Below are 72,089 nucleotides of genomic sequence, written 5' to 3'. Positions count from 1 at the left end.
CAACATGTTCTGTTATGTTCTGGCCCCGCCAATGGGGATTATACGTTGGACCTGTCGACTTGTAATCTGTGAGGAACCGGTTTCAACACTGGCTGCCATCGGTGGGTAAATATAGTGAATTTGGCACTTTTGTGCAACATCGGCTGCCATCGGTGGATAAAAATAGTGGATTTGACACTTTTGTGCAACACCGGCTACCATCGGTGGATAAAAATAGTGGATTTGGCACCTTGTGCAACCCATGCCACTGGGTTACGTGGCCGTAGCCTATTATGTTGAGATTCTGGTATCAGAGTTTTTAGAAAAATGATAATAAGTTTTGAAAATAGTAAAATGATGTTATTTATGATTTATTCCAGTCATTATCCTGTATTTTGACCTGATATGCTCTGACCCCACTTTGGGATATTTTGTTGCTTACTAGGCTAGTGTAGCTCATTATTTTATTTTCTCTGTTTTTCAGATCCAGAGGTTTGATCGCACGGAATTGGGGAGTGCGTTAATAAATTTAAATAATTACGTCAGTTTTGAACATCTGTATTTGCTTTGATATGATCCGATGCCTTGCACGCCTGTGCGGCCCGCCGTGCGGGCATGCGGCGTCTGCCGCGCCTCGGGCCCGGGGCGTGACATGCAACATGCTAGACAAAGCAGGGGAGCCACATCCTCCACTACTAGACGACCCTAGTGTATTTTTGATTTTATGATGTACAGTCCCTTGAGGACTTTTCTGATATATATTCACTTTTGTACTCAATCTTGACTTTAATACAATGAATAGAAATTTCCTTTCAAAAAACTGTGCAATTTGACTTGTTATATTTTTTTCTTTTCTGTGTTTATGTGCCTTTTTGCTATGATAACAAAATGGGGAAGAAAATATGATGAATTGAAATGTAAAGGGAATCACTAAATAAAAGAAAATCCTTAAAGCAAAATGTAATTTGTTCTTAGTGGATTCAATACGTCGAGGCTCATTATCTCTCTGTTGGAGCTCCTCAAGGAGTAATCTCCAGAATCTATTCAAGGGATATTCGGAGTTTAGTTGAATAATACTCAAGAACAAATTGTCAGATTTTTCCTCTGAAAGTAAGAATTTAAGCTCAAAAGTTTCAAAACATTAAAAGTAAATTCAGAAAACTTAAACAAAATTGAATGCACATGTTGAGGAGGAGAATCTGAAGAAAGCAAATTCATTAAACACATATAAACAAAACAATTGATTGTATGATTTGAAGGCTTATATAATTCCAAATGAAAGGGGGAGCTTTAATTTCAGGATTTACTGATTCATACCTTTCAATTTTGGATAAATTAAATAACTAGACATTTAAATTCATTTCAAAACCTTACTATAAATCACCTCTTGGTTGAACAATTCATTTTACAAATACTCAATGTTTTGTCATCATCAAAAAGGGAAAGATTGTGGAGTGATTGATTATACCCCTATTTGATTTTGATGAGCTCAAAGCATTTGAGTATATTTCATATTGTACTAATGAATTCAATCTAGTATTTCAGGCGAATATATGTAAATTTATCTTTAAGAGCATCGAGCCTTGGTTCAAAGTATTTTGGCTAAGTGTTGAACTCAATTGAGCCAAAGTCTGAAGCTCGAGTCGACTCCGGAAGATTGCGAGTCGACTCTAAGTATTTTAGAGGTTCTGGCACAACCTTGAGTCGACTCCGATACACTACGAGTCGACTCCGATTGAGAACAGACAGAAGGAAAGAAAGATGAATTTTAGACCCTGTCACCGAGTCGACTCCGAAGATTTCGAGTCGACTTCGAAGATTTCGAGTCGACTCCGATACTTGACAAGTCGACTCTCTACAGATCCGAGTCGACTCCAAGGAGTAACAGACAGAAAGACAGAGAAGTGTTTTCTAGACCCTATTACCGAGTCGACTCCAGAAGAATGCGAGTCGACTCCAACGTTTGGCAAGTCGACTCCTAATCATGCCAGAGTCGACTCTCAGAGGAAAGCGGACTGAAAGGTAGAAAACCAAACTCAGTGACCCTGTGAACGAGTCGACTCTGAGAATTCGAGAGTCGACCCCAAGTCAGCCGAGTCGACCCCAACAAAGTGCAAGTCGACTTCGAGGCAGCTCAGATCAACAAACAGAGGATCGATTTTTCGGGCCCTGAGAGCCGAGTCGACTCCAAGAGGATCCGAGTCGACTCGAGAGAGAAATGCAAAAAAATAGATCTCTGGAATTCTGAGAACGAGGCATCTCCAAAATGCCGAATCATCTCCAGATCTTGGCGAGTCGACTCCAGCAACGACCGAGTCGACTCCAGGTTGGGACGACACTTTAATTCAAATCCTGAACAGTGGGCGAGTCGTCTCCAGTAAAGCATGAGTCGACTCCCGCAACAGCCGAGTCGACTCCAGATCGAGCGAGTCGACTCCAACACCAACGGATACATTGTCAGAAGGTGCAGACTGTGCAGAACGGCTACAAGTCAGTGTCTAACGGCTATTTTTCAAAAGTAACTATTTAAATAGCCAGAGTAAACAGTAGTAGACAAGAAGAGAGTTACTCCATCTGTGCATTAAGTAGTTTCCAACTACCAAGTGTCCATTGAGAGAAAAGACAAGCAAAAGAAGGAAGAAACGCATTCAATACATTCCTAGAAGTCTCTCCTTCGCATTCAAGGCTCTTCTTCTGACATCAAATCTTCAGTGTACTCAAAGAGGAGACTCAGAGTTCGAGAAGCCCTTTCTTCCTCTTCCAAAATCTGTTTGAGGGCTTCTAACTTTACTCTATTCATATTGATTCATATTTGCTTTTTAAGAAGCTTTCCTTGTATCTTTTCCCAAACTGTTTTCTTACTTGATTCAATCAGGGGATTAATCAAGGGTTGTAAGGTTTGTTGGTGACCAAAGTTAAAACCAACGGTGTAAGGGTTTGATTGTGATCCCGGAAAAATAATCGGGTGGTTCTAGTCGGTGAGCTTGTGAAAACCGACCGAGTTCGTTGTGATCTCGCGAAAACAACAAGTTGGATTGTGAGCTTGTAAAACAACCGGCTGTAATCCAAGGGATTATAGTGAACTCCCAAGTGAAGCTTGGGGAGTGGACGTAGGAGCAAGGGTTAGCTCCGAACCACTATAAAATTTTCTTGTGTTTACATTGGCTATTTGTCTCTTCCAATCTCCTCATCAAGTAGCTTAATTAACCTACTTGCATTAGATTTAATTATTTACTAATCAAGTTTTAATTAGTCGAGAATTAATCAAAACCCAATTCACCCCCCTATTGGGTTGTCTCCTTGGGCAACAATTTTAATTTAATTTGGCTTAGGATATGTATGTAAGGTGGTGATTTTTGGGCTAAGGACAGATAATGACTTTCCAACCTTATCTTTTTAATAAGTTTTGCCCTTAAATTATTTTATGCAAATGCTTAATACTAAATGCAGCAAATATTCAATGATTTTTTTTAAAGTTTATGGAATGTCATTAGGTTGTACTAAAAATTTTTTTATTTAATTTTTAAATTTTATATTTTTTTAAATTTTTATAGAGGAATAACTTGAATGTAAACTAAAACTAATCCTTATGCGTTAGTCAATCTCCGAATGCCCGTTGAATAAGCTCTGGAGATTACTCCGTGAGAAGCTCCAATAGAGGTATGATAACCTTGGAGGATTGCACCCTATCAATTACTAGCAAAAAAAAAATTTTAATTTAATTTTTTTAACCCTTTTTTTATTTTCTTTTTTTTAATTTTCAAATTTCGAAAATCAGAATTCAAATTTTGAATTTAAATTTTAAATTTTAGAATTTTGGGAATTTTTTTTAATTTAAATTTTTATTTTTATTTTTTTCAAAATTTTAAATTTCGAATTTCAAATTTTAGAATTTAATAATTACGAAATTATTAACTAAAAATAATCAAAACAAGGGAAATTAATAAAAATAAAAAAAGAAACTTACTAACGGAGTGCATTCACTCCGGGCATCCAAAATTCGATCTAATCTTCGTGATCGTTCTTGCTTCTCGATTTGCCTCTCCGGCAACGGCGCTAAAATTTTGTTGTCCAATTTCTGTCTACTTAAAAATATGCTAGACAGATCGTTGTTAGAACCAACAAACAAAGTTTAAATTAATTTTACTCTTACCTGTTCTACACGAAGAATAGTGGTCATAAGAGGTCGATCCACAGGGAGGCGACTGGAGTTGCATAAAAATTAAAACGTTCACTCGGATTTGAAATCGATTTTTGAATGATAAAAGAAAAACATTACGTCGGGGATGTTGATGGATTCTCTGGTCTACCGGAGAATGTTTTCTACTTGAAATTAACGGAAAGACAAGTACTTAAATTCGAAAAGCATTTATATATTTAATGAAAAAGAAAACTCTGGCATAAAATGGATGAAAACAGTGCTAGGAATATTGAAGACTGGAACATCGATTGCATGAAAGAAATTTTAATGTATTACATAAAAAAGAAGAAAGATTACAGAATTTGAAGAACAGAAATTAAAAACAACAGAAATTAAAAACTTTAGTATAAATAAAACTCTCTATTAAAATAAAACTAAAAACCTCAAAACAAAATGCTCTCAATTAAAATTCAAACTCAAAATACATTGCTCTTAATTAAAATTCAAACTAAAAAAAAATAAAACAGAAAGCTAAAACTAAAAAAAATAAAAACACAATGCTCTGTTTTCAATGAAGTTGAAAATAGAGCAAGGCACCTCTCTTCTCTCCCCTGTTCCTTCTTGAACCAGCCAACCACCCCCCCTCGGCCCCAACCGAGCTCCACCCTTTTATAGATCAATCCTTGAAGCATCGAGAGGGGGAGGATGCGTGATTGCTGGGGCGGAATGCAAACGGCTGGAATGGGCACGTAATCCTTGGATGCTTGAGCTCACGGGAGAGGCGGACTCGGAGGCGTGGAATCTTTGATGCTGGGGATCCGGAAGCTTGGGCGCTGGGATTTGGAAGAGAAGGAGAACGTGGATCCAGATGATGGGTTTCCTTCTTTGGGTGCCGGATTAGAAGCGGGATGAGGGAGAGCTGGCAGCGGGATTGCTTGGATGCAGAGGCTTGATCCGTGGAAGATGCATACGGACGGAATCTTGGGCTGCTTCACAGGCTGCTGGCAGTGACGCGGACGAACAGAGAAGGTAACGGACGCGGACGGCTGTTGGATCGCGGAGGATGTGGAAGGAGCTGGGAATCCGGAAGAGGAATGCGGACGGGCTGATATGTGGTTTCCTTCTTTGGACGTGCCGGCTGGGACATTCATGGCACGGGAGAGCTGGGACGGATGCCATGGCTGTGAAGGAAGTTGGGGATGTGCTGAAGATGCGGATCCCTACTAATCTGCTGCTGTGGCCGGAAGAAGAGGATGGCTAGATCATGGGGAGGCTGATTCGGGAAGAGAGCTTGGATCACGGTGCTGGGGTCACGCGTGGGATGCTGGGATTCCGAGATCGCTGGGGATGCTGCGGGATCACTGGAAATGGAAGAAGTTGATCCGTGGAAGATGGACGGTCGTGATGCACTGCAGGAGGAAGAAAAAGAACAGTGAACTCAAAGAAAATTCCCATAACACTGTTCATATGAACAGTATTTTTACGTAACACTATTCATATGAACAGTGTTTTCACGGAATACTGTTCATATGAACAGTGTTTTTACGTAACATTATTCATATGAACAGTGTCATCTCGGAACACTGTTCATATGAACAGTATTTTCAGCATGAATAGTAACTTCAGGAATGAATAGTATTTTCAGCTATTCTTCATGGGATTGAAGGTTAAAAAGTTCTTTTTCTTTGTGATGAAGTAAGAGTGGGAATCTTTATTCCGGAAGAGTGTGGGTGCTAATCCGAAAAGAGGGGAACGCAAGGATCATTGGGAGATTGCATGCGGGCTCGGATGTTTGGGTGCAAATGTGCTCGATCAGATCATGGCAGGATTGGGCTCGTGCGGTTTGGGGCCATGATGCATCCCTCTAAACCCTGCCAAATGCGCATTTAAACTTTAATTTATACTAACCTGTGCCAAACAAAAATATAATATTAACTTAGTGATTTTATCGTTATATGTTAGCAGTAATACTAATTTAAGCAGCGTGTAGATCGCACTTTTGTGCTCTCATCACTCGCCGAAAATTGAGGTCACAGAACTTGCTAAACTAAGGCAAGGCTTGAATCTACCTTCTACTTTCCTCCTTGCTAAGATAGGACCACTTGCCGGCCTAGAAATCCATCGAAAATTGATCGAAAAATCTTCTGTTTCACATCCCCTATTTTTACCAATCTTTCTTTTTCCTTTTTCGACCATTGTTGTCAACATTCATCATTGAGAGCCCTAGCCCTTCTCTGTTTCTACCATGGCCAAAGCTGGACCCCTAGCCACTGGTGAGTGGGCTAGAATCTAAGGACAACTGAGCCAACAACCACCCTCTCAGCTGGCGAGCTGGTTGCCACCGCCGATCACTCGTTACTATTAGCCACTACCTCCGGCTGCCACCTTTGCTGACCACCATGGTCAGCCACCAATCCACTTCCTTCCCTTATTTACCAAAGAGAAGAAAGAAAGAAAGAAAGAAAAGCAGGAGAGAGAGAGCCCATCCCTCTCTTTCTCTCTCTTGTTTCTCTTTCTACCTAGATTTTCTCTCTATATGCACTCTAGGATAGTTGGATCTAGTAAGGACTATTCACAGTAATTTTGAATTGACCCCGGTGAATGGCCCTGATTCCGGATCGTCACGCAACATGTCCGCCCACCCTGGCCCCTGCCAAATACTGTTGGATTTGATCGTCTTGATCTTTATTGAACCATCTCGGATATAGTCCGAGCATGATTCAATGAATTTCACTTTGATCAGACCGATCAGAATGTTGGGCACTCCCACTTGGTCAATCCTGTGAGGGTGTTGGAATTTAAGATTTTTATTTTTTTAAAATAATTATGATAAAATTTTAATAAAAATATAATTTTTGGATATTAAGCTCTAAGAAAGATTTTCGAAATTAATTGGACCTGTTAGTTGGATTATGCTCATAAGGTAAGTAAGGTTTTACTTTTTCCAAATTTATCAACTATCATTAAATTATTATATTCATAACTTTAGTTGGTATTATTCATGATGCATGAATTTGATGGATAGTATATTTTTATGTAATATATTATTTTGGATTATTATGATGATATACAATTTTATTATGGATATGATTGATTTATTTTGACACCGCAAGATTTTAGAACTAAAATATGAAGCCTAGAACTATTTGAATTTGACTTAGCTATGTTGAAGACCTCGTCAATGGGTTCAATACATCGGTACATGATTCGTCCTGAAGGTTGGGATCAAGATGATAAGTGACATACCGCAAGCAGGTATGCAATTTTAAAAGACTTTGCTACAAGATGATGCACAGCTCACTGCAAGAAGATTAGCCAGTATTATGATTTTGCTATAGAAAAGATGTGGTCATGGCTCAGAATTGATAAGATAAATTAAAGATTTGAAAGAATTTAAATCTATGAACAAAAATTTAATATTTTAAAAAAAATTTGATTCTATATTAGTACAACATATATGCTTATTTTTTGTAAATTATTATCTATTTGATTGTTAGATTTGTTTAGCTAAAGTGATCATTGTTTACTGGGCTATCTAGCATATTATACGATTTCTTATTTTTTTTTACAGATTCAAAAAATTAATATGATCGAGATTTTTAATACGGGAGAGCGATTAGCAAAACTTTGGCACAGATTGTCTTGGATTAGAGTTTATTTAAATTAATGTACTACCTAAGAATATTGTTAGAATTGTGAGACATTTAAATGTTGAGCTAGTTATTGAAATATAAAATTTGCATATTATTATTTAAATTGTTCTGCTGCATATTTATGGTACTATGTTGAGATGCCTTGAATGCTTGTGGAGAAAGTTTCCTGTAAGTATGCGGCGATTGACATGACCCCCGGTTCATTAAATCGGGTAGGGGGCATAACAATCATAATCTATTTCCTCTCCCAATAGTCGTTTATTTACTTCCTCTACTATAATTCTATTAGGCATCAGAAGATTATAATCCTAAAGATAACAACAAATTTTGTTAAATAATTTCTCTAGTTCAAACAAAACATAATCCTTCAATTGTGATTCTAGGATTTGTAGATTAGGTAGTTCTAACATATTTTTTAATCAACAAATGATATTATCTACAAGAATTTTCCAATGCATTTCTAATAATTAGCATGGATCAGCTACTTCACAAGAAACTATCAAGGTTACAAAAGGTTATCTTAATCTAATATTGTTGCCCAATGAGAAGCTTCATCCAATGCTCCATACCATTCTTTATCATCACCTAATAAACCAAGTGCATCACATGCAGATTGGAACGTAGGATGAATAATACCATTTATAGCTCTAATCTCATCATAATTTCTAGGTTTTTTCTATTAGGAATTGTATCCTAATAGTCAATCGTCAGCCTATTGATGATTGAATTGTATATGAATTAATAAATAAATAAAAGTATATTTGGCATTATTCATTGCACATATTTTGTACATCTTCTTGAACTCTTGTAATATGATGAAGTCCTTAGGACTCTTTCAAAAGATAAAGGAGGATTTGTCTATGAGTCCTTAAACCTATTCGCGACCAAACGATATGCTATTATTAGGACTATAGTATTATCAAGAATAGATCATTATGTGCCATATCGTTGGTTGTCCTCTTAACCAAGGAGTGTAGAGACATCGATATGCCACACAGATGAAGTGTAGAAGTACATTTCACTAAACGTGATCTAATCCGGAATACTCTGATGCCAGAAGATGTTTCGAGTAGATATGGGTATAAGTGTCCCTCCGACCTGAGATCACCATGGTGACTAACAAGCAACTCACTGTACTTTGGTATCGGACTATCTGAATTTCTAATTCAGTGATGAAAGTATTCTAGGTACAGTCAAGTACTTGCGAAGTCGGTGTATGAGTCAAGAAGGGATTGACCCCTCCAGGTGACAGGAGATAATGCTCTTGTGTTCAATTTAGCAAAACCTTGGCCGGATAATCCTTGTGAGGAATCACAGGATTTGTAAAGTTGAAACACATTATGGATGAACTAATTAAAGAGTTGACAGTGAACTCTGAAGTCATCCTAAGCGTTTGGAGTCATAGGAATGAATTATACGGTAACCATAGTCCAAGGGTTCTTGAATGTTACTTTGCAATCATTCAGCCTATCCGGACATCGGGTACCATTGCTAGATGGTCATTTCGATTAGTACAGAAAGTTGTTCTTGTGCTACCAGCTTAGATTCGAACCTATGGGGTCACACGCATAGAAGTTTCTAGGTTGATCAAATTGCTAACAGACGATTAAGAATTGTTCAGGGGTACATTGGTCAATTTGATTGACATATTATCCTAAGCAAAGGTTGCAGTAAAATAATTATTAAATTATTGAAGGATTAATTAGCAATTAGATTGCTAATGAACTCAATCTAATTAAATGATTGGGCTTAGATTGAGCCAAATTGAATAAGATTCAATTTGGGCTACATCGGGGTTTGACCTAATTGGATTGGGTTCGATCCGAGTAGATTGGGCTTGACCCAATTGATGGGACTTGACCCAATTGAATTGTGCATGACTCAAGTCAATTAGAAGTCCTTATTTGATAAGGATTATAAGTTCAAAAATTCAGAATTTGATAAGGAGAAAAATTCCTAAAAATTAGAAACCTAGCTAATGGGGACATCAGCTAGGTCACCATTTTATTTGCATATTTGTTTATTTTTATTTCTGGGTTCATTTGCATTTTAGGGTTTATTTGTGGTTTATTTTATTCTGGGCTTATTTGCATTTTAGGGCTTATTGGTGGGTTATTTGTATTATTTGTGGGTTTATTAGGATTTATTTTTGTGTAAGGGGATTTATGCAAATTGTGTATTTTGGCCCTATATATAGGGACCTATTTTCATGATTAGGATTTAATGAAGGTTTAACAATTTTTTCCCACGTCTTCTCCTCCCCTCTTTCTCCTTCTCTTCTCCTTCTGCTCTTCCTCTTCCTCCTTCTCTTCTCCCTCTTCTTCTGTTTCTAATTTTAAGCTACAACGTGAGTACATCGTCACCACTGAAGTCTTCCTTTCCGGACTTAGTTCTACACCAACTTGGTATCAGAGCAAGAGGCTTTGCCCCTGCTGCCAAAGTCTGATCCAGATCATCAGAGCCTTCCTGTGAAGACTGTGTTGGGCACCTCCATCTCCCGGCTACTTCTTCCAAACTGAGAAAAAAAAAAAGGATTCCTCGCTCTCTCGGTTCTCACAAGAAGGGACAGAGGGGGAACAACTCCTGGTTCACCGGGCTTCTCTCGGTTCCTTCTTCTTTCCCTCTGTCAGCTTCAACAAAAAAAAAAGAAGGGAAACAGGGTCTTCGTCCCCGTTCATCCGCCCGCTGCTACCGTCATCGCGGTTCCTCCGACGTGCACAGCCCGAACCGCCGGTGCCTATGACCGACACCACCACCACTTGCAGCAACAGCCACCGGTTTATGGCCGAGCATCACCGGATCCCCGGATTTCGGTTGGCGCACGAGCTTTATGGAGTACCCCGACCACGGACGTCGGAACGCATTGACGGGCCACGAGCGGTTCCCGTCGCTGGAAAGAAGAAGAGCGTCACCGCCCTCCTTGCGGCCTTGTCCCTCGAACCCGCAGTCGCCACTGCATCGGCCGTCCCGCCTGCAGCCGCCGGTCTGCCCTCCGTTCCGCACGCAGTCGCCATTACAACCGCCGCCGCGTCCTCCGCCCCACATCCAGCTGCCGCCGCCCGTAGTTTCGCGGCCATTGGCTGCGCCGCCGGTCCCCTCGGCCGATCCGCAACGGCCGCCGAGCATTCCAGGTGGTCCTCCCATTTCGGTCGGGAGGTTTGGGAGGTTGAAGACGAGTGATAATGGGTAAGTTTTACACCCGTTACCCCCAAAAAAATGTTAGCCTAGGTCCAAAATCCAACAAGTTTTATATTAAAAAAAATTTGTCTGCACGTGATTTGCACGTGCTGGGCTTCACAGTTATCGGAGCAGGTTTCAACCGAAACCCGAACCCGTTAAGGTTCAAAAAAAAAACCGTCGGATCACGTGACCTGCACGTGTCCCGAAAAAAAACTGCTTACCTCTAGGGTTTCGCCGCTGTCGCCGCCGCCTCCACCGTGCCGCCGAGCATCCACCGAGCTCTGCTCGCTGCTGTTGCCACCACCGCCGCATCCGCAGCTCCGCTGCGCGACTGTCACGGCTCCGCCGTATCCTTCTTCGAGCACTCCACCCCTCCGCACCGCCTGAGTCCGCCCGCCACATCCGCCGGAGGTCCCGAGCCCAAGCCACCTCCCGTCGCCGCCGAGACCACCGCCGCGTCCACCGGTGCCGCCCCTCCCTGAGCTTCCCGCCGAGCCACACCATCTGCGCCTCCGCGACCGCCTTCACGGACGTCTCAGTCGACGCCGCCGCCCGCCGCACTTCGCCTCATCTTCTTCAGTGCCGGCCGCAGTTCCTCCTTCCGCCGAGCTCCGACATCTCTTCGCCGACAGCCCGCCCTCCCCCCCCCATCTCCCTCCGCTGTGTACCACCCTCCCTTCATCATCTTCGTTCACCCACCCACCAAAGGAAAAAAAAACCCCAAACCCTCCTCTGAAGTCTCCCATTCCACTGTGGGCTTCATCCGACCCCACGCCCATGCGCCCAGCCCATTGTTTTCTACAGGTTCCTCAGGCCCGATCACACTCCATAGGCCGCCAACACTTCTCTCCGCTACGGGCCAAAGCCCATTTTACTCCTTGAGCGCGGCCCAGGCCCAAGCGGCCACAGGCCCTATCTCAGGCCTGATCCAACACCTTCGTCAATCCATTCTAGGAGCCCAAGAACCCCTTTTGGCTGCAGATTCGGATCCACAGTTCCAGCTAGCTCTGCCCAGCGCCAACTTTGTGTTCAAGACTCTACAACGGACGTTTCCAGTTGACTGCATTCGCCATAGGTAACAGGTTCTTCTTTCTTTTGGGCTTGTTTATCTAATTATGTTCTAGTTCCCTTGCATGACAGTCCTATCTTGAAACTTATTTTATTGTCAAACTGCAAAACCTAGAACATTTACCACCACATCCATCCTACCCACCATTTAAATCTAAATATTAAATTAGCACACCTTAGCGACAGGATAGTTCTCAGCATCCATAGATCAGATTACTTTTGGATTTTGAATGACCGTAAAACGTGTTTGCAACCTAATTTTTATAGTGACTAATTTTCTACTTTAATTCTGAAATAACCAAAGTGCAAATTAGTAATATTTAATTTTAAGTTATTTTTGTGAAAATTTGCTGCTAATTTCTGAATTCATAGTAGATTGCATTAGTAGGTTGTCCTGCATTGCATTTAGTAAGTTAGGGTTCATTAGTAGCATTGCATATCATATCACCAACTAGAGAAGTCCCTGCATGCCAACCCGTAGTGGTAGAGAGTACCTCCTCACTGACTCTCAGACCCCTTTACCCACCATGGACCCCAGAGTTCTACAAGATATTTTGGAACAATTAGCTGCATTACGAGTTGATCAAGACGAATTCAAATGAGAGATCCGTGCTCTAGTACAACACCCTAGGACTCCTGAACCGTCAACCCCAATCGCAGCTTATCCCAAGTTTGGTTTGACCACACCACCCGTAGCTTTTTCCCATCCCCCTAGGAACCAACTTCCTCTTGATCACCAGCGCGATCTTGACGAGGAGAAACTAACTCAAGGAACTTCAACCGTTGCCGATTACATTGCACGATTTGAGGAGTTTCACATGAGGTGTGGTGTAATCGAAGAGGAGACTGTTACTCTTTCTAGATTTCGGGCAGGACTCCGCGAGGAGATCCAGAAAGAATTAATCCTCCGAGAGATTACCATCCTTGGCCAAGCATACCAGTTGGCTCAAGATGTGGATAGTTTTTTACGAACCCCTGTAGTGAGGCGTACCGACTCTCGGTCCATACATCTAGGAGCCCGACCTAATCAAAGCTATCTCCCGCAATCCAGACCATTTTCCAACCACCCTAACCAGCCCGGCTCTAGCCAAACACCGACTACGCCGTTCCCGATGCCTGCTTAAAGTACGTCAACTGAGGCATATTAGGGGCCAACCCGCCCTCAAGAAGCCAAACCCAGTGTTTTAGGTGCCAAAAGTTTGGCCATATCGCGTCCCAATGTAATGCCAAGACCTATCTAATGACTGAACTGGAAGCAGGAACCCAGGAGACTGAATGTGTCGAAGAAGTCTATGAACCAAACATTGAGGATTTTGTAGAAGACTTTGGAGACGAACAGACCGGGTTAGAGTTTGTTCAGACTGAATTCCAAAATAAGCCCACTGATCGGAATGACCAAAACCATAGGCTCCATATGGTTAGGTGTACTCTAGCCCAAACCAAGACCGAACAAGATTGGCATTAACCTCTCTATTTTACACGCTTATTAAGATCAATGGTAAAACATGCAAAATTCTATTTGATAGCAGGAGTTGCATCAATGCCATTGCGTCTGGAGTTGTTTCCCGTCTTGGTCTGAAATTTACCCCTCATCCAAACCCATCTAAGGTAGCCTGGGTAGATAAGACGTCCATATCGGTGTCGGAAAGATGCCTGGTTCCGATTCAATTCTTATCGTATAAAGATGAGATCTGGTGCGACTGCCTTCCGATAGACGTAGGTCAAGTCATTCTAGGAAGACCCTGGTTATATGATAGGGACGTCACCCTTCATGGTCGGTCGAATTCGTGTAGCTTTCTATTTCAGGATCGGAAAATTATACTGAATTCATTGCCTCCTAGAGATTCCGCCCCTGAAAAGAAGGGTGTTACGCCACGGAAAGATGAGTCACTTCACATCATTACTTTGAAAGAGGTAATGAAAGATATTGAAAGCCAATCACCTGTGTTCGCCCTTGTGGCTAGGGTTATCAATGTGGAGTCAACTCCCAAGCACCCGCCCGCAGTAGTTCCCCTATTGGAGGAGTTTCACTCTATTTTTCCTAATGATCTTCCAGATGCACTCCCTCCGATACGTGATATCCAGCACGTAATTGATCTCATTCCTGGAGCATCATTGCCAAATCTTCCCCATCATAGACTCAACCCAAACGAGCACACTGAACTGAAACATCAAGTTGACGAACTCTTCACTCGAGGGTATATCCGTGAGAGTCTGAGTCCCTATGCTGTACCTACACTCCTCACTCCCAAGAAAGATGGCTCTTGGAGGATGTGCGTCGATAGCCATGCTATCAATAAAATTATGGTTAAGTATCGTTTTTTCATTCCTAGGCTGGACGACCTTTTAGACTATATGTCTGGTGCTACAGTTTTTTCCAAGATCGACCTAAAGAGTGGGTACAACTAGATTCGGATTTATCCTGGGGATGAATGGAAAACTGCATTCAAAACTAAAGATGGACTCTACGAATGGTTAGTAATACCTTTCGGATTAACAAATGCTCCAAGTACTTTTATGAGGACGATGATACAGATCTTTCGACCTTTCTTGAATAAATTTGTTGTTGTATATTTTGATGACATCCTCATCTATAGTCAAACTCAAGAGCTCCATCTCTCACACTTAAGGCAGGTTTGTGATGTCCTGCGGAAAGAAAGCTTCTTTGCAAACCCTAAGAAGTGTGCCTTCCTGACTGATCACGTCACTTTCTTAGGGTTCATAGTGTCTTCCAAGGGTGTCTCCACTGATCCGGAAAAGTAAGCACGATAGTCGATTGGCCTGAGCCCAAGATCCTAGCAGAAGTACGTAGTTTTCATGGCCTGGCTACTTTCTATCGTCGCTTCATTAGAAATTTTAGTTCAATAATGTCTCCCATTACAGATTGCATGAAGAAAGGAGACTTTATCTGGACTAAATCGGCATCCCAAGCGTTTAAAGAAATTAAGAAAAGGATGACCGAAGCGCCTGTCTTGCGCCTCTCCAATTTTACTAAGGTTTTTGAGGTCGCATGTGATGCCTCTGGCGTTGGCATAGGTGGCGTGTTAAACCAAGAAGGTCACCCTATCGCATTCTTTAGCAAAAAATTAAGCGACGGCAGGTTGCGTTATTCCACCTATGATAAGGAGTTCTATGCAGTAGTGCAAACTTTGCGACATTGGCGACACTATTTGCTACCACAAGAATTTGTCTTGTATTCAGACCATGAGGCTTTAAAGTATCTTAACTTCCAAAAACAACTGAACCATCGGCACGGCCAATGGATTGAGTTTTTGCAAGCCTATACTTTTGTACTGAAACATAAAGCTGGAGTTGAGAACAAGACTGCTGATGCGCTCAGTCGACGGATCTTCCTCCTATCCATGATGAGCACTGAAGTAATTGGTTTTGAAAGGATCAGGAAACAATATACCACTTGTCCCGATTTTAGTGATGTATACCTGACCCTACGAGATGGAGTAGAGAGAGAACAAGATGATTTCTTTTTACAAGATGATTATCTCTTTCGCTCCGACCGATAGTGTATTCCTCGAACCTCATTGAGAGATTTTCTAGTATGGAAAATACATGCTGGAGGACTGTCTGGGCATTTCGGGAGAGGCAAAACCATTGAAATGGTGGAAAGACGCTTCTCCTGGCCGAGTCTCAAGAGAGACGTGGCCAAAATTGTCGGTCAGTGTCGTACATGTCAACTAGCCAAACAACATAAACAGAACACTGGTCTTTACACTCCACTACCCGTTCCTGATTGTCCTTGGCAAGATGTTAGCATGGATTTTGTGTTAGGGCTTCCACGTACCTCTACCAAACACGATTCTATTTTCGTAGTGGTAGACCGATTCTCTAAAATGGCTCATTTTCTCCCCTGTTCTAAGACTTCTGATGCTTCTAGGATTGCGAAACTCTATTTTGACGAAGTCGTTAGACTCCATGATCTCCCAAAATCTATTGTGTCCGATCGGGATATTAAATTTATGAGCTACTTTTGGAAAACTCTTTGGCACATGATGGGCACCAAATTAACATTTTCCTCTGCCTATCATCCCCAAACTGATGGCCAGACAGAAGTTGTCAACTGAAGTCTAGAAAATCTTTTAAGATGTTTGGTAGGTGAGCATGCTAGGACTTGGGATCTCGTGTAACCAACTGCCAAGTTTGCATATAATAGTTCGGTCAATAGGACCTTAGGCATGAGTCCTTTCGAAGTGGTGAATGGATATAAACCTAGGCAACCCATAGACTTGATTCCCATGTCTCATCAACATAGAGTCTCTGGGTCTGCACAATCATTTGCTTCACACTTGCATTCATTGCATCAGGAGATCAGCAAACGTATTCACTCTAATAACTTAAAATATAAATCACTTGCTGATTTGCATAGACGTTATAAAGAATTGAATGTAGGTGATTATGTTATGGTAAGAATTAGACCTGAACGACTTCCTTCGGTGATGACCCAAAGATTGATTCATAGATTGATTTTGATGATCACAAAACCTTGAAGTATAGATACTAATGTTTATGTTGCAAGGAGAAAGATATTTATTTTGCAAGGAACATAGCAAGTTGGGAGAACACAAGAAGGCCTCCAAAGCTCTCAAGTTGGAAGAAAGCTACAATTTATTGGCCCAAGCTTAAAGTTCAAAGGATTCAAATTGGAGGAGTAAAATCAAAGAAAAAAATTCAAAAGAATAGTCTTCGAGTCGACTCCTGAGGAATTCGAGTCGACTCCAATGTTTACCGAGTCGACTCCGGGGAAGTATGAGTCGACTCCTAGGAGTCACAGGCAGAAAAGTCAGAGAGCAGTTTTCGGGTCTGAGATTCGAGTCGACTCCAGTGGAACGCGAGTCGACTCCGATGGTTGGTAGGTCGACTCCAAAGAAAGCAAGAGTCGACTCTCAGCGGAACACAAGGAAAAAGTCAGAGAGCATTTTTGGGACTCTGAGATTCGAGTCGACTCCCGCATTGCACGAGTCGACTCCGAGACTCCGCGACCATCAACAGACAGAAAACCAAGTTACTGCCTCTGAGATTCGAGTCGACTCCCAGACAGCTCGAGTCGACTCCAAGGCAGCGCTACACCAAGATGGCAGAAGGCTGTGTTTCGCAAACTGAGAGCCGAGTCGACTCCAAGGAAGTTCGAGTCGACTCCAAGACTGGACGAGCCAAAAGACAGAGGATCGGGAGTTCGGGCTCTGAGATTCGAGTCGACTCCCAGGACAGTCGAGTCGACTCGAGAGGACAAAATTCAAAATTGGATCCACGGACTTCAGTGGATGAGCCGACTCCGAAATTGCCAGGTCAGCTCCAGAAGTTGGCGAGTCGACTCCAGGTTAAGCCGAGTCGACTCCCAGTCAAGGCATGCACTTTAATTCAAATTTGGAACAGTGGCCGAGTCGTCTCCAGTAAAGCACGAGCCGACTCCCGCAACAGGCGAGTCGACTCCTGATCGCGCGAGTCGACTCCGATCCCAACGGTAATATTGTCAGGAAGTGCAGACTGTGTCCAACGGCTCTATTTTTGTCTCTAACGGCTATATTCTTGTTTCCACGCCATCTAAAGCTATAAAAACAAGAAGAGAGCTAGGGGAGAAATCATGGAAGTGGGAGAGATCATCTAGGAAAGAGATCTCAAAGAGATTACAAAGGAAATCTCCCACAAGCACAAAAGGGCCATCCAAAACAAAATAGAGAGAAGAAGAGCATCCAAGTGAATCCGAAAGCTTCCTCTCCATCCGTGTGCTGCCTCGGGGATCCTCTACTTCATGCCAAATCAGAGGAGGATCAAGTAAAGAAGAAGCTGAGCTCCTCCATCTTCAAAAACTCGTTTGAGGGCTTCTCTTTACTCTATTTGTTTATATTGTCATATCTGCTTGTTTAAGAAGCTTTGATTTGTTTTTATTCTTTGTTCTAATATCTTGTAACTTGATTCAATCAAGGGATTGAATCAAGAGGTTAAGGTTTGTTGGTGAGCCAAAGGGAAAAACCAACGTTGTAAGGTTGTGGTTGGTGAGCCTTTGGGAAAAACCAACCGGGTTGATTGTGAACCCGAAAAACAATCATTGTAAGGTTGTGGTTGGTGAGCCTTTGGAAAAACCAACTGGGTTGGATTGTGAGCCCGTGAAAACAATCGGTTGGTTCTAGTCGGTGAGCCTGGGAAAACCGACCGAGTTCGTTGTGCGCTCGTAAAACAACAAGTTAGGTTGTGAGCTTGTAAAACAACCGGCTGTAATCGGTAGGATTATAGTAAAATTTCCAAGAGGTCTTGGGGAGTGGATGTAGGTGCTGGGGTGCACCGAACCACTATATGTCCTTTGTGTTTGTAATGCCTCTAGTTATTGTCTAACTAACACACTTACTTACTTAGATAAATTGCTTGCTTAATTCTTATCCGCACATCCTTTAGTTGCAAGCATATTTAATCAAGTCGAAGTCTATACATCAAACCCTTGCTAAGTTTAACTTTCACTGTGCATCTATACAACTTAGCATAGTTAATCATAAAGTTTTAAAAGTAGCATAAAAGTTTTAAAAGACCCAATTCACCCCCCCTCTTGGGTTGTATCTACTGGGCAACAAGTGGTATCAGAGCAGGTGCTCAAATATTATTTGTAGTCTTAACCGACTAGAGCCAAAGATCATGACAACTCAAATAGATAGTTTTCTAGGAGAAGGACAATCAATTGATACACCTCCACTGTTTAATGGTATAAACTACCCACATTGGAAAATACGCATGCGCATTTTCATTCAATCACAAAACTATTATCTATGGAAAATCATAATAAATGACCTTCACACACTCTCTCATATTAATGAGAAGGACTTAGCACAATTAAATGCTAATGCTATGAACATATTATATTGTGCTATTCAAGAAACAAAGTTTAATGAAATTTCTGCATGCCTATCTGCTAAGGAGATCTGGGATACTTTAGAAAATATTTATGATAAATCTCAGATTAGCTCTCATATGCTTCAATTATATACTAACAATGAGACTGCAGAAAAGGGTGATGAATCTCCCTCAGTCGAGTCGACTCCAAGTAGCTCAGAGTCGACTCCCAAGTTAGTCGAGTCGACTCCAATAAGGTCTGAGTCGACTCCGAGGCAAATCAGCTTCCTAAAGACAAAAAAGAAGAGGAAGCAAGAAGAAAGGAAGAAAGAGGTAAAGCGCAAGAAAGCCTTGACCAAGAGAAAGTCAGACAAGGAATTGAAAGTTAGGAGCAACAATGAACTACAAGAGGTAACTAACTTATGTCTTATGGTACAAGAAGATAAAGTAGAATCTGAATCTAATCTTACACCAAATGACTTTCATTCTTATGATGAACTTTTAAATGCTTTTCATGATTTGTATAGTGAATGTAGAAAATTAGCTAGAAAAAATAAAAATCTTAAAAAGCTAAATTTGGAAATTTCAAAAGAAAGAAATTCTATTACTGAAATACAAGACAAACTAAATTCTGAAAATAAAAATCTAAGGTCATTTTCAGAAGAATTGATTCAGAAAAATCATAGCTTAATTAAAGAAAATCAAAACTTAAGTAAAGAAATTAATCAATTAAAATCTTTTATTAACAAATTCACCGTAAGTTCAGAACGATTAAAAATGATGTTTGAAAGCCAATATGTTGCTTGTGATAAATCAAAACTTGGCTTGATTCCTTTACTTAACAATAAATCTCTAGAGAAAAAGGTTATCAATTCATCAAGCAAACCATTAAATAAGATAAGTTATTTCAAAAATGAAAAGGATGGGAATAACAACTTTACCTATCGTTTTAGTATAATTAAATCAAATGGTAAAGTTATTACTATTAAACAGATATGGGTTCCAAAAGGAACCATATGTCCTAACTCTCAAGGACTCAAGCAAGCTTGGGTACCCAAAATGAGAAAATGAGGATGTACACATAGGTGTACCAAGATACCCATGGAATAAAAGAAACTTAAAATATACTTATGAAAAGTTATTAACAAAAATCAGTAATCCTTGCATCTCATCATTATTTTTGCTTAGTATTTGATATGAATTGCTAGTAGTGATCAATTTTGTGATATAGAAAATACTTTTGGAAATATGATCAAATCACTTCATAGTATACTTTACTCACTATTGGATAAGTCGCAAAATGATTAATTTATTAAGAATAATTCTATGAATTCTCTATATGCTTGATTGAGAGTTTTTATCCATGGCATTATTGTTTATTGATCATAGATATGATAATGTGTACTTGGTATGTTTTTAAATATATGCACTATGAATACCAAGATTAAAGAAACCATCTTTAGCATACAAAATCAACTCATGCTAGTATATACTTAATCTCAAAAGACCTTGCCATTGGCTTACTTAAATTATCTTCTTAAAGGTCAAAGTTTTGCTATGCATGCTAACTAAGGAAACAACCAAAAATCATTTCTAAATCTAAAGATGTTGTTTCCATCTCTAAGTTTTCTAAAGCTTACATTGGATTTGTTCTTGGAAAATAAACTTGAAAATATTTTCTGTATTTGCTGAATCTTGTAAAAGTGTTTCAAATGATAAAGGTTTCCTAACTGTGAAGATTCATGGCACAGTGTTGAAAACCAAAATCCTGATAAAGTTTATGCAGAAATTAACTATTTCAGCACCAAGGACATCTTAAGTAAAATAGGGGTAATAGAATTCTTGAAGAAATGAAAAAGACAATTGTGTATGATAGTCATCTACTTAAATGATTTTTAAAAAAAACTATCATCACTGCTTGTCATACATATGATTTCTATTAGATCTATTTTAGATGAAAACTCCTTTTGATCTTCTGAAAAATGGAAAATGAACCATTGCATATCTTTCATATTTTTCAGTCGTACATGTTATGCTTGATATGTTCTTATGAAAAATAATGCCAAATCTGATAGAGATATGTCTATCCTTGGATATCATTCATCAAGCAATGCATATAGAATATTCAATGAAAAGATTTTAGTTGCAAAAATATCAAGTCGTCTTATTCTCTATGAGACTAATGATTTACTGTCAAGATACTAAGATCAAATTATATATGGTTAATCTTTTACATATAACAATCTGAAAACTTGTTAATAATTATAACAAAATTGAGTTTTTCAGAAATGCACTTAATGAAGAAAAATTGATAACTACTAAAAGACTGAATCAAGAAAAGATGAAATAGATCTTGATTCTTGCATGATTAAAAGTAAAGATCACCACTATCATTTGCTTGACTCATGAGCTTTATATTCTATCAAATGAATGTGTAGAATTCACTCCTATGTGGTTATTTCATTAAAAAGTAGATCTATGTTAAATAACCACCATATTTAAAAATTACACATTACATATATGATAAAGCAATATGTGATTTAAAACAAGCATCAAAAGCTTGATATATAAAAGCTTAGGTAACCTTGTTGATAGAAAGTAATAGTGATAAATCTATACATCAAAAAGAAGAATCTATGATATCTTGCTTGCTCATAGCACACATTGATGGCATCATTTTTGTTCTACCAATGAAAATTTATATGAATAGTTATATTGCAAGGTGAGTTTGAAATATGATGAATGAATTAACATCTTCTCTCAAACTCCAAATTAAGACAAACAGGAAAGGGGATCTTCATTGACCAACGTTAGTCCACAAGAAAACTCTTATAGAAGATTGGCATGAAGAAGGTATATCCATGACCCCATCTTGTAGAATTCGAAAAAGATGAGAAAAGTAGATCTATTGTGTTAAAGCTGTATTGAAGCATGATAGAATAATTATTTTATCATACAGCTAGTAGACCAGATTGTACGCTCATTATGTGACCGTGTGCAAGACTTCAATCTAATTTTAATGAATCATATTTTATTAATAACCAATAAATCATAATCTGAATTTTGATAGAAACAAACGGTTAAGATAAATTGATTAAAACTTAGTTAACATATCTTACAGATAATTATCTTAAGCAAATAGAATCTAAACTAAATTGATTTGATCTTGATAAATCTATCTATTGCCTCACATGCTTGAACTATCTTTCTATCTCTTTAGTTCAAGTGATATGTGCTTGCTAATATTTAGGCAATCTCTTGAGTAAAGTGACTCAAGATGCAACTATTGTCATATCTTATATTGAGTCATCTAATTAAAAAATATATATATGTTGGATGAATGCTTTGTATCTTAAAGAAACTAATGACCTTCCTTCAAGAAAGAAAAATAAGAAATTTCAACTTGAAGGATATCTTCATATAAGATACACTAAACATTCACATGCAAACAAGAGAGAGGATCTTCTTCAGCCAAAAGTTCACACATAAGAAATCTAGTTTGGCTTGAAGAACATATAATGAATAGGTAATTTTAGATACCTTTCTCACAAATTAATTGAGCAAAGTCAATAACTTAAATCCTATTATGGCATGATTAAATTCTTTAATTATTAATTTTTGATATCATGTCTATATGTGTATTGACTGACTTATACTTTTAGAAATTGTTTCATGGTTTGCTCAATCTAAAATATTTCTATGGCTGTATCATAACCATGAAATACACAAGTATATGATTAAAACTCTGATTTAGAATGACTTGTGAGAAGCTACGAATTCTTGGGCATAATGAAAATAGTGTTTGCATGATATACCTCTATACGATACATTTCATTATTTCTTTATTCTGCCCTTTCATGTAGATTACTTGAGAATAACAAAAAGAGAGAGAGATAAAGAAAAGAAAATGGACATTGTTCAAGAGATGAAAAATCTGAGCAAAGGCAAGTACTTCAATCTTAAGGAAAAGCAAAACAAGCATAATATATTCGGCACATTTGGAAGGGATAAAATCTATAATTAATTACACTCAAACAGGGAGAGTTTGAAGTAAACATTTTAACCTTTCTATATTGCTCATCATAGGGATGGTGTCAATGGGGAGGCTAGTGGTAGTACCCGGCACTATTTGACCCAACTATTCGGTGTAGGGCATATTAGGGACGGCACAAGAGGGAGGCTAGTGGTAGTACCTCGTGCCCCTTCCCAACTCCACCGGATAGGGAGCAAATAGAGTATAGAGCATAAGAAAGTAAAAATGAAAGACAAAGTAAATGAAAGTATATAAGAAGAATCAAGTTTTTTTTTACTTGAAAACATAATTTAAGGATGAAATCAATGCAAGATAATATTTAAATAGGAGGAGTTTATTTGAAAAGAATTGATCTTGATCCTTGACATGCTTGTTCTTATTATTTTAATGTATGACTTAACACTTAATATAGTGTGCATATGGTATGATGTTTTGAATTATGGGTTCTCAATATTTTGTAATGCTCCATGCTTAGATAATTTAATTGAATGTTTGAAATACTGCATAAATTTTTGGGTATTATTGAAAAGAAATTTCAGATTTGTCGTTCACAATCATCTTTAAAATCTGAAAGTTAAATAAATTTGTAAAAAGGAGAAGAGAAAGATATCTCTATTTAGGCAGAATGAATTAATCTTGATCTATCTTTCTACTTGCCTAACTTTGATACATAATATCCTAATACTTGTTAAAATATCCTCCATTTTGTATCAAAACTCAAAATTAAATACAAAGATTCTGAAAGTGCTCTAATGTTATTGAAATATGCGTTTTCAATCTTAATGATTTAAGATGAGCTATAATGTGGAAGATACATATCTCAAATTATGATTTTGAAAGCCTCAATTGAAAATCCTATGTAATTCAGAATCTGATTTTGTATACAAGCTTAGACTCAATATGATTTCTAAATAAAATCTTAATGTAAGAAAAACAGAATTAATTCTGATGCCTTTGGTTGATTGCTCCGATACGCATCCGAAACATATCATTTCTTATCTTCAAAGTGTACTAATATTGGTCCAAATGATGTGTCTTTCGATGATCTTGATTGCAAACAAAAATTTCTAAATATATGATCTTATTTTGATATTAAAAAGATTTATTGTGCTTCATGTATCCATTGCAGAAAAACTATAATTAAGAAATTGAGTTCTATAAATAGATATACTTCAATGATCATCTATATGTTTTTCTCTCCTACATTATTAAAGACTTCCATCAATAGAGTGAATGATCTTAAAACTAGAAACATTTCAGTTCACTCAAATGACTCTAAAAGAAAGAAAATGTAAATGCTTTTGAAAGAAATTGAGCTTCAAATGAATCATTTTCTGATTAATATTTCTATACATTTTCTCTAAGATTAAGAGAAAGCATAACTTGTTCGTAAAGGATTAGAAAGAGTAATTACTACAAATTTTGGAATAATACTAGATTACTCTACATTCTCGATATTACAGAATTTCAGTGTTATTCACGTTTATCACTAAAATCTGAAATTCAACAATTTAAAATGATTAAAGAAGAATGCATCTTTTGAGGGGGAGCTTTAGATATTCAGTATCCTATCCCAAAGACACTTTATTTTGATGCATACTTTGAATTTTATGGATTGATTTTGATGAACCTCCTTATATTGCAAGACATGCTTTAATTTCCTTGAGATGAGTTCTATAAAGGTTGTCTTATCTCAAACCTTGAGTCTTATGAAAATAAGCTGAAATATATTTTTGAGATTGACAATCTTATTGAACATTATCTTAGGATTCTAAACTCTTAAATGGAATGATCAATTGAGGGGGAGAAAGAAAATTTCAGAAGGAAAGGTCTTATGGAACTTAATCGCATAAATCTATAACTAAAGGAGAGAGAAAGAATACTAAATGAAAAGTGATTCTAATACTCTCCAATATGTATCATCTGAAATTTAAATCTGAAAATCTGTATGATACACCTTGAGGCGTGTTATTTGGTTAGTATATCTCATGCATCACTCTTGAACCAAATTGCAAATCTTAAGAGCCTCTAATTTAATGAAAAAGGGGGAGAATAATGTGTTAAATTTTCTTGAGTATCTCTTAGAAAATCTATTTTTGGAACTTCACTAATGAGCTCTAATTGGCTTGCTTTTTGGAACTTCAATTTTGTGCAAATTCATTATTTTATGTATCAAATTGTGCTTATTTTCTAAAGAAATAAAAGAAAGTCTTTAAAAGAGCTCTAAGATGTATCAAAAATTGCATGAATGTATATTTTGATATTTGTGCCCCAATGCTCCTATTATCATAAAAGAACTTTGAAGTCATTAAGAAAATTAATTAAATTGCTCTCATGGTTGATAAAATACTTAATAGATTGGGCAAAAGGTCTTAAACGAACAAGCTTTCATACTCAGTGAAGAGAGGTTAGATTTCCACTCATGTTTTTTCTTGAATATCATTTGTAGTACTTCTTGAATTAACCTAAGGAAGATTTCACCTACACTTGATTAGAAAACTATCTGTGGTATCAAATTAGAAAACCTCTTGAATTCACACTCGATGTGTTCTGCTCTGATCTTTGTGCTTAATGTTTCACTATCTTTTTGATGTTGTCAAAAAGGGGGAGAAATATCTAAGTATATGCTATATATACTCATAATGCTTTATTACTTTGAATTGAATACAAATCAGCTTAAAATTTAAATATGTTAATTGTGTTAAGCTGATTAAATCTAAAGCATTATCATGAAGTATGTTTTTACATATATATGTTTTCTACTTCATGCAACTTAGCTATGTATTACTTCTAGAAATCAATATCTTTTATATTGCATATACTCCAAGTTTTGTCATCATCAAAAAGGGGGAGATTGATGACCCAAAGATTGATTCATAGATTGATTTTGATGATCACAAAACCTTGAAGTATAGATACTAATGTTTATGTTGCAAGGAGAAAGATATTTATTTTGCAAGGAACATAGCAAGTTGGGAGAACACAAGAAGGCCTCCAAAGCTCTCAAGTTGGAAGAAAGCTACAATTTATTGGCCCAAGCTTAAAGTTCAAAGGATTCAAATTGGAGGAGTAAAATCAAAGAAAAAAATTCAAAAGAATAGTCTTCGAGTCGACTCCTGAGGAATTCGAGTCGACTCCAATGTTTACCGAGTCGACTCCGGGGAAGTATGAGTCGACTCCTAGGAGTCACAGGCAGAAAAGTCAGAGAGCAGTTTTCGGGTCTGAGATTCGAGTCGACTCCAGTGGAACGCGAGTCGACTCCGATGGTTGGTAGGTCGACTCCAAAGAAAGCAAGAGTCGACTCTCAGCGGAACACAAGGAAAAAGTCAGAGAGCATTTTTGGGACTCTGAGATTCGAGTCGACTCCCGCATTGCACGAGTCGACTCCGAGACTCCGCGACCATCAACAGACAGAAAACCAAGTTACTGCCTCTGAGATTTGAGTCGACTCCCAGACAGCTCGAGTCGACTCCAAGGCAGCGCTACACCAAGATGGCAGAAGGCTGTGTTTCGCAAACTGAGAGCCGAGTCGACTCCAAGGAAGTTCGAGTCGACTCCAAGACTGGACGAGCCAAAAGACAGTGGATCGGGAGTTCGGGCTCTGAGATTCGAGTCGACTCCCAGGACAGTCGAGTCGACTCGAGAGGACAAAATTCAAAATTGGATCCACGGACTTCAGTGGATGAGCCGACTCCGAAATTGCCAGGTCAGCTCCAGAAGTTGGCGAGTCGACTCCAGGTTAAGCCGAGTCGACTCCCAATCAAGGCATGCACTTTAATTCAAATTTGGAACAGTGGCCGAGTCGTCTCCAGTAAAGCACGAGCCGACTCCTGCAACAGGCGAGTCGACTCCTGATCGCGCGAGTCGACTCCGATCCCAACGGTAATATTGTCAGGAAGTGCAGACTGTGTCCAACGGCTCTATTTTTGTCTCTAACGGCTATATTCTTGTTTCCACGCCATTTAAAGCTATAAAAACAAGAAGAGAGCTAGGGGAGAAATCATGGAAGTGGGAGAGATCATCTAGGAAAGAGATCTCAAAGAGATTACAAAGGAAATCTCCCACAAGCACAAAAGGGCCATCCAAAACGAAATAGAGAGAAGAAGAGCATCCAAGTGAATCCGAAAGCTTCCTCTCCATCTGTGTGCTGCCTCGGGGATCCTCTACTTCATGCCAAATCAGAGGAGGATCAAGTAAAGAAGAAGCCGAGCTCCTCCATCTTCAAAAACTCGTTTGAGGGCTTCTCTTTACTCTATTTGTTTATATTGTCATATCTGCTTGTTTAAGAAGCTTTGATTTGTTTTTATTCTTTGTTCTAATATCTTGTAACTTGATTCAATCAAGGGATTGAATCAAGGGGTTAAGGTTTGTTGGTGAGCCAAAGGGAAAAACCAACGTTGTAAGGTTGTGGTTGGTGAGCCTTTGGGGAAAACCAACCGGGTTGATTGTGAACCCGGAAAACAATCATTGTAAGGTTGTGGTTGGTGAGCCTTTGGGAAAACCAACTGGGTTGGATTGTGAGCCCGTGAAAACAATCGGTTGGTTCTAGTCGGTGAGCCTGGGAAAACCGACCGAGTTCGTTGTGCGCTCGTAAAACAACAAGTTGGGTTGTGAGCTTGTAAAACAACCGGCTGTAATCGGTAGGATTATAGTGAAATTCCCAAGAGGTCTTGGGGAGTGGATGTAGGTGCTGGGGTGCACCGAACCACTATATGTCCTTTGTGTTTGTAATGCCTCTAGTTATTGTCTAACTAACACACTTACTTACTTAGATAAATTGCTTGCTTAATTCTTATCCGCACATCCTTTAGTTGCAAGCATATTTAATCAAGTCGAAGTCTATACATCAAACCCTTGCTAAGTTTAACTTTCACTGTGCATCTATACAACTTAGCATAGTTAATCATAAAGTTTTAAAAGTAGCATAAAAGTTTTAAAAGACCCAATTCACCCCCCCTCTTGGGTTGTATCTACTGGGCAACATTCGGGAACGTTCAAAAAGTTGCAATCTCGTAGTGCGGGACCGTTCAAGGTCCTAAAGAAAATTAGTTCAAATGCTTATGTTGTAGATCTTCCTGAAGACTATGGGATTAGTGCGACATTTAATATTGAAGATTTAGTCCCATACAAGAAATCAACATTCATTCCTTCTACCTTTTGTTGATACACCCACTGTTGTTGATCACCCTGATCCAGCACCTGCTATTGAGCCTCCACCTCCACAGTTTCATGCACGCAGAGAACACATAGAACATATATTAGATGAGCAGGTTATATCTACCAGGAGAGGAAGCTACCAACGTTATCTTGTTTGGTGGAAAGGTCGACCCGAATCAGATGTGATGTGGATTTCGCGAGCCGAGTTGCAGCGCTTTGACCCTGATCTTCTGGAGCAGTACGACAGCCGGCCAAATCTACACTCGACAGGGTCGAGTTTTTTCCACCCGGAAGGAGTTGATGGGGACATCAGCTAGGTCACCATTTTATTTGCATATTTATTTATTTTTATTTCTGAATTTATTTGCATTTTAGGGTTTATTTATGGTTTATTTTATTTCTGGGCTTATTTGCATTTTAGGGCTTATTGGTGGGTTATTTGTGTTATTTGTGGGTTTATTAGGATTTATTTCTGTGTAAGGGGATTTATGCAAATTGTGTATTTTGGCCCTATATATAGGGACCTATTTTCATGATTAGGGTTTAATGAAGGTTTAACAATTTTCCCCATGTCTTCTCCTCCCCTCTTTCTCCTTCTCTTCTCCTTCTTCTCTTCCTCTTCCTCCTTCTCTTCTCCCTCTTCTTCTGTTTCTAATTTAAAGCTACAACGTGAGTACATCATCACCACTGAAGTCTTCCTTCCCGGACTTGGTTCTACACCACTAGCTTTCCTTCTTGGAGAAGGAAATTGACATCTCATCCTTATCCCCTTGGTAATCCTTCTAAGAGAAGAAGTGTTCCACGAAATTAAAAGGGATTAATCACCAATTGTTGGCGACTAATTCAGAAGGGATCATGCCCGAAGAGTCCTTCCTAAAGAAGGACTCTTGAGCGCCTCTTATTGGACCAAAATCAGGGTGGCGTGCAGCTGATATATGGGGGCATGAATCCCTAATTTTTAGGGATTCAAATTGCACAAAAAAAGCCAAATCCTCTCCCCTTAGCTTCCGTATTTCTCAGGATTTTTGGGGATTTTATCAACCAAATAAGTTAGCTAAAATAGGGGTGTGGCGTGGGGGTCCAAGGCTATAAAAGAACCCCCACGCCTAGGGTATTAAATAATGCTTCTTGGGTTTCCAAAAAGGTTATGAAAATTCTGAGATTAGGCCGTCCTCCTCTTATCCTTCCTCTCCTTCATCTCCATCCTTTATCTTCTCGAAGAAAAATGAAAAGTTGAGTGTTTTGAAAGAAAAAGGTTCAGCCATTGCAGAACCTCTGGTCGAGCTAGCACTCCCACAGACGACGATCTTCCTGGAGCTTCGCATGGATGATCCATAGAGGCTCTGAAATTTCGGGATTGTATGTTAGATATACAATCATAGTTTCATGCTTTATATAAATATTTAAGTCCTGATATTTATTTTTATGGTAGAGATTAGATCTCAAGCATGCATGAAAATTAAAGAGTTTAATTTTTAATTGCTTCCACTGATTTCTAAATTTTTTTTAAAATCATGCATGCAGCCCCACAAGGGATCCTTTCAATGGTATTAGAGCCAAAGGTTAAAGTAATGTTTGAATGTTTATGTTTAAAACATGATTACTAATCCTAGTAGTCAAGTAATCAGATTGGGTGGATCACCAGGCCGTCCGGTCATAGGAGAAAGAAGGGTTCATAACCCTCTCTTTCCATTCAATGGGGTCTCTTATGGTGTGTAGGGGTGCCATTGTGATCCAATCCTTGAAGATGAACCACGAAAAGAAGATTAAAAGTAGTTTTAATCTTTGTAATTGAATCTGAAATCATAGATATGTTTAGATCAAATGTAAAAGTGATTTATGATTAATTTATTTTCTGTTTTTGTATGACAAATCAGATCTAAAAATCAGTTGCATATGATATACATTGTTTAGGTTAAATCTATGTTAGTTTATATATATGATGTATGAACATGATTAAATCAGATATAAACATGAATTAAATCTGAAATTAACATGTTTAATTTACAAACTCATATCTAAAAATAAGTTTTAAGAACTAAAATTTTGTAATCAACATGTGATTCAAGACTTATGAAATGATCTGAAATTTTTTCATAAACCTATACTTAATTAAGAATTAAGTGATGAATTCTAAAACCTAGAATTGTAAATTAAAATCTAATGTCATTGCATAAATCTTAGGGCTTGGGTTAGCTTAAATCAGGTCCTCTAAACTGGGTTAGACCTAGGGCTAAAATCAAAGATGGACTAATTAGAGAAGTTGATCAAATCTAACTAAATTGTAATTAGATTAGGTCAAGGATGCTCTAGATCATAGCTCGACTGCGTTACCTGTCATTGAAACATAAGCTGGAGACGTATCGGCCTATATCCCCATTACAGATGGACAAATCTGTTCGGAAACAGAGCTCTTTTATCGTGAAATTAAAATACAATAGTTTTACTTGATCAAGTCCATATCTTTGACTAGACCAAATGGAACTTGATTGAGGCTCAGTGGTTGAGCCCGAATTATTATCCCCTCGGTAATCCTTCTTAGAAGGAGTGTTCCACGAAACTAAAAGGGATTAATCACCAATTGTTGGCGACTAATTTAGAAGGGATCATGCCCCAAAGAAGGACTCTTGAGAGCCTCTTATTGGACCAAAATCAGGGTGGCATGCGGCTGATATATGGGCGCATGAATTCCTAATTTTTAGGGATTCAAAGCGCACAAAAAAGAGCCAAAATCCTCTCCCCTTAGCTCCTGTATTTTTCAAAAAAAAATTGGAATTTTATCAGCCAAATAAGTTAGCTAAAATAGGAGTGTGGCGTGGGGGTCTAAGGCAATAAAAGGACCCCCACGCCTAGGGTATTAAATGATGCTTCTTGGATTTTCAAAAGGGTTTTGAAAACTCTGAGATTGAGCTATCTTCCTCTTCTCCTTCCTTTCCTTTATCTCCATCCTTCACCTTCTCGAAGAAAAATCAAAGGTTGAGTGCTTCGAAAGAAAAAGGTTCAGCCATTACAGCACCTCTGCGCGAGCTAGCACTCCCGCAGACGACGATCTTTCTAGAGCTTCGCGTAGATGATCCATAGAGGCCGGACGCGTGTACCGCTACAGAGTGTGATCAAGGAGTCATCAAAGACCTCCAGCAAATCAGATATGAGATTTGATCTCATTAGAAATTAAGATTAGATCTTAAACATAGTTGCTGAAATTTCAGGATTGTATGTTAAACATACAATCATAGTTTCATGCTTTACATAAACATTTAAATCCTGATATTTATTTTTATGGTAGAGATTAGATCTCAAGCATGCATGAAAATTAAAAAGTTTAATTTTTAATTGCTTCCTTGTTGCCCAAAAAGACAACCCAAGAGGGGGGGGGGGGGGTGAATTGGGTTTTAAGTAATTATTGCAAATAAAAACTTAATGAGTAACTAATTAAACCTTATTGCAAGTGGATTAATTAGTTTACTATATGCAGTGAATGAAGGGAATGGAAGAGACAATGAAACAATCACAAACACAAGAGATTTTATAGTGGTTCGGAGCTAACCCTTGCTCCTACGTCCACTTCCCAAGCTTCACTTGGGAGTTCACTATAATCCCTCGGATTACAGCCGGTTGTTGTTGCCCAGATAGACAACCCAAGAGGGGGGGTGAATTGGGTTTTTAAAATAATTTGGCTAATTAAAACTTTGTGGACGATTAATTAAAAACTATAGCAGTTATTTAATTAAAGCCTAGTGCTGTGAGTAATGTGCGGGGAAGAAGATGAGAGACAATGCACTACAAACACAAAGTTTTATAGTGGTTCGGAGCTAACCCTTGCTCCTACGTCCACTCCCCAAGTCTCACTTGGGAATTTCACTATAACCCCCTTGGATTACAGCCGGTTGTTTTGCAAGCTCACAACCAAACTTATTGTTTTACGAGCTCACAACGAACTCGGTCGGTTTTCCCAGGCTCACCGACTAGAACCAACCCCGATTGTTTTCCCGGGCTCACAATCAAACCCTTACACACGTTGGTTTTAACTTGGCTCACCAACCAACCTTAAACCCCTTGATTCAATCCCCCGATTGAATCAAGTAAATACAAGAGATAGAAGAAAACAGAAAATAGCTTCTCAAAAAGCAGATTTAAAACAATATAATCGTAAAGGAGTTAGAAGCCCTCAAACGCTTTTAAGCTGGTGAAGATGTATGGCTTCTGGAACTCTGGTCTCCTCTTGAAAGAGTGGTCGACTTGAATGCAGGAGGAGGAAGCTTTGATTGTTGGGAAGAAGTTGTTGGAGCAGTAAATGCAGATCTTCCCTTTTTCGTTTAAGAGCACTTGGAGAGCTTGAAAACTTGAATGCTTGGAGTGGAATATCTGTTCTCTGCCTTGCTACAGTCCTCTGTGGCTATTTAAGCCAACCCCCACGGAAACTAGCCGTTACTCTGCTTTTTCTGGCCGTTCTGCACACTCTGCGCAGCCTGACAATATGACCGTTGGTGGGTTGGAGTCGACTCGCGCGATCAGGAGTCGACTCGGCTGTAGCAGGAGTCGACTCACGCTTTTCCGGAGTTGACTCGGCAACTGTTCCAAATTTGAATTAAAGTTGCCGTCTTGACTGGGAGTCGACTCGTCTTGACCTGGAGTCGACTCGCCAACTTCTGGAGCTGACCTGGCAATTTTGGAGTCGGCTCATCCACTGAAGTCCGTGGATCCAATTTTGAATTTTGTCCACTCGAGTCGACTCGACTGTCCTGGGAGTCGACTCGAATCTCAGAGCCCGAACTCCCGATTCTCTGTCTTTTGGCTCATCCAGTCTTGGAGTCGACTCGAACTTTCTTGGAGTCGACTCGGCTCTCAGTTTCCGAAAGTTGGTCTTCTGCCTTTTGACGTGAAGCTTGTCTCGGAGTCGACTCGAGCTGTCTGTGAGTCGACTCGAATCTCAGAGGCAGTAACATGGTCTTCTGTCTGTTGATGGTCGCTCAGTCTCGGAGTCGACTCGCGTACTGCGAGAGTCGACTCGAATCTCAGAGTCCGAAAATCGTTCTCTGACTTTTTTCTTGTGTTCCTCTGAGAGTCGACTCTTACCTTCTTTGGAGTCGACCTGCCAACCATCGGAGTCGACTCGCGTTCCACTGGAGTCGACTCGAATCTCAGACCCGAAAACTGCTCTCTGACTTTTTTTTGTGTTTCTCTTGGAGTCGACTCTTACTACCCTGGAGTCGACTCGTTGAACATTGGAGTCGACTCGCGCACTTCGGGAGTCGACTCGTTGACAGTTTCTGAGTTGAAGCTTTCTGTCCTTCTGTCTGTTCTCAGTCGGAGTCGACTCGTACTGATCTGGAGTCGACTCGAGCTCGTGCCAGTGAACTTGATACGCTTGGAGTCGACTCGTGATACTCGGGAGTCGACTCGAGTCTCAGACTTTGGTTCAGCAGACTTCTTACCTTATCCAAAATACTATGAACCAAATCTAGAGACACTTGGACAGAATTTTCACTGAAACACTCAATTGAATTCATTAGTAATCACAAGATATACTCAAATGCTTTGAGCTCATCAAAATCAAATGGGGTTTTAATCAATCACTCCACAATCTCCCCCTTTTTGATGATGACAAAACTTTGAGTATATGTAAAATGAATTGCTCATAAAACAATGAAGTAAAATCCATAAATGAATTCAAATGTCTAATAATTTAATTTATCCAAGTTTGAAAGGAGTGAAACATTAAATTTCGGAGTTAAAGCTCCCCCTTTCATTTGGAATTATATAAGCCTTCATATTATGCAATCAATTGTTTGGCTTATATGTCATTAATGATTTAGCTTGATTAAAATTCAGATTCTCCCCCTCAACATATGCATTCAACTATGTTTTGATTCTCTGAATTTTCTTATAATGCTTTGAAGTTTTTGAACTGAATTTTATCTTTTTAGAGGGAAAATCTGTTAATTTGTTCTTGAGTAGGATTCAGCTAATCTCCGAATATCCCTTGAATAGATTCTGGAGATTACTCCATTAGGAGCCCCAAAAGAGAGATAATGAGCCTCGAGGTACCGAATCTACTTAGAACAAATTTGAGTGTGTTTTTAAGAGTTTATCTTTTTATTTATTTCCATTGATTTCTTTTACATATTTTTTCATATTTCTCCCCTTTTACACATTTTATACATATTTCTCCCCCTTTTTGTCATCATACCAAAAAGGAGGTAATCACACACAATCAATCATAAAGCAAAGCACATAATTGAAGATAAAATGTCTACTCATTGTATTGATATGAATGTGAATACATGTGAGAATACAATAAGTAAAGCAAAGCAAGACAAAACACAACTCAAACACATCTATGTCCTCCTCGAGGATGAAGCTCCCCCTCTCGAGGATGCATCTCCTCCTCTGGAGGATGTGGCACCTCCTCTCGAGGATGGTGCTCCTCCTCTCAATCGGCTCTGCTCCATGAGGAGGGTGACTGCATCTGTCACATGTCCGAGCTGCGTGATAATAGACGTGGTGGTTCTGCTATGTGTAGTGGAGAGCTCTGTCACCGACGCCTGAAGCCCAGTCACCGATGTCTGAAGTGCGTCCAGCTTGTCGATGAGTACATTCGCCAAGCGCTCGGCCCCCTCGGTGGTGGTGTGCATGTCACGACCTATCTCCTCTCGCATCTGTCGAGTAGAGCTCGTGACCTCACTCATGCTGTGAAACTGGGCCTGGACCAAACTCCGGACATTGTAGATCTCTTCCCGTACATGAGCCGTCATGTCAGTCACGGCTGTCAAGGAAGGGACCAACTGAGAAGATACGGGTGCAGGAGTGGGGGCAGGCACCGCACCTCGGAGCTCCCGAAGCAGCTCATCCCTCAGATCTCGGACGATCTCCTGCCGCAGCTCCCGGAGCTGCTCTGTATCAATACGGACCTCCATAGATGGTGGAACTGAGGAGGAAGGTCCGGCAGAGGTGGTAGGAGCAGGAGGAGTGGATGGGAGGTCTGGATGGTCTGGAAGGTCTGGGTAGTCTGAATCTGGCTCAGGACTGGGTGATGGTCTGGTGGTCTGAGCAGTGAGAGTGGACTTCCTAACCCAGATCCCTTCTCTCTTCCGAAACCCCATCCTGTGCATAGTCCCCGTACATAAGCGATCAGTCCATCGCAAGGCACGAGAGGGTTCCCTCTCAGGAATGGGAATCTCGTACTGCCTAAAAAGAAGAGTGAATAACATCCCGTATGGGAGTGAGAGCCTAGGTCTATCTAGGGGCTCACACATATACCTATAAATGAGCTTTGGGAAGTTGATCGGGGTGTCCTGAAGGATATAAGACATAATAGCTAAGTCCCTCTCATTCACAAAATCAAATCTCCCTGTCTTAGGGAAGATGGACCTGGACAGAATGCTCAAAAGGATTCTCACTTCAATAGGAAGTGAGGTAGCAGATACCTCATCTAGGGGGGACTGAGGTGGATGCCCTAAGACGACCGTAAGGGCTGCAACTCTATCCTCAGGGTGTGCGGGAGCCACCCCTACTAATGAAAGGTGAAGGATATGGGCAATGAGGTCCTCTGTGACACGCAACGGGACACCTACTACCGTGCCCTCGATACCTCCATCTCTCCGATGGACGGTACTGTAAAACTCTTGAACTAGGCCAGGATAGGTGGGAAGGTCCAAGGTGAGGAAGTACTCTAGGCCCTGGGCTCTAAGCCTATCGCCTATGGTGAACCCCTCCCGGGAGAGATAGTCGAAATCGACAAACCTCCCGGAGGTGACGGCCTTCCCGGCCAACGGCCTAACGAGAACCACCCTAGGCGGGGAACGATCCGAGGTGGTTGCCTCGCGGGATCGTGCCGCGCCTTGGAGCGCCGCTCGGGACCGGCCTCGGGACGGGACCTCTTCCTAACGACGGTCTTACGAGGCATCTTGACCTAAACGGGAAGAAAAATACCTAGAGGACGGTGAAGGACCGACAGAGGAAGCTCGGGACGGACCGGAAATGACCTAGGAACGGACGGAAACTCAATGTCCGGTGAAAAATCGACGGGAAAAGGGCTTGGAGACGATCGGGGATGACCTAGGAGTCGGCTCTAGGGCTTTGTGAACAGTGGCGGCTTGAGGAAAAGTGTTTGCGAAACGACAAACCTAGGGTTAAAAAGTCGGATCCCGACTGCGAGTCGACTCCCCTGAGTCGCGAGTCGACTCGACCTCGAGTCGACTCCAGAATATGCGCGAGTCGACTCCCGACAGTGTGCGAGTCGACTCCCCCTCAGCTGCCAACTTTGCGAGTCGACTCCCGCAAATGCGCGAGTCGACTCCCCCTTAGGAGCCGGCTCTGAAACTTACTCGAGTCGTCTCTAACCTTGGCACGCACCTAAAAACCATGCCATAATCGTGCCAAATGAGGGAAAATCACCTAATTAAGGACTGATTTGATGATCACTGCATAGAAACTCTATTTTAACCTCATTCTAATCATCAAAATCAATTAATCTAGTGAAAAATCCCACTAGGATGGATCAATCACTCCTAATCCCCTTCTAAGCACACTAAACCTCTCTTCACTTAGGGGTTTTGTAAAAATGTCTGCTAATTGATTATCAGTACACACAAATTGGAGTGACACATCACCATTCAATACATGATCTCTTATGAAGTGATGTCTTATCTCAATGTGTTTAGTTCTTGAGTGTTGAATTGGATTTTTAGTGAGATTTATGGCACTTGTGTTATCACAATTAATGGGAATTTTATCTTGTTTAATGCCATAATCTTCTAATTGTTGTTTAATCCATAAGATTTGAGCACAACAACTCCCGGCTGCAACATATTCAGCTTCTGCAGTGGATAATGCAACCGAGTTTTGTTTCTTGCTAAACCATGAGATTAGGTTTTCTCCTAGAAATTGACAGAACCCGCTGGTACTTTTTCTATCAAGCTTACATCCAGCGAAGTCTGAATCTGTGTACCCTATTAAGTTTAGGCTAGATTCTTTAGAGTACCACAGCCCTATGTTCTTAGTTCCAATTAAGTATTTAAAGATTCTCTTAACTGCAGCTAGGTGTGATTCTTTAGGATTAGCCTGATATCTAGCACACATGCACACACTAAACATAATATCAGGCCTACTTGCAGTAAGATACAGTAAAGAACCTATCATACCTCTATAAAGTTTTTGATTTACAGATTTACCTGATTCATCTTGGTCTAACTTACATGATGAGCTCATGGGGGTGCTGATTGACTTGTTTCCCTCCATATCAAACTTCTTGAGCATCTCCTTGATATATTTTGCTTGATTGATGAAGATGCCTCCTTCAGATTGTTTGATTTGAAGCCCGAGAAAGTAGTTCAGCTCTCCCATCATGCTCATCTCAAACTCACTCTGCATCAAATCAGCAAATTCCTCGCAGAGGCGATTGTTAGTAGCACCGAAAATGATATCATCAACATAAATCTGTACTAATAACATATCCTTATTTTTTTTTTTCAGAAATAATGTTGTATCTACATTTCCCCTAGAGAATTCATGTTCTAATAGGAATTTACTAAGTCTCTCATACCATGCTCTAGGTGCTTGTTTTAGTCCATAAAGTGCTTTGTTCAGTTTATACACATGATTAGGGTATTGATGATTTTCAAAACCAGGAGGTTGTTCTACATACACCTCCTCATTAATAAACCCATTTAGAAAAGCACTCTTTACATCCATTTGATATAGTTTGAAGTCCTTAGAGCATGCATATGCTAATAGAAGTCTAATTGCCTCAAGTCTAGCTACGGGAGCAAAGGTTTCATCAAAATCTATGCCTTCTTCTTGATTATAACCCTTTACTACTAGTCTAGCCTTATTTCTTATAATAATTCCATTTTCATCTAGCTTATTTTTATATATCCATTTAGTACCTATAATTGGATATTCAGAAGGTCTCTCCACTAGATCCCAAACCTTGTTTCTAGTAAATTGATTTAGTTCTTCTTGCATTGCATTTATCCAATTTACATCATTTTCGGCTTCTTCTATATGTTTGGGCTCAAAGTGTGAAACAAAAGCTAGATGATTATTCAAATTCCTAAGGGATGCTCTAGTCCTAACCGGTTGTGATGGATCATCTAGAATTAGTTCCTTAGGATGCCCGTGAGCATACCTCCAAGCTTTAGCTAGCCCATGATCCACTATAGGCTCTTGGTTTGACGATTCTCCTTCAATCAACTTTTGATTATCATCTTGTAATCCCATCTCATCTATCTTTTCTTCAAGTATTTCAATATCATCATCAAAATTAACCTTCTTACTAGATGAGATGTCACTAGAGTCATCAAAAACAACATGTATAGATTCTTCTATAACTAGGGTTCTTTTATTAAAGATTCTATAGGCTTTACTAGTTGTAGAATAACCTAGGAATATTCCTTCATCAGATTTAGGATCAAATTTCCCTAGATTATCTTTTCCATTATTATGTACAAAACACCTACATCCAAAAACATGAAAATAGTTAACTTTTGGTTTTCTGTTTTTCCACAGTTCATAAGGTGTTTTCTTTATAATGGGTCTTAATAAAACTCTATTTAATATATGGCAAGAAGTATTAATGGCTTCTCCCCAAAAGTACTTAGGGAGGTTACTTTCCCATAACATCGTTCTAGCCATTTCCTCTAGAGTTCTATTCTTCCTTTCCACAACTCCATTTTGTTGTGGTGTCCTAGGTGCAGAAAAATTATGGGTTATCCCCTTTTTACTACAAAATTCATCAAATAATTAATTTTCGAATTCGGTACCATGGTCACTTCTAATGGCTATGACTGAAGACTCTCTAGCATTTGTTACTTCCTTATGGAACTTTTTAAATATTGAAAATGCTTGGTCCTTATGTGCTAGAAACATGACCCATGTGTACCTAGAGTAATCATCTACTATGACTAGACCATATTTATTTCCACCTAGGCTTGTTGTTCTAGTTGGACCAAATAGGTCCATGTGTAATAATTCTAGAGGCCTAGAGGTAGAAACACATTTTATGGATTTAAAAGAGTTCCTAGATTGTTTGCCAAATTGACATGCTTCACATATTTTGTTCTTTTCAAATTTTAATTTTGGCAAACCTATCACGGAGTCTCTTTTAACTAATTTAGTTATTGTGTCCATGCTTGCATGACCTAACTTACGGTGCCATAACCAACTAGCATCATTATCTTTAGTTTCATTTACAACTAGACATTGGTTATGTTTTGCAAGATCTTCTAGGTCTACAACATATACATTTCCACGTCTAATCCCTTTAAAAACTAAGCTATTATCATTAGGATTTGTTATAATATATAGTGATGGTTTAAACATAACATCATATCCTTTATCACATAATTGACTGATGCTTAACAAGTTATGCTTAAGACCATCAACATATCTAACATTATCTATAAAAGTAGAAGGGGTGATTTGAACTTTACCAATACCAATGATGTGACCTTGGTTGTTGTCTCCAAACGTCACAGCACCTCCCTTCTTAGCTTCAAGGGTGAAAAATTGGTCTTTATCACCCGTCATGTGCCTTGAGCAGCCACTATCCAAATACCAGCAATTTTTGTTGACCTTGGCTGCAAGACACTCCTACACAAGCAAATCATGTCATCTTAGGTACCCAAGTTTTCTTGGGTCCTTCATGGTTAGTCAAGTTGGTTCCTTTTGGAACCCATACCCTTTTAATTTTTCTTTTAGTTTTACTTTTCCTAAAATTACATACATTTGCTTTATGGCCTACTGTACCACAACAAAAGCAGGTTATTTTCTTAGTTTTTGTTTCCCCAGCTTTAACAAAGAAGTTACTAAGAAGTTTTTGCTTATTCCTTGGTTTATATCCTAAACCGGCTTTATTAAACACTGCACGTTGACTATTTAGTATCATGTTTAATTTTTCAGAACTATAGGTAAATCTTTCAACTAAGGGTTTGTATTTGTTAAGTTCTTTAGTTAGTGTCTGATTTTCGGCTTTTAGATCATTAAGTTCTTTAGTAAGATCCTTATCTAAGGTTTGTTTATATTTTTTAAGTTCTGAAAAATTCCTTAGTTAGTTTTTCATTTTCTTTAGTTAAGGTGTTGGTCTTTTGAGTTAAAAGTTGGTTGCTTGTTTTAAGTTCTATATTTTCTTTGGTGATTAAATCCTTATCCTTAACTAATTTATCGTATTTATGTAGGTATGATTGATTAGTTATTTTCAGTTCTTTATTCATAAGATTTATAGCCTTATATTCTACCATTAATTCATTAAATGCATCATAAAGTTCATCAAAAGAAAAATCAGGATGCGTGTCGGAAGTTACCTCGTTTTCGTTGGCCATGAAACAGAAATTGGCCTTCTCTTCTTGTTCATCATCTGATGAGGAGGATGATGAGTCGGAGTCCGATAGGGTAGTGACAAGTGCCTTTTTCTTCTTGTACTTACTCCCCTTCTTCAGTAAGGGGCACTCCGCTCTTATGTGACCCGGCTTCTTGCACTCGTAACAACCAATCCCCTCATTTTTCCTTTTCTTACCTTTGTCTTTGCGGTAGGAATTTGAGGGGCCTCTCCTTTGATGATAGGACTTCTTGTGGTTGATGAATTTCTTGAACTTGCGCACAAGAAGAGCCTCACCACCATCTTCCTCATCTTCTTCTTCTTCACTGCTGCTGCTGCAAGACAAGTTCTTGTTAGAAGAAGTAGATTTAAGGGCTATTACCTTTTTCTTATGGGAGGACTCTTCCTCGTTGTGTTGTTTCATGGTGAGCTCATGCGTCATGAGGAATCCAAGAAGCTCCTCAAGTGGTAGCTTGTTCAAGTCCTTGGCTTCTTGGATTGCTGTCACTTTAGCTTCCCACGACCTCGGTAGACACCGAAGGATTTTCCTGACAAGCTCACTGTTAGTATAGTTCTTGCCAAGGCTTTTTAGACCATTGACAATATCAGTAAACCTAGTGAACATGGATGTGATTGTTTCATTTGAATCCATTTTAAATAGTTCATATTTATGAACCAAGATGTTTATTTTGGATTCCTTGACTTGATTCGTGCCCTCATGGGTCACTTCAAGTCTGTCCCAAATTTCTTTTGCTGAATTACAAGTTGAAATCCTATTGAATTCATTACGGTCTAAGGCACAATAGAAGACATTCATTGCTTTAGAGTTTAATTGTGCCTTCCTCATGTCATGTTCATCCCAGTCCATTTCTAGTTTAGGTACCTTAACACCATCTACGTAAATGGATGGGATGTATGGCCCATTTACTACAATGGACCACATCTCATAGTCTTGGGCTTGGATGAATATTCTCATCCTAGCCTTCCAGTATGAGTAGTCAGATCCATTGAAGAAAGGGGGTCTTTGGGAGGACTGACCCTCAATGTGAGAAGATCCAAATGGGGTTGTCATTTTGATCTTTTAACTCTTGAGTGGAAGAGTTTTTGGCTCTGATACCACTTGTTGCCCCGATAGACAACCCAAGAGGGGGGGGTGAATTGGGTTTTTAAAATAATTTGGCTAATTAAAACTTTGTGGATGATTAATTAAAAACTATAGCAAGTTATTTAATTAAAGCCTAGTGCTGTGAGTAATGTGCGGGGAAGAAGATGAGAGACAATGCACTACAAACACAAAGTTTTATAGTGGTTCGGAGCTAACCCTTGCTCCTACGTCCACTCCCCAAGTCTCACTTGGAAATTTCACTATAACCCCCTTGGATTACAGCCGGTTGTTTTGCAAGCTCACAACCAAACTTGTTGTTTTACGAGCTCACAACGAACTCGGTCGGTTTTCCCAGGCTCACCGACTAGAACCAACCCCGATTATTTTCCCGGGCTCACAATCAAACCCTTACACACGTTGGTTTTAACTTGGCTCACCAACCAACCTTAAACCCCTTGATTCAATCCCCCGATTGAATCAAGTAAATACAAGAGATAGAAGAAAACAGAAAATAGCTTCTCAAAAAGCAGATTTAAAACAATATAATCGTAAAGGAGTTAGAAGCCCTCAAACGCTTTTAAGCTGGTGAAGAGGTATGGCTTCTGGAACTCCGGTCTCCTCTTGAAAGAGTGGTCGACTTGAATGCAGGAGGAGGAAGCTTTGATTGTTGGGAAGAAGTTGTTGGAGCAGTAAATGCAGATCTTCCCTTTTTCGTTTAAGAGCACTTGGAGAGCTTGAAAACTTGAATGCTTGGAGTGGAATATCTGTTCTCTGCCTTGCTACAGTCCTCTGTGGCTATTTAAGCCAACCCCCACGGAAACTAGCCGTTACTCTGCTTTTTCTGGCCGTTCTGCACACTCTGCGCAGCCTGACAATATGACCGTTGGTGGGTTGGAGTCGACTCGCGCGATCAGGAGTCGACTCGGCTGTAGCAGGAGTCGACTCACGCTTTTCCGGAGTCGACTCGGCAACTGTTCCAAATTTGAATTAAAGTTGCCGTCTTGACTGGGAGTCGACTCGTCTTGACCTGGAGTCGACTCGCCAACTTCTGGAGCTGACCTGGCAATTTTGGAGTCGGCTCATCCACTGAAGTCCGTGGATCCAATTTTGAATTTTGTCCACTCGAGTCGACTCGACTGTCCTGGGAGTCGACTCGAATCTCAGAGCCCGAACTCCCGATTCTCTGTCTTTTGGCTCATCCAGTCTTGGAGTCGACTCGAACTTCCTTGGAGTCGACTCGGCTCTCAGTTTCCGAAAGTTGGTCTTCTGCCTTTTGACGTGAAGCTTGTCTCGGAGTCGACTCGAGCTGTCTGTGAGTCGACTCGAATCTCAGAGGCAGTAACATGGTCTTCTGTCTGTTGATGGTCGCTCAGTCTCGGAGTCGACTCGCGTACTGCGGGAGTCGACTCGAATCTCAGAGTCCGAAAATCGTTCTCTGACTTTTTCCTTGTGTTCCTCTGAGAGTCGACTCTTACCTTCTTTGGAGTCGACCTGCCAACCATCGGAGTCGACTCGCGTTCCACTGGAGTCGACTCGAATCTCAGACCCGAAAACTGCTCTCTGACTTTTCTTTGTGTTTCTCTTGGAGTCGACTCTTACTACCCTGGAGTCGACTCGTTGAACATTGGAGTCGACTCGCGCACTTCGGGAGTCGACTCGTTGACAGTTTCTGAGCTGAAGCTTTCTGTCCTTCTGTCTGTTCTCAGTCGGAGTCGACTCGTACTGATCTGGAGTCGACTCGAGCTCGTGCCAGTGAACTTGATACGCTTGGAGTCGACTCGTGATACTCGGGAGTCGACTCGAGTCTCAGACTTTGGTTCAGCAGACTTCTTACCTTATCCAAAATACTATGAACCAAATCTAGAGACACTTGGACAGGATTTTCACTGAAACACTCAATTGAATTCATTAGTAATCACAAGATATACTCAAATGCTTTGAGCTCATCAAAATCAAATGGGGTTTTAATCAATCACTCCACAGTTGTTTTACAAGCTCACAACCCAACTTGTTGTTTTACGAGATCACAACGAACTCAGTCGGTTTTCACAGGCTCACCGACTAGAACCACCCGATTGTTTTTCCGGGATCACAATCAAACCCTTACACGTTGGTTTTACCCTCGGCTCACCAACCAACCTTAACACCCTTGATTCAATCCCCTGATTGAATCAAGTAAGAAAAGCAGTTTGAAAAGAGTACAAGGATAGCTTCTTGAAAAGCAAATATAAGCAATATGAATAAAGAAGAGTTAGAAGCCCTCAAACAGATTTTTGGATGTGAAGTAAGGGGCTTCTCGAACTCTGCAACTCCTCTTGAGTGTGCTGAAGATTTGCTGTCAGAAGGGGAGCCTCGAATGCGAGAAAGACGTTTGGAGGATGGACTTCAATGCACTTCTTCCTTCTTTCTCTTGTATTTACTCTTGAGTGGCTTTGGTAGGTGGAAATCCCTTTTGCTTTGAATGGAGTCTCTTTCTTGATGTTTATTACTGTTCACTCTGGCTATTTAAGCAATCCCCATCGAAAACTAGCCGTTAGACACACTTTTAGAGCCGTTCTGCACAATCTGCAACTCCTGACACAGTGTCCGTTGGGATCGGAGTCGACTCGCTCGATCTAGAGTCAACTCGCCTGTTGCTGGAGTCGACTCATGCTTTACTGGAGACGACTCGCCCACTGTTCAAAATTTGAAATAAAGTGCTGTCCCATTCTGGAGTCGACTCGGCCAAACTTGGAGTCGACTCGCCAATATCCGGAAATGACTCTGCCTTCTGGAGACGACTCGTTTTTAGGAATCGAAAGGTCTTTCTTTCGGGTTTACTTCCTCGAGTCGACTCGGATTCTCTTGGAGTCGACTCGGCTCTCAGAGCCTGAATACTGGTCTTCTGTCTTTGGAGTTGAACTGCCTCAGAGTCGACTCGGACTTTGCTAGAGTCGACTCGGCTCTCAGACACCAAAGTTGGCTCTCTGACTTTTAGTCTTGCATTCCTCTGAGAGTCGACTCTTGCCTTTTTAGGAGTCGGCTTGGCAACCGTTGGAGTCGACTCGAGTTCTTCTGGAGTCGACTCGGCTCTCAGAGTCCAAAAACAACTTCTCTGTCTTTCTGTCTGTTACTCCTTGGAGTCGACTCGGAACTATCGGGGGTCGACTCGGCAAGCATCAGAGTCGACTCGAATTCTTCAGGAGTCGACTCGGTGACAGGGTCTGAGATTCATCTTTCTGTCCTGCTGTCTGTTCTCAGTCGGAGTCGACTCGCAGTGTGCTGGAGTCGACTCGAGCCTGTGCCAGAATGTCTGAAACACTTGGAGTCGACTCGAAATCCTTCGGAGTCGACTCGAGTTTCAGCCTTTGACTTAAGTTGTTTTCCACATGCACTCAAAAGAGGATTCTTACAAATTTTGCCTGATATACTGGATTGAATTCATTAGTATAACATAAAATATACTCAATGGCTTTGTGCTCATCAAAATCAAATAGGGTTATGATCAATCACTCCACAATCTTCCCCTTTTTGATGATAACAAAACATTGAATATCTTTGAAGTGAATTGCTCAAACATTCAGTAAAAGTTTTAAAATGAATTCAAATGTCTGGTTATTTTAATCTATCCAGAATTGAAAGGTATGGACCAGTAAATCCTGAAATTAAAGCTCCCCCTTTCATTTAGAATTATATAAGCCTTCATATCATACAATCAATTGTTTGGCTTATATGTAGTTAATAATTTCGCTTTCTTAAGATTTTAGATTCTCCCCCTCAACATATGCATTCAATTTTGTTTAAATTTTTGAATTTTCTTTTAATGTCTTGAAAATTTTTTTGCTTCAATTCTTACTTTCGAATCCACTTAGAACAAATTACATTTTGCTTTAAGAATTTTTTCTTTTTTTGTGATTCCTTTTATATTCAATTCAACATATTTTCTCCCCCTTTTTGTCATCATAGCAAAAAGAAGCGCAGAACATAGAAAAGTATTGCACAGTTTTGTAAGAAAGTGTCTACTCATTGTATTGATGCTAATTTGAGTACAATTATAGAGAAAAATACAAGTATAGAGCAAATACATCATAAGATAGAAAACAAAGCTACTCTAGGGTTTCTTTCTAGTGGAGGATGTAGCTCCTGATCTAAGTCTATTCATTTGCATGACTAAGCTTATCCCCTCAGATACGTTCCCTAGCTGTGCGATGATCTCCGGGGTGAGTCTAAAATGTGTCGAGGAAATCTCGTTCATTTTTTCCTGGATGGTGTTAAGCTTGAAGATCAACGCATTAGCTAGCCGCTCTGCACCCTGACTCTGGTTGCCTAACTCATGTCTGATGCTGTCTCGCATCTTCCTTGTGTCGTCCTTGACGTCACTTATGTTCCAGTATTGAACTTGAACTAGGCTTCGAATATTGAATATTTCCTCCTTTAGGTTTGCAACCATCTCTGTCACGGCTGCTAAGGAGGAAACTATATCGGTGGAGGGAGCAGTCTGAGGACCTCGTAGCTCCCTCAGCAGATCATCCCTCAGCTCCCTCACTATCTCCTGCCTCAACTCTCGGAGCTACTCAGAAGATATCCGAAACTCCAGGGGCTGCTGCTGAGAAGGTGGGGCAGTGGAGGTGGAGGGCTCAGTATAGGTAGGAGCAGAGGTGGAAGGAAAAGTGGGAGGAGCTATATCATGGTCTTGATCTTGATCGGGACTAGGTGAGTGATGAGTGGTAGGGTCAGATGGTGTAGATGTGGATAATTTCCTAACCCAGACTCCCCCTACCTTGTGGAATCCCATCCGATGAAAGGTCCCCTCACCCATGCGATCTGTAAAACGCAGTGAGCAAGAGGGTTCCCCCTCAGGGATAGGGACCTCTAACTCCCTAAAAATGAGAGTGAATAGCATACCGTAAGGGAGACTCAACCTAGGTTTGTCTAGGGGTTCACAAAGGTATTTGTAGATGAGTTTAGGAAAGTTGATGGGAGTGTCTTGGAGGAGGTAGAACATCAAGGCTAGGTCTCTCTCTGAAATGAAGTCAAACCTACCAGTCTTTGGGAAGAGAGTCCTAGAGATGACACTAAGGAGAAGCCGCATTTCAGCCGAAAGCTGATTTGCGAACACCTCCTCTATGGGGGACAGAGGTGGACTCCCTAAGATGGCCGTAAGGGCCTCTGTCCTATCGGAGGGGTGTGTGGGAACAATCCCCTCACTCGAGAGATGGAGGACTCGAGCAATGAAGTCCTCTGAGATAAAAATAGGGACACCCATAACAGTTCCCTGGATACCCCCGCTAACCCGTGCGACAGTACCATAGAATTCCCTAACTAATCCTGGATAGGTAGGGAGGTCAAGTGTGCAAAAAAACTCTAAACCCTGGGCCCTAAGGTGATGCCCTAGATTGAACCCTTCCCGGTATTGGGAATTGTGTCCCAAAGCCAATTTTTTAGTTGTAAGAAATTGAATTATGTATATGTTTTATTAAAATGAATAAAAATTTATTCTGGCATTTTTTTTTCTATTCATCACAAGTGTTACATCTTCAAATTGAACTCTTGTGTATTGTGATGAAGTCCTTAGGACTAATTTAGTGGATAAAGGAGGTTTTATCATTTAGTCCTTAAACCAGTTCGCGACCAAATGATGAGCTGTCAATTGGACAATAGCTATGTCAAGTATAGGTCGTTGTGTGTCATTTAGTTGGTTGTCCTCTTAAACCAAGGAGTGTGGAGACACTATATGGCATACAGGTGAGATGTAGGAGTACATCATCACTGAACAGTGACTCACCTGCGTAGCACTCCACTGTCGGGAGTTAGCTCGCAAAGCGTATGGGCATAAGTACCCCTTAGACCTGAGACTGTCACGGTGACTTGCAAGCAACTCACTATACTTAGGCACTGGATGACCTGAATTTCTAATTCAGGGATCGGAAGGATGCTGGGTGCAGTCAAGTACTCACGAAGTCTGTGTATGAGTCAAGATGGGATTGACCGCTCCAGATTTTAAGAGTTGATGTCTCACTGTATTTTAATTCAGTAAAACCTTGGCCAGGGTAAACCAAGTGATAGGTCACTTGATTTGATTATTTGAAATACACTATGGATGACCGGACCCAGAGTTCGACAGTCCACTCTGAAGTCATCTTGAGCATCGATGGTCATAGGGATGAATTATGAAATAACCATATGCCTAGGTTCTTGAATGTTGCTTTGCATATTCGACCTATCCGGACGTCGGGTATCATTGCTAGATGGTCACCTCGATTAGTGCATGGAGTAGTCCATATACTACCGGCTTAGTGTTTGAACCTATCGGAGTCACGCACATTAGTCAAGTTAAGTAGGAAGGTCTTGACTCAATTTAATTAAGAATTAAATTGTGGGTCATTTGGAATTTGGTTCTGTCTATATTCAGCTAGCACTGAACATGAGGTACATGCTAAATTTCATGGATGAACAACTAATTAAGTCTGTATTTCGGGTCAATCAAGTTTCAATTAATGAAATTAAACTTGATTAGGACTCAATTGTTGAGATTGGATTTGATTGGGTCTAAATTAGTGTAATTGGGCTCGATCACAATTTAATTGGGATTTAATTTCATATTTGTTCTGATCTATGTCGGACTTGGATCGAGCCGAAACTAGACCCAATTGAATCTCCCATGAGTCAGACTCATGTGGAATTTTTTCGGGTCAAAAATTCATTCAAATGGGCTGCAAATTTGGTTTAGAACCAAATAGGCTAACTTATGATCAAATGGGCTAACCCATTTGTATCACAAGCTGATTTTTCCCATTTAGAGTGGCTACTGACCGTGAATGGTACTCATGGACCCATGGACCGCTTCTCCTCATGGACCATCAGCTTTCTTTTTGTGAGCCGCGACTCTCACCTGGGAGGCTGGGACGCATGAAACAGAGAAGCTCTGTTTCACGCGTCCGTGACCCTTTGGACCGGCGATTGCGCGGCCAACCGGCCTCCGGCCAGACGGCCGACTGGACCGGAATGTGCGGTTTTGAACCGCCAACATTCCAGTTAAGTTTGATTTTTGAAATCCGGCAATAATTGACATTAATCGCTGTTTTATTCCACGGTTGTTTTTGAAACAATCGTTATCAAATTCATTCATATTTGATAATGAATGAATTCAATAACGCTAGACCATTTACGCCTCTTAACTCCTCTCAGCGTTGGCCTATTTGTAGGCCACCGTTTCCTCTCGAATAGTGTGAGAGAGAATTTTTTCTTGGGAAGAAAACGTGAGACAGAGAGATAGGTTGATTCTGTGAAGAAGAAGAAGAGTGAGGAAGGAGTCCTCTCTCTCTCTGGTGGTTTGGAGTTCGGCCCAGGTCTGGTGTCCTCTCCTCCCTTCCATTCCCTCTGTGATCAGGATCAAGAGATGGGTGTCTGTTCGGCCTAGGCATGCTGTGAAGAAATGGGAGAAAAGAAACCGAAGAAAGAAAGAAAGAGAAGAAAGAAAGAAACAGAAAAGGGAAAGTCCTTTCTCTGAATTTTCTTTCTTCCAAGGGTCCTTTTGCAAAAGATTGTTTTGCACGGGTAAATACATCATCCAACCTTCTTGCGAAGCTTGACGTGCGTGCGAAGTAGAGGGCTTGCAAATCCAGGCCTAGCAGAGCTACCTTCAGGGATCTAGATCCAGATCCAGATCCAGATTACCTCGACCAACTTCCGCTACGGGCTTGAGGTAATTTTACATAAAAGTTAAATTTAATATTTATAATTGTTATAAATAAAATAAAAAAATTTAAAACTGATTTTCATGCCTGGCGTTCGATTTTATCGGACAACTCGGAAAATTTTTCCTTCAACTGGTATCAGAGCCAGGTTGGCCGATGGAATTGGCCTATAATATCTAGAATTATGCATGATTTAATTTTTAAATTTAGATTAGATCTAGATTTATTGATAAAATATCAATCTTGTGCTGAATTATAAGGTTGTCCTGCTATAAGGTTAACCCCTTATAGTGAAAAGGTTATCCTAGCACAAAATTGAGATTAATTTGTATCATAAAATAAATAGTTTATTTTTGTGAAATTATGCATAATTGATGTTTATGAAATTTCAGTTTTAAATTTATTATGACCACAAAGTTTAAATATAAATTGTTTATATTTGGAATAAATTGACACCTTGAATCCATGATCATAATACATTTAATAAAGAATTAAATGTTGAATTTAAAATTAAAAATTTGAATTTCAAATAAAGATTTAAAATTCAAAAATTTGAAATTCGAATTAAAATTAAATTTGAACATGAGATTTGGGGCATGGGTTAGCACAATCAGATTAGTTGACTAGGTTAGACCGAATCATGAAATCAAATTGAAATGGACTAACTTAAGAAACATGATTTAATCTAATCAATAGTTGAACTAGACTAAATCAAGGTTTATAAAATGATCAAACTCAATAGTTGTAGTTTATCATATCCAAACATTTCAATTGGATCTGATTGTGGCTCAGTGGTCGAGCCCGAGTTCCCAAGGATAACCTAAATCAACTTGATAAACCAATTGGTGTCTAAGGTAAGTCGGCATTTGATCATGGTTTTTAATTGGGGCTACCTCTTACCTGACCAACATAGTTGGTGTCTAGGAAAGAGGTTAATGGCGTAACCCTCCCATGATCTCTCTTACCTGGCCAATTTGGTCGATTAAGTTTTGATTAAGGTACCTTGAGACTTGGCACTCACCCATGCCATTAAGGAAATCAGTGTGACTGATTTAGGTGTCTAATAGACCAATAAGAGCTAGTCCTCTATATGATTTGGTGAAGTCAGTGGGAGGATTTAGTATTATCAGTCAGTGTCACATATCAATTAAAATCTTCTAAATTGTTAGGTCCTTAAAATGATAAAGTTATATAGATAACTAGATCATAGCCTCCCATTAAGGTGAATGATAATGGGTCCAATATTACAGTTGAACATGCAGGACGCTTCCGTCTGGTGTTCCTCTGAATACTGGAATTATCCTTCATTATATGATAGCTTTGTGAGCTATCTAATTGTGATTAGGTTGGCCGAGCCTTCCTCGGGCCTGATCATACATTAAGTAGTATCATCGAGTTAGTTCATTAATGGTTGGACCTAACCAAGATTTTCAGTGGAGGCCTCCGCCTACTGATTACCACTTGGGGCAAAATTGATTGCTAGAAATTGTTTAGAGAAATAATTGGTAATGTACCTACCCTTAGATGCACATGGGTTGGCCGAGCCTTCCTTGGGCCCGTATGCAGTCTATGCGGATTCTAGTACCCACTAGGGAATAAAAGTAATTCCTCGAATTAAAGGTAGAGGCTATTAATTCGATTAAAATAGTGGGAGAAAACTTTAGACTAAAGTCCAAGTCTTTAGGATTAAATAAATCATATACTGATTAGTTGGATTTTTCCTTTATTTTTCAGATATGGCTAACTCATTGTCCCTCCGAACACTATTAGACAATGATAAGCTTAATGGACCTAACTTCGATAGCTGGTATCGAAAGATGAAAATAGTATTAGAGCATGAGCGGATCCTGTATGTGATATCGGATCCTGCACCTGAGGAACCTGCAGCCAATGCACCACGTGCAATCAGAGATGCTTATCAGAAGTGGCTCAACGATCGCACTACAGTGCGTTGCATCATGAGGGCCTCGATGAATGATGAGTTTAGTCGTAAATTAGAGGAAGCGCAGCCAGTGGAAATCCTTCAAATGTTGAAGGAGTCTTTCGGCACACCTGATGATGTTGAACGACATAAGACCTCCTGCACTATATTCAATGCCCGCATGAGGGAAGGGGCATCGGTCACCGATCATGTATTGTACATGGTCGAACAAATCGATCGCCTAAGTAAACTTGGCTTTCCTTTGCACGAGCAATTGGGCAAGGACGCCATTTTAAACTCACTTCCCAAGTCCTACCTGACCTTCCTTAGTCATTATAGAATGACTAAACCTGAAGTATCCTATCATGGTTTGCTAGGTTTACTGCAGACCTATGAGAAGGATCACCAACTCAAAAAAGAGTCGGTGAATGTGGTAGGTGGGACTTCTGCAGGACTTTCTTCCTTTAAGAAAGGAAAGAAGAAGAAGGTGCAGAAAGCTCGTGCTGGGGTCTCTAAGCCCAGCCAGACTAAGAAGTGTAAAGCCGATAAGAGCAAGGCAGAGTGCTTCTTCTGTAAGAAGATGGGTCATTGGAAGCGGAACTGTCCGGCTTACATAGCGTCCCTTGATCCAAACAGGCCTAAGAAGAAAAAGCAGCAAACAGTTGCTGCACAAGGTAATTATATGATAACACCTTGTAATTTTTCAATTTATGATTCTACCACTTGGGTATTGGATACCGGAAGTTCAATTAATATTTGCAATTCGTTGCAGGGACTTCAAGTTAGTAAAAGATTCAAGAATGACGAGAGATTCCTGAACGTTGGAGATGGAAGATCAGTTCCAGTCCTAGCTTTAGGAGTCATTCAGCTTGTTTTTGAATCTAGAGTAGTCATATTAGATGATTGTCATTATTGTCCAACATTTTTAATGAATGTCATCTCTGTAGGCCTTTTGGCCAAAAATGGTTATTGTTTATCAATAAAAGAAAATTTTTGTGATATCATTTTGAATGGTATTAAAATTTTTCGTGGACAATTGAAATATGGCATTTAAACTCTATCACTGCCTGTGAATGTAATGTACACTTCTAATAAACGCCCTAAGATAGATAATGTCAATGAAGCCTATTTATGGCATTGTCGGCTAGGTCATATAAATAAAAATAGGATAAACAGGTTAGCCCAACAGGGCATTTTAGAAATCAATGATTGTGAATCATTGCCAACTTGTGAATCCTGTCTTCTGGGTAAAATGACCAAGTCACCTTTTTCTAGAAAAGGTGAACGAGCCAGCGATGTTCTTGGCCTCATACATACTGATGTATGTGGACCTATGAACGTAAGTGCCAAAGGTGGTTATGCCTACTTCATAACCTTCACAGATGACCTATCCAGGTATGGGTATGTCTATCTGATGAAGCATAAGTCGGAATCATTTGAAATGTTCAAACGATTTCATAGTGAAGTAGAAAAACAGACTGGAAAGAGTATTAAGATCCTTCGGTCAGACCGAGGAGGAGAATACCTTTCCGGTGATTTCTTGACTTATCTAGAGGAGAATGGGATTCTCTCACAATGGACCCCTCCAGGAACACCTCAGCACAATGGTGTATCCGAAAGGAGGAATCGAACTCTGTTAGACATGGTTCAATCCATGATGGGGTTTACTAGTCTGCCTATATCTTTTTGGGGTTATGCTTTAGAGTCTGCATGTATAATACTAAATAAGGTTCCAAGTAAGTCTGTTGAGAAGACTCCATATGAGATATGGACTGGACGTAAGCCGACACTTTCATACCTTAGGGTTTGGGGATGTCCGGCTTATGTTAAACGTTCTCAAACTGACAAACTTGGTCCTAGATCCGATAAGTGTTATTTTGTAGGGTACCCCAAGGAAACTAGGGGTTATTACTTCTACCTTCCTAATGAACAAAAGGTGTTCGTAGGACTTAAGGCAACCTTTTTGGAAAAGGAATTCCTTAGTGAAGGAATTGTTGCCTCTAAGGTTGAACTTAGTGAAGCTCAGCAGATGGAAGATTTAACACAAACTACTGAACCCACAAAATCGAATTCGATTAGATCAAACCCGGAGCCCAATGTAGAAGCACCATTAAGGCGATCAGGTAGAGTACCGCGTCAAGTGGACAGATACTATGGTTTCTTGGTCCAAGACGCAGATCCCATTGAGCTTGATGAGAACAATGAGGATCCGATTACCTATATGGATGCTATGCAGAGGTCCGACTCTGAGTTATGGCTTAATGCCATGAGATCCGAAATAGAATCCATGGAAATCAATAGTGTATGGACACTAGTTGATCCACTCGAAGGGATAAAACCCATAGGGTGCAAATGGATCTTCAAAAGAAAGAGAGGCGCAGACGGAAAGGTGGAGACCTATAAAGCCCGTCTGGTTGCCAAGGGGTATCGTCAACGTTATGGTATCGACTATGATGAGACTTTTTCCCCTGTGGCAATGCTAAAATCTATTCGGATCATGCTTGCTATAGCAGCATATATGGATTATGAAATCTGACAAATGGATGTGAAAACAGCTTTTCTAAATGGAGAGCTGGAAGAAGAGGTGTATATGATACAACCTGAGGGTTTCACATCCACAGACAAGTCCAAAGTATGCAAGCTACAAAAGTCCATTTATGGACTTAAGCAAGCTTCTCGAAGTTGGAACATACGTTTCGATAAAACTATCAAAACATATGGCTTCGTTAAGAACGAATAAGAACCTTGTGTCTACAAGTGGGTTAACGGTTCAATGATCACATTTCTTGTGTTGTATGTGGATGACATTCTCTTAATTGGGAATGACATTCCTGCATTACAAAATGTGAAACTCTGGCTGTCATCACAGTTCTCCATGAAGGATTTGGGAGAAGCATCCTACATCCTAGGGATGAAGATTTATAGAGATAGATCTAAGAGGTTGCTTGGATTGTCCCAATCCACGTACATCGATACTATGTTGAAGCGGTTCAACATGGAGAATTCCAAGAAGGGCTATCTTCCGATAGGCCAAGGAATTTCTCTCTCTAAGAAAGATTGTCCGACAACTTCCGAGGAGAGAGAGCGTATGAGTAGAATCCCATATGCTTCTGCAGTAGGTTCTATCATGTACGCCATGACATGTACAAGACCGGATGTTGCTTACTCACTAGCAGTAGCGAGTAGGTATCAGTCTGATCCGGGTGAGAACCATTGGAAGGTGGTGAAAACCATCCTTAAGTATTTAAGAAATACTAAGGACCAATGGTTAATCTATGGAGAATCTGACTTAAAACTTGTGGGGTTTACAGACTCTAGTTTTCAGTCAGACCATGATGACAGTAAGAGTATGTCAGGATTTGTGTTTACCCTGAATGGAGGAGCAGTCTGCTGGAAAAGTTCCAAGCAGCATTCAGTAGCCGATTCCGTATGCGAAGCAGAGTATGTTGCTGCATCAGATGCGGCAAAGGAAGCTGTTTGGATCAAGAAGTTTGTAAATCAACTTGGTGTTGCTCCCTCAATCAACGGTTCAGTTCTTTTGTATTGTGACAATACTGGAGCCATTGCACAAGCAAAGGAGCCAAAGTCCCACCATAGAACCAAGCACATTCTGTGTCGCTACCACCTTGTACGAGAGATCGTGGAACGAGGTGACGTCAATCTTCAAAAGATCGATGGAAAGGAGAACCTAGCTGACCCATTCACTAAAGCCCTTTCTGTAAAGGAGTTCTATTATCATAAATCGAAGATGGGTATAAGATACTGTACAAATTGGCTTTAGTCCAAGTGGGAGTTGTTGGGAATTGTGTCCCAAAGCCAATTTTTTAGTTGTAAGAAATTGAATTATGTATTTGTTTTATTAAAATGAATAAAAATTTATTCTGGCATTTTTTTTTCTATTCATCACAAGTGTTACATCTTCAAATTGAACTCTTGTGTATTGTGATGAAGTCCTTAGGACTAATTTAGTGGATAAAGGAGGTTTTATCATTTAGTCCTTAAACCAGTTCGCGACCAAATGATGAGCTGTCAATTGGACAATAGCTATGTCAAGTATAGGTCGTTGTGTGTCATTTAGTTGGTTGTCCTCTTAAACCAAGGAGTGTGGAGACACTGTATGGCATACAGGTGAGATGTAGGAGTACATCATCACTGAACAGTGACTCACCTGCGTAGCACTCCACTGTCGGGAGTTAGCTCGCAAAGCGTATGGGCATAAGTACCCCTTAGACCTGAGACTGTCACGGTGACTTGCAAACAACTCACTGTACTTAGGCACTGGATGACCTGAATTTCTAATTCAGGGATCGGAAGGATGCTAGGTGCAGTCAAGTACTCACGAAGTCTGTGTATGAGTCAAGATGGGATTGACCGCTCCAGATTTTAGGAGTTGATGTCTCACTGTATTTCAATTCAGTAAAACCTTGGCCAGGGTAAACCAAGTGATAGGTCACTTGATTTGATTATTTGAAATACACTATGGATGACCGGACCCAGAGTTCGACATGTTAGATGTATGCCCTAGAAGCCAATCTGGCTGACACATTGTTAATTCTAGGGACATAATTTTGTACTTGACTATTTATTATTGAATAAATAAAAGGCATCTTTTCATTCATATTAATTATGTGTCTATGAATCGTCCAAGAAATTAATAAGATGATGATGCATATTCTCAAGAGTTGAGAATTTGAGCCATGTATCATTGGTGATTAATTTCTAAATGCTCCTGATCAATGGATCATCACGAGGACGGTGATCGATCCGATCAGTGCACAGATCACTTTCATTCTAGATGGACGAGACTTGAGTCTACAGTGTAGGAACACTGAAGTGATAGTGCAGGTGCTTGTTAGAGAACAAGGGTACTGAGCGTGACCAAGACAAGAAGTTACTTGGACGTCTATCCACTCGTCAGTGACTTGCTTGATGTTGCAGTAGTATGACTGGTCCTTTGACCTGCGGTGCTTCGGCTACTCACAGTGAGGTTATTGTAGTTTGACTACACGTATACATGGTCTCTAGTCATATGGGTCCTTGTAGTGTAGATTGGCTGCAGTAAGTTCACTGTAGGAGTAGGGTATGCACTTACATGGAATCTATCGACCTTGATAGAAGAGGAGTGATCCTATGTGATTTGTTAGACTGAGTTCTAAGACCTTGGCCAGGACAGTAATATAAAGTGGAGAAAGAGTTTTCCACTATCGAACTCGAGTCAAATAAATCTTGACATATGACAGACGAAGGGGTTTGACGAGTTATCCATGACCTCCGTCTTGTAGGGATCCACGATAGAAGGACTGTATCACATGATAACTGCACCTAGAGGTTCATCATTCTATTCTGCTGGGTAGCCACTACATGCTGCTAGGTGTCACTAGTGGATGGTGGGACTCATAGGGATTATCTCGATGATCGATAAGCCCTAATGAGTAGAGTTGGAATCGTTCCGACCCATTGAAAGGAGTTTTCAATGATATTGTGATAGAGATCACAATATATCTCACTACCAGTCAGAGTAGAACCTATGGGGTCACACACACTAGAGGCATTGACCGATCCGATGGTTGAATCGTGATTAGGAATCACAAGTAATCAATTCGATTGATAATAAGCTGAAGAAGGAACAAAGAGAATTAATTAATTGGACTTAAAACAAGAGTCCTACTTGGAGTAGGATTCCTAGAGTCCTAATTGGATTAGGACTAGGAATCCTACTTGGACTGAGATTCCTACTTGGACTGGGATTCCTACTTGGACTGGGAATCCTATTTGGAGTAGGACTGGGATTCCTACTTGGAGTAGGATTCCTACAATCCTAATTAGATTAGGAGTTTTGAATTAAATTTGGATTCCTACTTGGAGTAGGATTCCTAGAGTCCTAATCGGATTAGGACTTCGAATTCAAATTAGAGTCCTAATTGGATTAGGACTAGAATTAAACAAGTCCTAATTGGATTAGGATTTCTTAAGTCCTAATTAATTATTAATCTAATGAATCAACATGACTCCTAATTGGATTAGGATTGAAGAGTTCAATTGAGTCATGGTTCATTCAAGTTCTAATTGGATTAGGACTAGCATAGATTGAACCCAATTGATTCATGATTTGGACTAAACCAAATAGGAGCCCTAGATGCCTTTATAAGGTTTTGAAAGGAGGTGCCCTAATGATAAGTGAAGCCCTCCTCCTCTCCATCACGTGGCCACCCTCCTCTCCTCTCTTTTCAGCCACCAACAACAAAGGGAAGAAAAGGATCTTGGTGGCCTCCTTCTTCCTCCACCGTTTGGTTCCAACGCAAGGAAGAAAAAGAAGGCTGCAGGGCTTCGTTCCTCTTCTTCTCTTCATCCTTCTTCTTCCTCCTCCCAAGCACAATCAAGGATTGATTGAAAGGGAGGATATCAGCCATCAAAGTTATCTCTGCAAGGGAGCTAGCACCCCGGGGAGATAGAAAGCTTGGATCGGTTTTCTGCTTCGTGTGGATACCCGTAGAGGCCGGGCACTTGAACGGCTTCAAGCGAACCTTCATCCTAAACCACGATCATCAGTTTGCGGTGATCATCTACCCGCACAAAGGTGAAGATCTGATCTTCTAATGCTATTTAAAAGTTTTTAATCCTTATCTATCAACGAACGATTTTTAAACAACGTTCATGCGATAAACGGTTGATCCCGCACATGCCTCTTCTGCTGCATCTGAATTTTTTGAATTTTCTGCGGCATGGGCGGGTTCCCAACACGACAGTCCACTCTGAAGTCATCTTGAGCATCGATGGTCATAGGGATGAATTATGAAATAACCATATGCCTAGGTTCTTGAATGTTGCTTTGCATATTCGACCTATCCGGACGTCGGGTATCATTGCTAGATGGTCACCTCGATTAGTGCATGGAGTAGTCCATGTACTACCGGCTTAGTGTTTGAACCTATCGGAGTCACGCACATTAGTCAAGTTAAGTAGGAAGGTCTTGACTCAATTTAATTAAGAATTAAATTGTGGATCATTTGGAATTTGGTTCTGTCTATGTTCAGCTAGCACTGAACATGAGGTACATGCTAAATTTCATGGATGAACAACTAATTAAGTCTGTATTTCGGGTCAATCAAGTTTCAATTAATGAAATTGAACTTGATTAGGACTCAATTGTTGAGATTGGATTTGATTGGGTCTAAATTAGTGTAATTGGGCTCGATCACAATTTAATTGGGATTTAATTTCATATTTGTTCTGATCTATGTCGAACTTGGATCGAGCCGAAACTAGACCCAATTGAATCTCCCATGAGTCAGACTCATGTGGAATTTTTTCGGGTCAAAAATTCATTCAAATGGGCTGCAAATTTGGTTTAGAACCAAATAGGCTAACTTATGATCAAATGGGCTAACCCATTTGTATCACAAGCTGATTTTTCCCATTTAGAGTGGCTACTGACCGTGAATGGTACTCATGGACCCATGGACCGCTTCCCCTCATGGACCATTAGCTTTCTTTTTGTGAGCCGCGACTCTCACCTGGGAGGCTGGGACGCATGAAACAGAGAAGCTCTGTTTCACGCGTCCGTGACCCTTTGGACCGGCGATTGCGCGGCCAACTGGCCTCCGGCCAGACGGCCGACTGGACCGGAATGTACGGTTTTGAACCGCCAACATTCCAATTCAGTTTGATTTTTGAAATCCGGCAATAATTGACATTAATCGCTGTTTTATTCCACGGTTGTTTTTGAAACAATCGTTATCAAATTCATTCATATTTGATAATGAATGAATTCAATAACGCTAGACCATTTATGCCTCTTAACTCCTCTCAGCGTTGGCCTATTTGTAGGCCACCGTTTCCTCTCGAATAGTGTGAGAGAGAATTTTTTCTTGAGAAGAAAACGTGAGACAGAGAGATAGGTTGATTCTGTGAAGAAGAAGAAGAGTGAGGAAGGAGTCCTCTCTCTCTCTGGTGGTTTGGAGTTCGGCCCAGGTCTGGTGTCCTCTCCTCCCTTCCATTCCCTCTGTGATCAGGATCAAGAGACGGGTGTCTGTTCGGCCTAGGCGTGCTGTGAAGAAACGGGAGAAAAGAAACCGAAGAAAGAAAGAAAGAGAAGAAAGAAAGAAACAGAAAAGGGAAAGTCCTTTCTCTGGATTTTCTTTCTTCCAAGGGTCCTTTTGCAAAAGATTGTTTTGCACGGGTAAATATTAGAAGTATGCCCTAGAAGCCAATTTGGCTGATGCATTATTTTATTCTGGAACATAAATTTATACTTGACCTAATTAAGTTGGGCATTCTTTTCATTCATGTTTTTATGTTTCCATGAATCGTCCAAGGAATTAATAAGATGATGACGCATATTCTCAAGAGTTGAGAATTTGAGGCATGTGTCATTGGTGATTAATTCCTAAATTGCTCCTGATCGATGGATCATCACGAGGACGGTGATTGATCCACTGAGATTAGTGCACATATTACTTTCTTTGATGGACGAGTCTTGAGTCCACAGTGTAGGGACACTGGAGCAATTGTGCAAGTGCTTGTTAGAGAACAAGGGTACTGAGCGTGACCAAGACAAGAAGTCACTTGGATGTCTATCCACTCGTTAGTGACTTGCTTGATGTTGCAGTAGTGTGACTGGCCCTTTGACCTGCGGTGCTTCGGCTACTCATAGTGAGGTTATTGTAGTTTGACTGCACGTATACATGGTCTCTAGCCATATGGGTCCATGCAGTGTAGATTGGCTGCAGTAGGTTCACTGTAGGAGTAGGGTATACACCTATAAGGAATCTATCGACCTTGATAGATAAGGAGAGATCCTATGTGATTTATAAGACTGAGTTCGTAAGACCCCGGCCGGGGCAGTATGCACAATGGAGAAAGAGTTTACCACTCTCGAACTTAAGTCGAATAAATCTGTACATACGACAGACGATGGGGTTTGACGAGTTGTCCATGACCTCCGTCCTGTAAGGATCCACAATAGTAGGACTGTATCACATAATAACTGCACCTAGAGGTTCACCATTCTGTTCTGCTGGGTAGCCACTACATGCTGCTAGGTGTCACTGGTGGATGGTGAGACTCACAGGAAATATCTCGATGATCGATAAATCCTAATGAGTTGAGTTGGAATCGTTCCAATCCATTGAAAGGAGTTTTCAATGATATTATGATATAGATCGCAATATATCTCACTACCAGTCAGAATAGAACCTATGGGGTCACACACACTAGAAGTATTGACCGATCCGATGGTTGAAAAGTGATTATGAATCACGAGTAATCAATTCGATTGATAATAAGTTGAAGAAGGAATGGGAATTGATTCATTGGACTTAAAACAGGAATCCTACTTGGAGTAGGATTCCTAGAGTCCTAATTGGATTAGGACTGGGAGTCCTACTTGGAGTAGGACTGGGATTCCTACTTGGAGTAGGATTCCTACAATTCTAATTAGATTAGAATTTTGAATTCAATTTGGATTCCTACTTAGAATAGGATTCCTAGAAGTCCTAATTAGATTAGGACTTTGAATTCAAATTAGAGTCCTAATTGGATTAGGACTAAAATTGAATAAATCCTAATTGGATTAGGACTTCTTAAGTCCCAATTAATTATTAATCTAATGAATCAAGAAGACTCCTAATTAGATTAGGATTGAAGGGTTCAATTGAGTCATGGTTCATTAAGTTTGTAATTGGAATAGGACTTACCTAGATTAAACCCAATTGGTTCACCCTTGGACTAAGCCTAATTAGATTAGGGCTTAGCCACATTAGGGCCTCCCAAACCTTACTTAATGAGGATTAGGGTTTACCAAGAGGGAGGGGCGCAAGCCCTTCCCCTTTTCCTTCCTTGGTGCGGCATGAAGAGAGGGGCCGGCGCCCCTCTTAGGAAAAAGATCAAGGGCTCCTAACTTGTAGGAGCCCTAGATGCTTTAAAAGGAGATGTGTTGGCGGCACCTAGGGCATTGGAATTCTCCTCCCCTTTGTGCCATACGCCTCCCTCTCCTCTCCTCTTGGATCAGCCGCAAGCAAGAAGAAAAGGAGCCTTGGTAGTCTTCTTCTTCCTCCTCCGTTTGGGATTCAACACAAGGAAAAGAAAAGGCTGCATCTAGCCTTTTGGATCTTCTCCCTTGATCCCTTCATCTTCTTCCTCCTCCCTCTATCATTCAAGAGTTGAAAGAAAGGGAGGTGATCAGCCATCAAAGTAATCTCTGCAAGGGAGCTAGCACCCCGGGGAGATTGGAGCGTTAGGATTGGTCCTCTGCTTCGTGTGGATACCCGTAGAGGCCGGACACTTGAACGGCTTCAAGCGAACCTTCTTCCAAAATCACGATGTTGCCCAGATAGACAACCCAAGAGGGGGGGTGAATTGGGTTTTTAAATTAACTTGAATATTTAAAACTTTGTGGATGATTAATTTAAAGCTATAGCAAGTTGTTTAACTAAAGCTAAGTGCTGTGAGTAGTGTCCGGGGAAGAAGATGAGAGACAATGCACTACAAACACAAAGTTTTATAGTGGTTCGGAGCTAACCCTTGCTCCTACGTCCACTCCCCAAGTCTCACTTGGGAATTTCACTATAACCCCCTTGGATTACAGCCGGTTGTTTTGCAAGCTCACAACCAAACTTGTTGTTTTACGAGCTCACAACGAACTTGGTCGGTTTTTCCAGGCTCACCGACTAGAACCAAACGATTGTTTTCATGGGCTCACAATCCAACCCAGTTGGTTTTCCCAAAGGCTCACTAACCACAACCTTAAACCCCTTGATTCAATCCCCCGATTGAATCAAGTAAATACAAGAGATAGAAGAAAACAGAAAATAGCTTCTCAAAAAGCAGATTTAAAACAATATAATCGTAAAGGAGTTAGAAGCCCTCAAACGCTTTTAAGCTGGTGAAGAGGTATGGCTTCTGGAACTCCGGTCTCCTCTTGAAAGAGTGGTCGACTTGAATGCAGGAGGAGGAAGCTTTGATTGTTGGGAAGAAGTTGTTGGAGCAGTAAATGCAGATCTCCCCTTTTTCGTTTAAGAGCACTTGGAGAGCTTGAAAACTTGAATGCTTGGAGTGGAATGTCTATTCTCTACCTTGCTACAGTCCTCTGTGGCTATTTAAGCCAACCCCCACGGAAACTAGCCGTTACTCTGCTTTTTCTGGCCGTTCTGCACACTCTGCGCAGCCTGACAATATGACCGTTGGTGGGTTGGAGTCGACTCGCGCGATCAGGAGTCGACTCGGCTGTAGCAGGAGTCGACTCACGCTTTTCCGGAGTCAACTCGGCAACTGTTCCAAATTTGAATTAAAGTTGCAGTCTTGACTGGGAGTCGACTCGTCTTGACCTGGAGTTGACTCGCCAACTTCTGGAGCTGACGTGGCAATTTTGGAGTCGGCTCATCCACTGAAGTCCGTGGATCCAAATTTGAATTTTGTCCACTCGAGTCGACTCGACTGTCCTGGGAGTCGACTCGAATCTCAGAGCCCGAACTCCCGATTCTCTGTCTTTTGGCTCATCCAGTCTTGGAGTCGACTCGAACTTCCTTGGAGTCGACTCGGCTCTCAGTTTCCGAAAGTTGGTCTTCTGCCTTTTGACGTGAAGCTTGTCTCGGAGTTGACTCGAGCTGTCTGTGAGTCGACTCGAATCTCAGAGGCAGTAACATGGTCTTCTGTCTGTTGATGGTCGCTCAGTCTCGGAGTCGACTCGCGTACTGCGGGAGTCGACTCGAATCTCAGAGTCCGAAGATCGTTCTCTGACTTTTTCTTTGTGTTTCTCTTGGAGTCGACTCTTACTACCCTGGAGTCGACTCGTTGAACATTGGAGTCGACTCGCGCACTTCGGGAGTCGACTCGTTGACAGTTTCTGAGTTGAAGCTTTCTGTTCTTCTGTCTGTTCTCAGTCAGAGTCGACTCGTACTGATCTGGAGTCGACTCGAGCTCGTGCCAGTGAACTTGATACGCTTGGAGTCGACTCGTGATACTCGGGAGTCGACTCGAGTCTCAGACATTGGTTCATGCAGACTTCTTAACTTATCCAAAATACTATGAACCAAGTCTAGAAACACTTGGACAGGATTTTCACTGAAACACTCAATTGAATTCATTAGTAATCACAAGATATACTCAAATGCTTTGAGCTCATCAAAATCAAATGGGGTTTTAATCAATCACTCCTCCCTCTATCATTCAAGAGTTGAAAGAAAGGGAGGTGATCAGCCATCAAAGTAATCTCTGCAAGGGAGCTAGCACCCCGGGGAGATTGGAGCGTTAGGATTGGTCCTCTGCTTCGTGTGGATACCCGTAGAGGCCGGACACTTGAACGGCTTCAAGCGAACCTTCTTCCAAAATCACGATCATCAGTTTGCGGTGATCATCTACCCGCACAAAGGTGAAGATCTGATCTTCCTAAAGTAGTTAAAAGTTTTTAATTCTAATATATCTACGAACGGTTCTTGAAACAACGTTTATGTGATGAACGTATGATCCCGCTTATGCCTCTTCCGCTGCCATCTGAATTTTTCTAAATTTTCTGCGGCATGGGCGGGTTCCCAACAGTGGTATCAGAGCCTAGGCCTCGTAGATTACAATTAAGATTAATAGAATTAAGGCATATTTGTTGCCCAGATAGACAACCCAAGAGGGGGGGGGTGAATTGGGTTTTAAAATAATTTGAATAATTAAAACGATGTGGTTGACTAATTAAAAACTATTGCAAGTTATTTAATTAATGCTAAGTGCTGTGAGTGATGTGAGGGGAAGAAGAAGAGAGACAATCCAACACAAACTCAAGGTTTTATAGTGGTTCGGAGCTAACCCTTGCTCCTACGTCCACTCCCCAAGTCTCACTTGGGAATTCACTATAACCCCCTTGGATTACAGCCGGTTGTTTTCCAAGCTCACAACCAAACTTGTTGTTTTACGAGCTCGCAACGAACTCGGTCGGTTTTCCCAGGCTCACCGACTAGAACCGCCCCGATTGTTTTCCCGGGATCACAATCAACCCCTTACACACGTTGGTTTTAACTCGGCTCACCAACCAACCTCAATCTCCTTGATTCAATCCCCGATTGAACCAAGTAAATACAAGTTGTAGAAAGAAAACAGAAAATGAGCTTCTCAAAAAGCAGATGAAAACAATATGAACAATAAATGAAGTTAAGAAGCCTCAAACGCTTTTAGATTGGAGATGAGGAATGGCTTCTTAAACTTCTGGTCTCCTCTTGAAAGAGTAGTCGACTTGAATGCAGGAGAAGGAGGCTTTAATTGCTGGGAAGATGTAGTTGGAAGCAGTAAATGCAGATCTTCCTCTTTTTCGTTGAAGAGCACGTTGCAGAGCTTGAATGCTTGATTAGTTGGAGTGGAATGGTTGTTCTCTGCCTTGCTACAGTCCTCTGTGGCTATTTAAGCCAACCCCCACGGAAACTAGCCGTTAGAGTGCTTTTTCTGCCCGTTCTGAACACTCTGCGCAGCCTGACAATATGACCGTTGGTGGGTTGGAGTCGACTCGCGCGATCAGGAGTCGACTCGGCTGTAGCGGGAGTCGACTCAAGCTTTTCCGGAGTCGACTCGACAACTGTTCCAAATTTGAATTAAAGTTGCCTTCACGACTGGGAGTCGACTCGTCTTGACCTGGAGTCGACTCGTCAACTTCTGGAGCTGACTTGGCAATTTTGGAGTCGGCTCATCCACTGAAGTCCGTGGATCCAATTTTGAATTTTGTCCACTCGAGTCGACTCGACTGTCCTGGGAGTCGACTCGAATCTCAGAGCCCGAACTCCCGATCCTCTGTCTTTTGGCTCGTCCAGTCTTGGAGTCGACTCGAACTTCCTTGGAGTCGACTCGGCTCTCAGTTTCTGAAAGATGGTCTTCTGCCTTTTGACGTGAAGCTGTCTTGGAGTCGACTCGAGCTGTCTGGGAGTCGACTCGAATCTCAGAGGCAGTAACTTGGTTTTCTGTCTGTCTTGGGGTCGCGGTGTCTTGGAGTCGACTCGCGTATTGCGGGAGTCGACTCGAATCTCAGAGTCCATAAAATGCTCTCTAACTTTTTCTTTGTGTACCGCTGAGAGTCGACTCTTGCTTTCTCTGGAGTCGACTTGCCACCTATCGGAGTCGACTCGCGTTCCACTGGAGTCGACTCGAATCTCAGATCCGAAAACTGTTCTCTGACTTTTCTGCCTGTGACTGTTTGGAGTCGACTCTTACTTCCTTGGAGTCGACTCGGTGAACATCGGAGTCGACTCGCGCACTTCGGGAGTCGACTCGCTGACAGGTTCTGAGTTGAAGCTTTCTGTCCTTCTGTCTGTTCTCAGTCGGAGTCGACTCGTACTTATCTGGAGTCGACTCGAGCTCGTGCCAGTGAACTTGATACGCTTGGAGTCGACTCGTGATACTCGGGAGTCGACTCGAGTCTCAAACATTGGTTCAAACAGACTCCTTAACTTATCCAAAAATTATGAACCAAGTCTTGGGACACTTAGACAGGATTTTCACTGAAACACTCAATTGAATTCATTAGTAATCAAAAGATATACTCAAATGCTTTGAGCTCATCAAAATCAAATGGGGTTTTAATCAATCACTCCACAATCTCCCCCTTTTTGATTATGACAAAACTTTGAGTATATGTAAAATGAATTGCTCAATAAATAATGAAATAAAATCCATAAATGAATTCAAATGTCTGGTAATTCAATTTATCCAAGCTTGAAAGGAGTGAAACAATAAATTTCGGAGTTAAAGCTCCCCCTTTCATTTGGAATTATATAAGCCTTCATATTATGCAATCAATTGTTTGGCTTATATGTCATTAATGATTTAGTTTGATTAAAATTCAGATTCTCTCCCTCAACATATGCATTCAACTATGTTTTGATTCTCTGAATTTCCTTTTAATGCTTTGAAGTTTTTGAACTGAATTTTTTGTATTTAGAGGGAAAATCTGTCAATTTGTTCTTGTGTAGGATTCAGCTAATCTCCGAATATCTCTTGAATAGATTCTGGAGATTACTCCATTAGGAGCCCCAAAAGAGAGATAATGAGCCTCGAGGTACCGAATCCACTTAGAACAAATTTGTGTGTTTTTAAGAGTTTTATGTTTTTATTGATTTCCATTGATTTCTTTTACATATTTCGCCCCTTTTACATACTTTATACATATTTCTCCCTTTTTTTTTTACATATTTTATTTCTCCCCCTTTTTGTCATCATATCAAAAAGGAGGTAATCACACACAATCAATGGCACAACCAATCATCAAATGGCACATAATTGAAGATAAAATGTCTACTCATTGTATTGATATGAATGTGAATACATGTGAGAATACAATAAGTAAAGTAAAACAAGACAAAACACAAAAACATCTATGGCCTCCTCGAGGATGAGGCACCTCCTCTCGAGGATGTGGGTCCTCCTCTCGTGGATGTGGCTCCTCCTCTCAATCGGCTCTGCTCCATGAGGAGGGTGACTGCATCTGTAACATGGCCAAGCTGCGTGATAATAGACGTAGTGGCTCTGCTATGTGTAGTGGAGAGCTCAGTCACCGACGTCTGAAGCCCAGTCACCGACGTCTGAAGTGCGTCCAGCTTGTCGATGAGTACATTCGACAAGCGCTCGGCCCCCTCGGTGGTGGTGTGCATGTCACGACCTATGTCCTCTCGCATCTGTCGAGTGGTGCTCGTGACCTCACTCATGCTGTGGAACTGGGCCTGGACCAAACTCCGGACATTGTAGATCTCTTCCCGTACATGAGCCGTCATGTCAGTCACGGCTGTCAAGGAAGGGACCAACTGAGAAGATACGGGTGCAGGAGTGGGAGCAGGCACCGCACCTCGGAGCTCCCGAAGCAGCTCATCCCTCACATCTCTGACTATCTCCTGTCGCAGCTCCCGGAGCTGCTCAGGATCAATCCGGACCTCCATGGATGGTGGAGCCGAGGAGGAAGGTCCGGCGGAGGTGGTAGGAGCAGGAGGAGTGGATGGAAGGTCTGGATAGTCTGAATCGGGCTCAGGACTGGGTGAAGGTCTGATGGTCTGAGCGGTGAGGGTAGACTTCCTAACCCATACCCCCTCTCTCTTCCGAAACCCCATCCTGTGTAGGGTCCCCGCACGCGTGCGATCAGTCCATCGCAAAGCGCGAAAGGGCTCCCCCTCAGGAATGGGAACCTCGTACTCCCTAAAAAGAAGGGTGAAAATCATGCCGTATGGGAGGGTGAGCCTAGGTCTATCTAGGGGCTCACACATATACCTATAGATGAGCTTAGGAAAGTTGATTGGGGTGTCCTGAAGGATATAGAACATAAGAGCTAGGTCTCTCTCATTTACAAAATCAAATCTCCCTGTCTTAGGGAAGATGGATCTAGACAAAATACTCAAGAGGATCCGCACCTCAATCGGTAGTGAGCTCGCGGATACCTCGTCTAGAGGTGACTGGGGTGGATGTCCTAGAACGGCCGTAAGGGCCTCAACCCTATCCTCAGGGTGTGCGGGAGCCACCCCTGCTAATGGAAGGTGGAGGATGTGGGCAATAAGATCCTCCATGACACGCAAAGGGACACCGGCTACTGTGCCCTCGATACCTCCATCTCCCCGATGGACGGTACCATAGAACTCTCTAATAAGGCCCGGGTATGTGGGGAGGTCCAGTGTAAGGAAGTACTCTAGGCCCTGGGCCCTAAGTCTATCACCTATGGTGAACCCTTCCCGGGAGAGGAAGTCGAAATCGACATACCTCCCGGTGGAGACGACCTTCCCGGCCAATGGCCTCACGGGAACCGCCCTAGGCGGGGAACGAGCCGGAGGTGGTTGCCTCGCGGGATCGTGCCGCGCCTTGGAGCGCCGCTCGGGACCGGCCTCGGGTCGGGACCTCTTCCTAACTACGATCTTACGCGGCATTTTGACCTAAACTGAGAGGAAAAACCTAGAGGACGGTGAAGGACCGACGGAAAAGACTCGGAACCGACCGGGAATGACCTAGGAAGGGAGGAGAACTCAATGTCCGGCGAAGAATCGACGGAAAAATGGCTTGGAGACGATCGGGGACGACCTAGGAGTCGGCTCTAGGGCTTTTTGAACAGTGGCGGCTTGAAAGAAAAGTGTTTTCGAAACGACAAATCTAGGATTAAAAAGTCGGATCCCGACTGCGAGTCGACTCCACTGAGTCGCGAGTCGACTCGACCTCGAGTCGACTCCAGAATATGCACGAGTCGACTCTCCTTATGCACCTGTGGACCTCGAGTCGACTCCCGACAGTATGCGAGTCGACTCCCCCTCTGCTGCCATCTTTGCGAGTCGACTCCCGCCAATGCGCGAGTCGACTCCCCCTTAGGAGCCGGCTCTGAAACTTACTCGAGTCGTCTCTAACTTTGGCACGCACCTAAAACTCATGCTATAATCGTGCCGAATGACGGAAAATCACTTAATTAAGATCTGATTTGATGATCATTGGAAAGAAACTCTATTTTTAACCACATTGTAATCATCAAAATCAATGTATCTAGTGGAACCACTAGGATGGATCAATCACTCCTAATCCCCTCCTAAGCACACTAAACCTCTCTTCACTTAGGGGTTTTGTAAAAATATCTACTAATTGATTATCAGTACAAACAAATTGGAGTGTTACATCACCATTCAATACATGATCTCTTATGAAGTGATGTCTTATCTCAATGTGTTTAGTTCTTGAATGTTGAATTGGATTTTTAGTTAGGTTTATGGCACTTGTATTATCACAATTAATGGGAATTTTATCTTGTTTAATGCCATAATATTCTAATTGTTGTTTAATCCATAAGATTTGAGCACAACAACTCCCGGCTGCAACATATTCAGCTTCTGCAGTGGATAATGCAACCGAGTTTTGTTTCTTGCTAAACCATGAGATAAGGTTTTCTCCTAGAAATTGACACGACCCGCTGGTACTTTTTCTATCAAGCTTACATCCAGCGAAGTCTGAATCTGTGTACCCTATTAAGTTTAGGCTAGATTCTTTAGAGTACCATAGCCCTATGTTCTTAGTTCCTATTAAGTATTTAAAAATTCTCTTAACTGCAACTAGATGTGATCCTTTAGGATTAGCCTGATATCTAGCACACATGCACACACTAAACATAATATCAGGTCTACTTGCAGTAAGATACAGTAAAGATCCTATCATACCTCTATAAAGTTTTTGATCTATAGATTTACCTGATTCATCTTGGTCTAACTTGCATGATGAGCTCATGGGGGTGCTGATTGACTTGTTTCCCTCCATGTCAAACTTCTTGAGCATCTCCTTGATATATTTGGCTTGATTGATGAAGATGCCTCCTTCAGACTGTTTGATTTGAAGCCCGAGAAAGTAGTTCAGCTCTCCCATCATGCTCATCTCAAACTCACTCTGCATCAAATCAGCAAATTCCTCGCAGAGGCGATTGTTAGTAGCACCGAAAATGATATCATCAACATAAATCTGTACTAATAACATATCCTTATTTTGCTTTTTCAGAAATAGTGTTGTATCTACATTTCCCTTAGAGAATTCATGTTCTAATAGGAATTTGCTAAGCCTCTCATACCATGCTCTAGGTGCTTGTTTTAAACCATAAAGTGCTTTATTTAGCTTATATACATGATTGGGGTATTGATGATTTTCAAAACCAGGAGGTTGTTCTACATATACCTCCTCATTAATATACCCATTTAAAAATGCACTTTTTACATCCATTTGAAATAGTCTGAAGTCCTTAGAGCATGCGTATGCTAATAGTAGTCTAATCGCCTCAAGTCTAGCTACGGGAGCAAAGGTTTCATCAAAATCTATACCTTCTTCTTGATTATACCCCTTTGCTACTAGTCTAGCCTTATTCCTTATAACAATTCCATTTTCATCAAGTTTATTTTTATAAATCCATTTAGTACCAATAATTGGATATTCAGAAGGTCTCTCTACTAGATTCCACACTTTGTTTCTAGTAAATTGGTTTAGTTCTTCTTGCATTGCATTTATCCAATTTACATCATTTTCGGCTTCTTCTATATGTTTGGGCTCAAAGTGTGAAACAAAAGCTAGATGGTTATTCAAATTCCTAAGGGATGCTCTAGTCCTAACGGGTTGAGATGGATCATCTAGAATTAGTTCCTTAGGATGCCCATGAGCATACCTCCAAGCTTTAGTTAGCCCATGATCCATAATAGCCTCTTGGCTTGATGATTCTCCTTCAATCAACTTTTGATTATCATCTTGTAATCCCATCTCATCTATCTTTTCTTCAAGTATTTCCATATCATTATCAAAATTAACCTTCTTACTAGACGAGATGTCACTAGAGTCATCAAAAACAACATGTATAGATTCTTCTATAACTAAGGTTCTTTTATTAAAGACTCTATAGGCTTTACTAGTTGTAGAATAACCTAAGAATATTCCTTCATCAGATTTAGGGTCAAATTTCCCTAGATTATCTTTCCCATTATTATGCACAAAACACCTACATCTAAAAACATGAAAATAATTAACCTTTGGTTTTCTGTTTTTCCACAGTTCATAAGGTGTTTTCTTTATAATGGGTCTCAATAGAACTCTATTTAGTATGTGACAAGAGGTATTAATGGCTTCTCCCCAAAAGTACTTAGGGAGGTTACTTTCACATAACATAGTTCTAGCCATTTCCTCTAGTGTTCTATTCTTCCTTTCCACCACTCCATTTTATTGTGGTGTCCTAGTTGCTGAGAAATTATGGGTTATCCCCTTCTTACTACAAAATTCATTAAATGACTGATTTTCGAATTCGGTACCATGGTCACTTCTAATGGCTATGACTGAAGACTCTCTAGCATTTGTTACTTCCTTATGGAACTTCTTAAACATAGAAAATGCTTGATCCTTATGCACTAGGAACATGACCCATGTGTACCTAGAGTAATCATCTACTATAACTAGACCATATTTATTTCCACCTAGGCTTGTTGTCCTAGTTGGACCAAATAGGTCCATGTGTAATAATTCTAGAGGCCTAGAGGTAGAGATACATTTTATGGATTTAAAAGAGTTCCTAGATTGTTTGCCAAATTGACATGCTTCACATATTTTGTTCTTTTCAAATTTTAATTTTGGCAAACCTATCACGAAGTCTCTTTTAACTAGTTTAGTTATTGTGTCCATGCTTGCATGACCTAACTTACGGTGCCATAACCAACTAGCATCATTATCTTTAGTTTCATTTACAACTAAACATTGGTTATGTTTTGCAAGATCTTCTAGGTCTACAACATATACATTTCCACGTCTAATCCCTTTAAAAACTAAACTATTATCATTAGGGTTTGTTATAATGCATAGTGATGGCTTAAACATAACATCATACCCTTTATCACATAATTGACTAATGCTTAATAAGTTATGCTTAAGACCATCAACATATCTAACATTATCAATAAAAGTAGAAGGGGTGATTTGAACTTTACCAATACCAATGATGTGACCTTGGTTGTTGTCTCCAAAAGTCACAGCACCTCCCTTCTTAGCTTCAAGGGTGAAAAATTGATCTTTGTCACCCGTCATGTGCCTTGAGCAGCCACTATCCAAGTACCAGCAGTTTTTGTTGACCTTGGCTGCAAGACACTCCTACACAAGCAAATCATGTCATCTTAGGTACCCAAGTTTTCTTGGGTCCTTCATGGTTAGTCAAGTTGGTTCCTTTTGGAACCCATACCCTTTTAATTTTTCTTTTTGTTTTATTTTTCCTAAAATTACACACATTCGCTTTATGACCTATAGTACCACAGCAAAAGCAAGATATTTTCTTAGTTTTAGTTTCCCCAGCTTTAACAAAGAAGTTACTAAGAAGTTTTTGTTTATTTCTTGGTTTATACCCTAAACCCGCTTTATTAAATACGGCTCGTTGACTATTAAGTATCATGTTTAATTTTTCAGAACTATATGTAAATTATTCAAGGGTTTGTATTTATTAAGTTCTTTAGTTAGAGTTTGATTTTCTGCTTTTAGATCATTAAGTTCTTTTGTGAGATCCTTATTTAAGATTTGTTTATGATTTTTAAGTTCTG

Source organism: Phoenix dactylifera, chromosome 2, assembly GCF_051530095.1.
Source record: "Phoenix dactylifera cultivar Ajwa chromosome 2, Ajwa_hap1_PhDact_Kaust_v1.1, whole genome shotgun sequence".
Classification (NCBI taxonomy): domain Eukaryota; kingdom Viridiplantae; phylum Streptophyta; class Magnoliopsida; order Arecales; family Arecaceae; genus Phoenix; species Phoenix dactylifera.
This window is presented reverse-complemented; position numbering follows the sequence as displayed.